Source organism: Aegilops tauschii, chromosome 5 (assembly GCF_002575655.3).
Source record: "Aegilops tauschii subsp. strangulata cultivar AL8/78 chromosome 5, Aet v6.0, whole genome shotgun sequence".
Classification (NCBI taxonomy): domain Eukaryota; kingdom Viridiplantae; phylum Streptophyta; class Magnoliopsida; order Poales; family Poaceae; genus Aegilops; species Aegilops tauschii.
The window spans coordinates 300,195,683-300,267,771 of NC_053039.3; positions in this window are offsets into that span (position 1 = coordinate 300,195,683).

Sequence of the window (72,089 nt, forward strand, 5' to 3'; positions counted from 1 at the left end):
TGCGGCCAGGATGGGGTTGCTTGCTAGCAAAGTTTTTATTTCCTCCAGTCCGGCTGTTGCAGCGTCCGTCCACGCAAAGTGGTCGGTGCGTCAGAGTAGGCAATACAATTGCAATGCCTTTTCTCCTAATCTGGAGATAAAACGGCTTAAAGCTGCCACGCACCCAGCTAGTTTTTGGACCTGCTTGAGGTCAGTTGGTGTTGCCAATTGTGACAGGGCTCGGATTTTGGCTGGGTTTGCTTCAATTCCTCTATTGGAGACAATAAACCCGAGCAGTTTGCCGGCGGGAACGCCGAAAACACACTTTTCCGGATTGAACCTTATGTCATATGTTCGGAGGTTGTCGAATGTAAGGCGTAAGTCATCCACCAATGATTCAACATGCTTGGTTTTCATGACTACGTCATCTACATATGCCTCCACAGTCTTGCCGATTTGCTTTTCCAGGCACGTTTGAATCATGCGTTGGTAAGTGGCGCCGGCGTTCTTGAGCCCGAAAGGCATGGTGTTGAAGCAGAAAGGTCCATACGGGGTGATGAATGCCGTTGCGGCCTGGTCGGATTCCCTCATCTTAATTTGATGGTATCCGGAGTACGCGTCGAGGAAACACAGTGAATCGTGTCCCGCGGTTGCATCAATAATCTGGTCGATGCGAGGTAGTGGGAAGGGGTCCTTGGGGCATGCCTTATTGAGGTCTCTGAAGTCGACACACAGGCGCCAGGATTTATCCTTCTTTGGTACCATGACCAGGTTTGCTAGCCAGTCCGGATGTTTGATCTCTCTGATAAACCCGGCTTTGAGTAACTTGGCTAGCTCCTCCCCCATAGCATGTTGTTTGGGTTCGGAAAATCGCCGCAGCGTTTGCTTGACTGGCTTGTATCCCTTCAGTATATTGAGACTATGTTCGGCCAGCGCGCGTGGGATTCCTGGCATATCCGAGGGGTGACAGGCGAAGATGTCCCAGTTCTCGCGCATGAACGCACGTAATGCAGTGTCGACCGTCTGGTCCAGCTGTGCCCCAATGGAAGCTGTTTTCTTGGGATCCGTCGGGTGGACTTGAAATTTGACTATCTCGTCAGCTGACTTGAAAGATGTGGATTTAGGCCTTTTATCAAGAACTACGTCGTCCCTATCCACTGTGGAACGCAGAGCGGTGAGTTCCTCGGGCGCTAGGGCTTCAGACAGTGCCTCAAGGGTCAGGGATGCGGTTTTATTTTCGGCGCGGAGTGCTATGTCCGGATCACTGGAGATAGTGATAACACCATTGGGCCCGGGCATTTTGAGCTTCATATACCCGTAATGAGGTATGGCTTGAAAGCATGTGAATGCATCTCGCCCTAACAGGGCATGATATCCGATGTTGAAAGGAGCCACCTTGAAGATTATCTCTTCGGACCTATAGTTTTCTGGTGTGCCGAATACCACATCCAGTTTAATTTTCCCTGAGAATCTTGCTTCCCTGTTGGGGATGATTCCTCTAAAGGATGTATTGCTCTTCTCAATGCAACTCCTGTCCATTTGCATTTTATTGAGCGTGTCCTCATAGATGAGGTTCAATCCGCTGCCACCGTCCATTAGCACTTTAGTGAGCCGAAAGCCATCCACGATTGGGTTTAGGACCAGAGCGGCTGGTGCCTGGACTGAGCGGGATCTTGGTTCATCATCGGCATTGAAAGTAATTGCCGTATCGTTGCAATGGTTTATTGCTGCTACTTGGCAGACTTTGGCAAGGTCACGAAGTGCCCATTTGCGCCTATTATTTGGTGAGAAGGTCTCGAAGACTGTGAGTACTTCGGGACCGTCGTCCTCCGAAGAGTACTTTTCTGGGGTAGTGTTAGTGAGGATACCCTCACCGCTCTTGGCCACTTGCCGGAGTATCCAACATGCCCGTAGGCTGTGCGTTGGTTCGGTATCCGGCGTCATGTGTATTTGACATGGCCTATCGAGCCATTCCTCGAAGACAGTTCTATGTCCCATAAAGGGCTTAATTTTCTTGTCCACGGGATGATGATCAGGTTCCCCACGAGGGTGCATCCTTTTTGCCCGTCCGGGAGATGGCTTAAAGGCCTGCGGTTCCAAGCGGGCTGTCTGAGTTTTCCAAGCCATTGCGCAGTATTTCTGTACTATGTGTGCCAAATCTGCAAAGTGTAGTATGCGACGGCAATTGAAGGCATTAAGGATTCCCTCATCCATACAATTGTTGCTAAATACTAAAATTGCGTCCTCGTCGCAGCAGTCTTTTATCTTGTTTTTAACAAGGAGGAATCTGGCCCAAAAGTGATGGACTGTCTCCCGAGGCTGTTGTCATACGTACATTAGGTCGCATATGTCTGGAGGGCCGGAATTTCTTGGAGAATATTGCTTGTGGTGGGTGGGCGGGCTTAAATTCGCACCCTAACCCACTGTGGAATCCGGAGTTTGAAGAATTTATGAGGTTGCCAGCCCAGGCTCCGGAGTGTTCGGTGAATTCTCAGGCTTAACGTTCGATTCTGTGTTCGGAGGACAGGGAGTGTCCTCTCGAGGATGGGTATCCGGTTCTCCAAGTTCGGAAATCCAAACATAGTTTGTTCTCAACGTGGGAGAAGAGTTATTGTCAGCTTGTTCCTCCACAACCACTACCTGATGGGTGATTAGAGGAGATTAAATTTCTCTCTGATCGGGTTTAAGCCTGATCCGATCATAGTCAGTTGAGACCCGCAGGGCGGCGACGCGATCTAGCAGCTCGTTCAAAGACGATAGATCTACCGGATCCATCTTGTCGGAGTATTCGGGGCTGATACGAAGAGGGTTTTCGGCGACTTGGGGGGTTGCCTTTGGCTTAGCGGTCGAACGGGCACCCACGGTGAAGTCGCCAAGCTGGAGGGTTTGCCCTGAAACTAGGGCTCCTCCGGAAGTGATGCTGTCCCTGATGACAAGGCGAGCCATCGATCCTTCTGTCGATGCCACAGAGGAACTCTCAATGAAAGCACCAATGTTGGTGTCAAAACCGGCAGATCTCGGGTAGGGGGTCCTGTCGTAGAATTGTTACGGCAGATGTCCTTAGCATGAGGACTTAGTCGTGAGGCCAGCATATCTATGTAGTAGCTTGAGAGGGGTTGATTGGGATGATAGACGCAGGGCGGATCAACGCACAAGACAAGGGTTTAGACAGCTTCGGGCCCCGGGAAACATCATCCGGTAACAACCCTACGTGCTGTTTGAGGCTAGGTCTCATTATGATCACCGGAGAGTCGCCGGCTCCCGCTCTCGGTGTTTAGCCCTAGAGATTATTTCTTGTTCCTTGTCCCTCTTCGGGGTGCCCTACCCCTCCTTATATAAGTTAGAGGGGCGGGTTACATGTGGAGTCCTAGTAGGACTAGGACTAGTCTATCTTCTCTTACAAGTTAATTACAAGTCCGGGTCTTGCTTCCTCGTAAAGGAAATATTTGTCATCCCTTTCCTTTTAAGCCGGCCCACCATAACATGAGCCGGCCTTCTGGGCCTTGGGCCTAGTCTTCTATCTGACCCGCGGTTGGGGTTATCCATGAATCGTCAGGCTCGTGAGTCGTCTGACAGTGAGCCGCCAGACCCGTGAGTTGCCAATCCTCCGGCGGGTCACGGTGAAGCGCCAAGTCCGGCCGGGTCATACCGCGGGGTATATCCCCGACATTAGCCCCCAGTTTAATTTGGATTTATCCATGTTAAACTAATCTGCAATATAAACACAAGAACAAATTTGACAGGTTGTGTTCCAGGTTAAATATTCTTTGTAAGCCGGCACTTGATCATCCTTAAGTCCTTGTCATCTTCCTTCTTGATATGTATCCATAGCAAATCTCTTTAGCAGATATGTTCAAATTTTGCCAATGCAAAAAATCCAGATACTTCCTTTGAAAATCCGGGTCAACAGGCCAGCTTCAGAGTCAATTTGCTGACATTGGTCTCTTGTTGAGAAATATTGTAAGACATAATCCACTTGAGTCGGCTTTCAATGCTCTGACTTGACAAAAACATTGGTCTTCAAATACTCAACTTATATTCAGCCGGCTTAAAGATATAAAACTTGCCAGTTTATGAGTACCAAAATTGCCGGGTTATAAAAGTTGATACTTCCGGGTCATGATTGTTGCCAACGCCGGTTCATGATTATTGATGACGCCGGATTGTAGACACAGGGTCATAATGATTGGTGATGCCGGGTCAATCTGGTTTGCTCAAAACAAAGGATTTGAAAATATTTCTTCGATAATAATATAATACCTGTAGCCCCCAAGTCTTGAGGAGAACAAAGTGATGGCTTAAGACTTGCTTCAATATAAATGCTGCCACTTTGAAGAAATCCATATTGTTCATCTCAGTCACTAGTAAAAACTGAATACTCCATATTATGTAGCCTCCAAGTGTCGGGTTGTCATGCTTGCAGCAACCTGGGACTTGTAATTGCCTCATGCTCATATAAACTTCAACCAGCGTAGCCCCCAAGGGCCGGGTCAGTAAGATATTACCGAGCTGGGACTTTGTATATGATTTAATGATAATAACAGTATATGATGTAATCTCCACCATGGGCTTGAACCCACGTCCACAAGGTTAAGAGCTTTGTACTCTATCAACTGAATAGTGGATCTTTCAATATAATGGATTAAGGCTTGTGTACCTTGAATTTTCGACAGGAGCAATTGGTAGCCCCTAAGGGCCGGCTCATTACAATGTGATGAGTCGGGTCTTCAATAAGATGAGCAAAAAATGACTTTGCATTAGCCCCCAAGTGCCAGGTCGTAAGCCTGCAGCGACTCGGGACTATTCTTTCCATTGTAGAATAAATCATATCCATTGATAAAATAATAGCCATTGCGCCAAAGCGACTTTGAATACCTCTTCTGTTGATAAGTCAATCCGGAGTTTAAATACCCGGCGGCTCTTGGCCGATGGCGATTTAATACGCCTAAATTGTAAGCCGGAATTTGTACAACCCGGTGGCTTATAACCTTTGAGAAAATCAAGAATTGATAACCCTTTTGAGACACCAATTTCAATCTTTGATGATGGGCTTGAATTTAATCATTTATGTAAGTCATAGCTCTGCAGAGTTTAAACAACATATGCCCTGGCGACTTAACGTCAAAAACCAGGGCGGGTAACCACCCAAATGTAGTCTTATCCTGCACGCAAGTAGATCACAAGAACCCTTGGCGGTTTACCGCAGGGCGGGTCATAATATCTCACATATAACCATTGATGTGTAACAAGGAGTCACAGATAAGCCTGTTATGAATCATAACATTGAAACATAACTATAATAATAATATTATACCTGTGATATTGAATTTTCACTGCCGGTTTATGTGACCTGTGCAGTAAGGGTGATAACCCAATCTTTAGAAATCAAGACTTCCAAATGTTTATGATTGTCATATGATGGCGACTTATCATCCAAATTCAAACCGGGTTAAATAGCAAGCACTCATATACACTTTAGATATGATCAAAAGAGCTTCAAATAAAATCCAAAAATTGTTTGCAAAAGAGACTTCAAAAAATTTGAGGCTTCTGATTCGAATACGATCAGAAAACCGTCCCAAAGGGGTTAAGCTAAGACTCGAATACGATCATAAAGCCCCCAGTGGCTTTGGCGTTGCCGATCAAGAGGGTACCGACAGCTATGTTCTCTTTGGTTCGAATACGACCTATGTTTGAACAGGAAGCCCCCAAATGACCTTGAGAGTTGTTTAACGACGCTGATTCGAATACGATCCACATCGGTTCCCAAAAGGGGTTGAGCTATGATTCGAATACGATCAAGAAGCCCCCTAGTGAGCTCGGCAGTGTGCCGATCAAGAGGGTACCGACAGCTATGTTCTCTTTGGTTCGAATACGACCTATGTTTGAACAGGAAGCCCCCTAGTGATCATGAGAATATTTAACGACTCTGATTCGAATACGATCAGGGTCACACCTAAAGGGTTAAGCTAAATTCGAATACGATCAGCTCCCCATGGTCCTTAAAGCAGGGTACCTATGTTTGGGTTGTGCTTTGTAACAGACTCTTTTAGGTCCCTTTAATTTTCCTGAGAACTCGAACTTTTGCGAGAGATAAATTCTTTTTGAACCGGAAAAACCGGATATTGAGAGTTTCAAAGCTTTGTGATAAACAAATTTACCTTGAACCGGATTTTGAACCGGATCTGAGAGCTTCAAAACTTTGTGGCAGATAAATTTCCCTTGAACCGGATTTTAAACCGGATATTTAAGAGCTTCAGTGCTTTGTGGGAGATGTCAAGTCTCTTGAGCCGGATCTAAAACGAAATCCTTCTTTTTAAGCCGGATATTTTCTGACGGCCTTTAAACTTTTCACTAATACGGCGGTAGCCTCCGGGACCAGATTATTTTTTTCCCTCCAATGACCCGGAGTTCTTGAATGCATTGAAACCAACCAATGCTGTCGAGTCATATTATTGTAGCCCCCAAGTCTCAAGATGACTCGAGGAGTTGGCTTTGAGACTCTCCATATTGACCATAGCATAAGGTGTATATCCTTGGTGCTGATAGCGCGATGTGAATCCACAGAAGGTTGAAGTGACTGCGGCGGGTTATAAATGATCCCGTATGAGCCGTGTCAGCAACTCGGCCAATGGTTCCTTCCAACTGGATGTTTTGAAGTTAACCAAACTGTAGTGGCGGCGACTTGTGCGCCTGCCCATTGAGCCGTCCAGTGCCGACGGCGGCTGATAACACATGACAAGTTTCCTCCAAGCCGTTGGAAGAAAACCGGTCTTCCCAAGTAGTGACTTGCTCATGTTCAATAATCCGCTCATGTAGACAGATGCAGTCCTGGTGTGTCGATGTAGACCAGGCCGCAATAGACGGATGGAAAAGACGACCGCCACATCAGAGGCAGCTCAAACAGATGAACCGGCTGCAGCGCTGTAAACCGGCGCGAGCGAGTCAACCATGTTTGTTTTGACGTAGTGAACAAATGTCCTGATTCGCCCGGGCAACAGATGAGTCGGCCGCGGCTCTGTAAGCCGGCGCGGACGGGCGAGTTAATGTAAACCGAGCCACAGAGGATGGTGACCTTGCACACGTTCATTCTCCGGGCAGGATGACACGGACGAAACCCCGGTGCAGCACGTTGCCATTGCTCGCTCCATACCCACAATATAACACCTCATTCACAACGAACAATTGTCCTGCATCAAAAAGTATTGCAAGCCAAAGTATTTGTTGTTTTTAAAGAAAGCAATATGTAATATAAAAACATATTGGATGGATTTCACCTGATACGTCAGGCCAGTAGTTATCCACCGCGGAGTTGATGATCACCGCGGCGAGGTTAAAACCAATCACGAGCGAGTCGGCTACGGATATAGACAAATGAGTCGGCTGAGGTTTTGGAAACCGGTGCAGACGAGCAAGTTGTCCTCCGCGTTGTAAGCTGGTGCGGACGCGTGAACCGGCAAGTCAGCCGACGTGTTGATGTAAATTGGGCCGCAGAGGCGGCGGCTGGCACACGTGTTCGTCGAGCAACATGACACGGCCATCGCTCTTGCAGTGAACCATTGCCCTGCATAAACGATATTACCGACCAAGGCAAAGATAAACTTGTTCTTTGACAAAAATAATATGTGCCAATAAAATAGACCTTAGATGGATAGCACCTGATTTGTTTTAGCCGGAAATAACCCGCCACGAAGTTGATGATCACTAGATGAAACTGAAATCACTCACGGGTGAGTCGGCCGCGGGAGCAGACAGATGAGTCGGCCCGGCGTTGTAAGCCGGTGCGGACGAGAAAGTTGTCCTCCGCATTGTAAACCGGCGCGGACGTGTGAACCTGCCGCGAGGGCGGACGGGCGAGCCATCCGTGGTGTTGTAAGGCGGTGCGGACGGGCGAGTCGGCCGGCGCGTTGATGTAAACCGGACCGTGATACGCATATCCGTGAAGCTGCGCGGCACAGCCGAACGTGCCTCCGCGGTATAATACCACCCCTTTTTCTTTTAGTAGCCGTCCTGGTATTTTTTGCCGGATGAACACGGACGCTCGCGCTGGATAATGCACAATGCTGCTTTTGTTTTTGACAAAAGAATTGATTGGTTCTCTTGTCTTCAAGTGCCTGAGGTCTCCACGTGACCTTCCCCCTTTCTTTTTAAACAAGTCCAGAACAATGCACACACTCGGGGGTTGACGGACCAATGGATGGACCACTCGGGGGTTGACCCTTGCCCGCACACGCGTTTGTTGATTGATCGGATTTAACAGATCACTTTGCATCAGCGGCGCACAGCAGAACTCCAAACCCTTGCGTCGGCGGCTTATTCGCTATGGGCGACTCACGGCCGCGGGCGTGAGCTTTGCGCGAGGGCGGCTCAAAGTGGAGACGACCCGACAATCCGGTGAGGTGAGTTGACGAAACGGCGGCCCGGGGTGCGGCCGTTGATCGCAGCAGAACAGTAGCGGGAGGCAAGGCCGCGTGTGAGGACGCGCGCCCGGGGAGGCTGGACTCGTACCCAGTGACAGATAGCAGCGGCGGCAATCGAAGACAGGGCCACTTCAGCGAGAGGGAAAACAAAACCGGGGCGGTCCGACAGCGCGCCAGTACGAGGTCGAGTCGGAGCTGAGGAACAGTGGGGCCGGCTTGGCGCGGCAACGATGCACGTCCGAGGAATCTCACGCCCGTTAACTTTCTCTAACGAGCCGTCGTTGGCGCTGGTGATTGGACCTGTTGCCAGCTTGACCCGGTGTTGCAATCCTTGTCCAAACATGCATGCTCACATGAAGCAGGGCAGGTTGCCTCCTCAAAATCACTTTATGCAATCCGTAACAACGTATAGTCTTGCCTTCAAGCAACAGTAGCATAATTGTTTATTGAAGTAGTACTACTCCGAGCAACAGTAGCAATAGTCTTTGGCAGATCAATTTATGAAAGCACCTCGTATTTTGACTCTTGCCCACACGCGCCTGTCGACGTAGATTGATCTGACGTGGTGTACGGCAGCTGGAGCACAATTCCTGACGGCCTCAAAAAATTGATCTTCTATCCGGATTTAACGGATGGCGTTTCATCGGCGATACGCATAGGAACGCCAAACCCTAAATTCCCTTGAACTCAAAACTCATACTGGAGAGTTGCAAACTTCTCGATCCCTGGGAGCGAACCCTCCAAGAACTCAACACCACCGTGCGCAGGCCCCACGGTGGGCGCCAACTGTCGTGGAATTGTTACGACAGATGTCCTTAGCATGAGGACATAGTCGTGAGGCCAGCGTATCTATGTAGTAGCTTGAGAGGGGTTGATTGGGATGAGAGATGCAGGGCGGATCAACGCGCAAGACAAGGGTTTAGACAGCTTCGGGCCCCGGGAAACATCATCCGGTAACAACCCTACGTGCTGTTTGAGGCTAGGTCTCATTATGATCACCGGAGAGTCGCCGGCTCCCGCTCTCGGTGTTTAGCCCTAGAGATTATTTCTTGTTCCTTGTCCCTCTTCGGGGTGCCCTGCCCCTCCTTATATAAGTTAGAGGGGCGGGTTACATGTGGAGTCCTAGTAGGACTAGGACTAGTCTATCTTCTCTTACAAGTTAATTACAAGTCCGGGTCTTGCTTCCTCGTAAAGGAAATATTCGTCATCCCTTTCCTTTTAAGCCGGCCCACCATAACATGAGCCGGCCTTCTGGGCCTTGGGCCTAGTCTTCTATCTGACCCGCCGTCGGGGTCATCCGTGAATCGTCAGGCTCGTGAGTCGTCTGACAGTGAGCCGCCAGACCCGTCAGTTGCCAATCCTCCGGCGGGTCACGGTGAAGCGCCAAGTCCGGCCGGGTCATACTTCCGGCCGGGTCATACCGCGGGGTATATCCCCGAGAGGTCCCGAACTATGCATCTAAGGATCAAAGGTAACAGGAGGCAGGGGACACAATGTTTACGCAGGTTCGGGCCCTCTTGATGGAGGTAATACCCTACTTCCTGCTTGATTGACTTTGATGAGTATAGGGGTTACAAGAGTTGATCTACCTCGAGATCGTAATGGCTAAACCCTAGATGTCTAGCCTGTCTAATTATGATTGCCTCTACTGACTAAACCCTCCGGTTTATATAGACACCGGAGGGGGCTAGGGTTGTACAGAGTCGGTTTACAGGGAAAGGAATCTTCATATCCACACGCCAAGCTTGCCTTCTACGCCAAGGAGAGTCCCATCCGGACACGGGGGAAAGTCTTCCGTCTTGTATCTTCACGGCCCATCAGTCCGGCCCGCATCACATAGCTCGGACGCCCGAAGACCCCGTAATACAGGACTCCCTCAAGTGCGCTTTGGAAATAATTCGTAACTTAGCAGCCGTTAAACCCATGAACGATTCCGACATTGATGCGTTGGGAGTCAGGGTGCTTGACAGTTTTTGTGCGGACCTTGCCCCGTCACTTCCTGAGTCAGAGCAGGATGAGGAACTCACCTCCCCTAGGGACTCGATCCATGTAGATATTCCTGAAGTTAGGTCCACAGAGTCCGGTTGTGAGGACCGGATGGAGGATCAGAATAAGCCTAAGCGAAAGTGGAAACGGAAGGTTTATCCAGTTTCGGCTGTGCGTAGAAGTGCTAGGATCCGTACATCAAAAAATTCCATGATGAAATATGAGAGGCATTTTCTGGAATAGAAGAGGTCTTAAAGACTTGGCTAAAAGAAGGTTTCTAGCGGATGCGTCTATCGAACACCACTTGGATTTTATTGCCCTTTCCGAAACTGGAAGGGACAATTTTACCCCCCAGTTCCTTAGTACTTTATCGAGGGTGTCGATTTCGACTGGAATTGCCTACCTCCAAGAGGAAGGTCCGGTGGGATCTTACTTGGGGTTAAATGTGAGTCGTTGGAAGTTTGAAGTGTGGTCATGGGAGATTTTGCGGTAAAATTCCGAGTCAGATCAAAGGACGATGGGTTTAATTGGGCATTGGTGGCGGTGTATGGTGCCGCGCAGCCAGAGCACAAACCTGATTTTTGGATGATCTGGTCCGTATTTGCGATAGCGAGCAGCTCCCAATCCTCGTTGGGGCAATTTTAACATTATTCGAAGGAGGGAGGAAAAGAATAATGATAATTTTGATGGCAGATGGTCGTTTATGTTCAATACCATAATCGAAAGCCTGGATCTTAGAGAGATAGAGCTTTATGGTAGGAAACTCACTTGGGCTAATACGTTGCCAAATCCGACATTTGAGAAGCCGGACCGTGTCCTCTCTAGCGTCGAATGGGAGCAGAAGTTTCCCCTGGTAACAGTCCAAGCGTTATCACGCGCAATCTCGGATCACACCTCGTTGTTAGTTGATTCTGGCGGGGCCACCTATGTGGCGAATAAGAACTCTTTTTCTTTTGAATAAGCGTGGTTTGAAAGGGAAGGGTTCCTAGATCTGATAGCAAGAGAATGGGCTAAAGATTCAGGAGGGAGGTCTCCTGTTGAACGATGGCAGAATAAGATTAGGCATCTACGAAGATTCCTTCGTGGATGAGCTAAGCATATGCATGGGATTTATAAGGCTGAAAAGGAAAGGCTCCTTGGCCTCATTCAATCCCTAGATTTAAAAGCCGAGTCCACCATTTTAGATACCAGAGAGCTGGAGACTAAAGTGGAGGCGGAGTTGAGACTGAAAGAACTCCTTTGTGAGGAGGAATTGAAGTGGGCTTTGCGAGCTAAGGTTCGCAAAATAGTCCAAGGGGATGACAACACTCAATTCTTTCATATGATTGCAAATGGCAAACACCGAAACAAGAGAATATTTCAGCTTGAGCAGGATGAGGGGACAATTTTAGGACAGGAAAACCTAAAAGTTTATATAACAGAGTACTATAAGCAGCTGTTTGGGCCTCCGGAGGATAACTTCGTATCCTTAGATGAGTCCATGGTTGAGGATGTCCCTCAACTTGCGGTGGATGAGAATGATATTTTGACCGCCCCATTTACGGAGAAAGAGGTGTTTGAGGCCATTTCACAAATGAAGAACAATAAGGCTTCAGGGTCGGATGGTTTTCCGGCGGAGTTTTATAAAAAGTGCTTATCAAAGGGGATTTGCTTCCGATGTTCCATGATTTATTCTCTGGACAGCTTCAGTTATTTCAACTAAATTTTGGAACGATAACTTTACTGCCTAAGAAGACAGAGGCCGTTCGTATTGAGCAGTTCAGGCCTATCTGTCTTCTTAATGTAAGTTCCAAAATTTTCACCAAAGTCGGGACCAATAGACTCACGCAAATTGCACTCTCTGTGGTGCAACTGTCCCAGACTGCTTTCATGCCGGACAGAAACATCCTAGAAGGGGTTGTTGTCATACATGAAACACTCCATCAAATTCACACGAAAAAACAAGACGGGGTTGTTTTCAAAGTAGATTTTGAGAAAGCATACGATATGGTCAAATGGCCTTTCCTTCAACAGGCTCTGCGTATGAAAGGTTTTGATCAGACCTGGAGACACCAGGTAGAATATTTCACACAAAAAGGGAGTGTTGGGATTAAAGTGAATGACGACATAGGTCACTACTTCCAAACACACAAAGGTCTGAGGCAAGGAGATCTGATGTCACCTATTCTATTCAACATAGTGGTCGATATGTTGACAATTCTTATAGGAAGGGCTAAGGATGTGGGTCAGGTAGGTGGCCTCGTTTCGCACTTAGTCAACGGAGGTGTATCCATCCTACAGTACGCTGATGATACTATCATCTTCATGGAGCATGACTTGGAAAAAGCGTGAAACATGAAGCTGGTGTTATGCTTATTCAAACAATTGACCGGGTTAAAGATTAACTTCCATAAGAGCGAATTGTTCTGTTTTGGAAGAGCTAATGATGACCAAGAGGCATACAAACAATTGTTCGGGTGTGAGTTGGGGGTTTTACCCTTCACATATTTAGGTATACCAATCCACCATCGTAAGCTGACCAACAGAGAATGGAAGTGCATTGAGGATCGATTTGAAAAGAAACTCAGCTGCTGGAAGGGCAAGCTGATGTCATATGGAGGCCGATTAATTCTTATTAATTCGGTCCTCATGAGTATGCCTATGTTTCTCCTCTCCTTTTTCGAGGTACCAGTTGGAACCTAGAAAAAGGCTAGATTTCTATCGATCACGTTTCTTCTGGCAGAGTGATGAACTAAAACGAAAGTACAAACTTGCTAAATGGTATATCATTTGTAGGCCGAAAGACCAAGGGGGTCTAGGTATTGAAAATCTGGAGGTGAATAATAGATGTCTTCTTAGCAAGTGGTTGTTTAAGCTTTTTGTAGAGACGGAGGCCACTTGGGCTCAGATCCTGCGTAACAAGTACCTTCACTCTAGAACCTTATCCCAGGTGATAGAGAGACCGACTGATTCGCCTTTTTGGAAAGGATTGATGAGAGTTAAATCACTCTTTTTCAACAGGACAAGGTTTATAGTTGGAAACGGTACCACTACGAGGTTCTGGGAGGATACATGGCTAGGGGAGACGCCCCTCGCACTCCAATATCCTTCTCTGTATAGCATTGTTCAGCGTAGAGATGCGTATGTTGCAACAGTGTTGCAGCCCACTCCGCTCAATATTCAATTTCGGAGGACGCTAGTGGGAAATCGTTGGGATGCGTGGCTCCATCTTGTGAGAAGATTGATGGATGTTCAGCTGTCTCAACAGCCCGATCGGTTATGCTGGAAACTAACTAAGAATGGAGAGTTTTCGGTCAAATTCATGCATTTGGATGTTATCAATTCTAGCGCGATTCCTCGTTCAAAGCATGTTTGGAAAGTCAAAGTACCTTTGAAAATCAAAGTGTTTATGTGGTTTGTGCATAAACAAGTTATTTTAACTAAGGATTATTTGGCGAAATGCAATTGGATAGGATCTACAAGATGTAGCTTTTGCGACCAACATGAATCTATCAAACACCTCTTTCTTGATTGCCCTCTGGCATAAAATTTGTGGTGGTCGGTTCACATAGCTTTCAACATTGCTCCTTCGAATTCTATGAACGCGTTATTTGGGATGTGGCTAGATGGGATAGATTTCGAAACAACGAGACACATTCGTGTAGGAGTATGTTCTTGATTATAGGCAGTCTGGAACTGCAGAAATGATTTGGTCTTTAAGAGAACAACAAATATCCATTTTTTGTAGGTTATTTTCTGGGCCGCTGCGTTCATCCGTATGTGATCGCTACTCACTCCGACGGAGGCCAGGGAGCGTTTGGTTACTAGATCTACCCGATGGGAGATGGTAGCTCGGGCTATTTTCAACCGTTTTGGATGGCGGTCATGTAATAGGATAGGCATTTAGTGTTCCTATCTCTGTTTACCGACCGGTTGTGGCTCCTCTTTTACTGTTTAGCTCTTGATGAAACTCTATTTTGTTCCTTGATCGAGACAGGAAGACTTGTACTAGACCATTTGCTTTTTAAAAATCAAGGCCGTATGCATCGTTCTCATGCAGAGGCTGGGATAAACCCCCTTTTCGAAAAAAACTTGCAACTAGGGGTCCTCAACAAACAGGCAACCCCTAGTTGTGAGTCGATGCTTGACATGCAACTGGGGACGCTTGACAAAAAGACACACACACACACCCTAGTTGCGAGTCGATGGTTGACATGCAACTGGGGACCCTAAACACTCACATTCTTAGTTGCGAGTCGATGGGCAGCTTGCAACTGGGGCCACGGCAAAACACACACACACACACACACCCTAGTTGCGAGTTGATGGTCAACTTGCAACTCGGGGTCCTCAACAAACACACACCCCCTAGTTGCGAGTTGATGGTTGACATGCAACTGGGGACCCTTGACAACAAGACACACACACCCCTAGTTGTGAGTCGGTTCTCGACATGCAACTGGGCACCCTCGACACACACACACATACACACACATCCTTAGTTGCAAGTCGATGGGCGGCTTGTAACTAGGGGCCACGACAAAACACACACACACACCCTAGTTGCGTGTCGATGCTTAACTTGCAACTCGGGGTCCTCAACAAACACATAACCCCTGGTTTCGAGTCGATGGTTGACATGCAACTGGGGACACTTGATAAAAAGACAACAACACACACACACACCTCCCCTAGTTGCGAGTCGATTATACATGCAACTGGGCACCGTCGACAAACAAACACAAACACACACACACACACACACTACACACACACACACATGTCCTGAGTTTGTGAGTCGATGGGCGGCTTGCAACTGGGGGCCACGACAAAACACACACGCACACACAGACGCCCTAGTTGCGAGTTGATGGTCAACTTGCAACTGGGGGTCCTCAACAAACACACAACCCCTAGTTGCGAGTCGATGGTTGACTTGCAACTGGGTCCTCAACAAGCACACACACACACATCCTTAGTTGTGAGTCGATGGTTGGCATGCAAATGGGGACGCTTGACAAACACACACACACACACACACACACTAGTTGTGAGTTGATAGTCAACTTGCAATTGGGGGTCCTCAGCAAACACACACACCCTAGTTGCGAGTCGATGGGCTTCATGCAACTGGGGATCCTCGACACACACACACACACACACACACATCCTGAGATGCGAGTCGTGGGCGGCTTGCAACTAGGGGCCACGACAAAACACACACACACACACACACACCCTAGTTGCGAGTCGATGGTCAACTTGCAACTGGGGGTCCTCAGCAAACACACAACCCCTAGCTGCGAGTCAATGGTTGACATGCAACTAGGGACGCTTGACAAACACACACACCCCTAGTTGCAAGTCGATGGTTGACATGCAACTGGGGACCCTTGACAAACACACACATTCTTAGTTGTGAGTCGATGGGAGGGCCACAACAAAACACACACAAACGCACCCCCTAGTTGCGAGTCGATGGTCAACTTGCAACTGGGTGTGCCGACAAAAACAACGCACCCCCTAGTCGCTAGTCGGTTATCGACATGCGACTAGGGGACCCTCGACAAACACAGACACACACAAACAACAACAACTACTACTACTACAACTACGACACATCCCAGTTGCTAGTTGATGGTTGACTTGCAACTGGGGTACGGTTGCAAGTCGATGGTTGAGTTGCAACTGAGGCAAACTACAAGAAAACGAAACGAAAAATAACATAGTTGCGAGTCAATGGTTGACTTGCAACTGGGGCAACTACAAAACTATGACACATCCCAGTTGCCAGTCGATGGTTGACTTGCAACTAGAGCACGGTTGCGAGTCAATGGTTTAGTTGCAACTGAGGCAACCTACAAAAAAATGAAAAATAACCTTGTAGCGAGTCAATGGTTGACTTGCAACTGGGGCAACTACGAAACGACAACACATCCTAGTTGAGAGTCGATGGTTGACTTGCAACTGGGGCACGATTATGAGTTGATAGTTGACTTCCAACTGAGGCGTGAAGGAAATATGCCCTAGAGGCAATAATAAAGTTATTATTTATTTCCTTATATCATGATAAATGTTTATTATTCATGCTAGAATTGTATTAACCGAAAACTTAGTACATGTGTGAATACATAGACAAACATAGTGTCACTAGTATGCCTCTACTTGACTAGCTCGTTAATCGAAGATGGTTGAGTTTCCTAGCCATGGACATGAGTTGTCATTTGATTAACGAGATAACATCATTAGGAGAATGATGTGATTGACATGACCCATTCTGTTAGCTTAGCACTTGATCGTTTAGTATGTTGCTATTGCTTTCTTCGTGACTTATACATGTTCCTATGACTATGAGATTATGCAACTCCCGTTTACCGGAGGAACACTTTGTGTGCTACCAAACGTCACAACGTAACTGGGTGATTATAAAGGTGCTCTACAGGTGTCTCCGAAGGTATTTTTTGGGTTGGCGTATTTCGAGATTAGGATTTGTCACTCCGATTGTCGGAGAGGTATCTCTCGGCCCACTCGGTAATGCACATCATTATAAGCCTTGCAAGCATTGTAACTAATGAGTTAGTTGCGGGATGATGTATTACGGAACGAGTAAAGAGACTTGCCGGTAACGAGATTGAACTAGGTACTGAGATACCGACGATCGAATCTCGGGCAAGTAACATACCGATGACAAAGGGAACAACATATGTTGTTATGCGGTTTGACCGATAAAGATCTTTGTAGAATATGTGGGAGCCAATATGAGCATCCAGGTTCCGCTATTGGTTATTGACCGGAGACGTGTCTCGGTCATGTCTACATAGTTCTTGAACCCGTAGGGTCCGCACGCTTAAAGTTCGATGACGGTTATATTATGAGTTTATGTGTTTTTATCTACTGAAGGTAGTTCGGAGTCCCGGATGTGATCACGGACATGACAAGGAGTCTCGAAATGGTCGAGACATAAAGATCGATATATTGGACAACTATATTTGGACACCGGAATGGTTCCGGGTGAGATCGGGATAATACCGGAGCACCGGGAGGTTATCGGAACCCCCCCGGGAGGTATATGGGCCTTAATGGGCTTTAGTGGAAAGGAGGGGAAAGGAGGAAGGGAGGCCCCCCCCCCAAGCCCAATCCGAATTGGGAGGGGGCCGGCCCCCCTTTCCTTCCTCCCTCCTTCCTCTTCCTTCCCTCTCCCTCTCCAAATAGGAAAAGGAGGAGTCCTACTCCCGATGGGAGTAGGACTCCCCCCTTGGGCGCGCCTCCTCCCCTTGGCCGGCCCTCTCCTCCCCCCTTTATATATGGAGGAGGGGGGCACCCCATAGACACAAATTGATCCCTTGGATCTCTTAGCCGTGTGCGGTGCCCCCTCCACCATAATCCACCTCGATAATATCATAGCAGTGCTTAGGCGAAGCCCTGCGTCGGTAGAACATCATCGTCGTCACCACACCGTCGTGCTGACGGAACTCTCCCTCAAAGCTCGGCTGGATCGGAGTTCGAGGGACGTCATCGAGTTGAACGTGTGCTGAACTCGGAGGTGCCGTGCGTTCGGTACTTGATCGGTCGGATCATGAAGACGTACGACTACATCAACCGCGTTGTGCTAACGCTTCCGCTTTCGGTCTACGAGGGTACATGGACACACTGTCCCCTCTCGTTGCTATGCATCACCATGATCTTGCGTGTGCGTAGGAAATTTTTTGAAATTACTACGTTCCCCAACAGTGGCATCCATGCCAGGTTTTTTGCGTTGATGTTATTTGCACGAGTAGAACACAAGAGAGTTGTGGGCGATACAAGTCATACTGCTTACCAGCATGTCATACTTTGGTTTGGCGGTATTGTTGGATGAAGCGGCCCGGACCGACATTACGCGTACGCTTATGCGAGACTGGTTCTACCGACGTGCTTTGCGCACAGGTGGCTGGCGGGTGTCAGTTTCTCCAACTTTAGTTGAACCGAGTGTGGCTACGCCCGGTCCTTGAGAAGGTTAAAACATCACTAACTTGACGAACTATCATTGTGGTTTTGATGCGTAGGTAAGAACGGTTCTTGCTCAGCCCATAGCAGCCACGTAAAACTTGCAACAACAAAGTAGAGGACGTCTAACTTGTTTTTGCAGGGCATGTTGTGATGTGATATGGTCAAGACATGATGCTATATTTTATTGTATGAGATGATCATGTTTTGTAACCGAGTTATCGGCAACTGGCAGGAGCCATATGGTTGTCGCTTTATTGTATGCAATGCAATCGCCATGTAATTGCTTTACTTTATCACTAAGCGATAGCGATAGTCATAGAAGCAATAGTTGGCGAGACGACAACGATGCTACGATGGAGATCAAGGTGTCGCGCCGGTGACGATGGTGATCATGACGGTGCTTCGGAGATGGAGATCACAAGCACAAGATGATGATGTCCATATCATATCACTTATATTGATTGCATGTGATGTTTATCTTTTATGCATCTTATTTTGCTTTTGATTGACGGTAGCACTATAAGATGATCTCTCACTAAATTTAAAGATAAAAGTGTTCTCCCTGAGTATGCACCGTTGCCAAAGTTCGTCGTGCCCAGACACCACGTGATGATCGGGTGTGATAAGCTCTACGTCCATCTACAACGGGTGCAAGCCAGTTTTTGCACACGCAGAATACTCAGGTTAAACTTGACGAGCCTAGCATATGCAGATATGGCCTCGGAACACTGAGACCGAAAGGTCAAGCGTGAATCATATAGTAGATATGATCAACATAGTGATGTTCACCATTGAAAACTACTCCATTTCACGTTATGATCGGTTATGGTTTAGTTGATTTGGATCACGTGGTCACTTAGATGATTAGAGGGATGTCTATCTAAGTGGGAGTTCTTAAGTAATATGATTAATTGAACTTTAATTTATCATGAACTTAGTCCTGGTAGTATTAGCATATCTATGTTGTAGATCAATAGCTCGCGTTTAGCTCCTCTGTTTTATTTTGATATGTTCCTAGAGAAAACTAAGTTGAAAGATGTTAGTAGCAAAGATGCGGACTAGCTCCGTGGTCTGAGGATTATCCTCATTGCTGCACAGAAGTATTATGTCCTTGATGCACCGCTAGGTGACAGAACTATTGCAGGAGCAGATGCAGACGTTTTGAACGTTTTGACAAGAGCTCGGTATGATAACTGCTTGATATTTTAGTGCACCATGCTTTACGGCTTAGAACCGGGATTTCAAAAAATGTTTTGAACGCCGCGGAGCATATAAGATGTTCCAAGAGTTGAAATTGGTATTTCATACTCATGCCCGTGTCGAGAGGTATGAGACCTCTGACATTACTTTGCCTACAAGATGGAGGAGAATAGCTCAACCAGCAAGCATGTGCTCAGATTGTCTGAGTACTACAATCACTTGAATCAAGTGGGAGTTAAAATTCCAGATAAGATAGTGATTGACAGAGTTCTCTAGTCACTATCACCAAGTTGCTAGAACTTCGTGATGAACTATAATATGCAAGGGATAACGGAAACGATTCCCAAGCTCTTCGTGATGCTGAAATCGACGAAGGTAGAAATCAAGAAAAGCATCAAGTGTTGATGGTTAACAAGACCACTAGTTTCAAGAAAAGGGCAAAGGGAAGAAGGGGAACTTCAAGAAGAACGGCAAGTAAGTTGCTGCTCAAGTGACGAAGCCCAAGTCTGGACCTAAGCCTGAGACTAAGTGCTTCTACTACAAAGGGACTAGTCACTGGAAGCGGAACTGCCCCAAGTATTTAGCGGATAAGAAGGATGGCAAAGTGAACAAAGGTATATTTGATATACATGTTATTGATGTGTACTTTACTAGTGTTTATAGCAACCATGCGGTATTTGATACTAGTTTCAGTTGCTAAGAGTAGTAACTCGAAACGGGAGTTGCAGAATGAACAAAAACTAGTTAAGGGTGAAGTGACAATGTGTGTTGGAAGCAGTTCCAAGATTGATATGATCATCATCGCACACTCCCTATACTTTCGGGATTAGTGTTGAACCTAAATAAATGTTATTTGGTGTTTGCGTTGAGCATGAATATGATTTTGATCATGTTTATTGCAATACAGTTATTCATTTAAATTAGAGAATAATTGTTGTTCTGATTACATGAATAAAACCTTCTATGGTCATACACCCAATAAAAATGGTTTGTTGGATCTCGATTGTAGTGATGCACATATTCATAATATTGAAGTCAAAAGACGCAAAGTTAATTATGATAGTGCAACTTATTTGTGGCACTGCCGTTTAGGTCATATTGGTGTAAAGCGCATGAAGAAACTCCATGCTGATGGGCTTTTGGAATCACTTGATTATGAATCACTTGATGCTTGCGAACCATGCCTCATGGGCAAGATGACTAAGACTCCGTTCTCCGGAGCAATGGAGCGAGCCACTGACTTGTTGGAAATAATACATACCAATGTAAGCGGTCCAATGAGTGTTGTGGCTCACGGCGGGTATCATTGTTTTCTGACCTTCACAGATGATTTGAGCAGATATGGGTATATCTACTTGATGAAACATAAGTCTGAAACTTTTGAAAAGTTCAAAGAATTTCAGAGTGAAGTAGATAATCATCGTAACAAGAAAATAAAGTTTCTACGATCTGATCATAGAGACAAATATTTGAGTTACGAGTTTGGCCTTCAATTAAAACAATGTGGAATAGTTTCACAAACTCATGCCACCTGGAACACCACAGCATAATGGTGTGTCCGAACGTCGTAATCGTACTTTACTAGATATGGTGCGATCTATGATGTTTCTTTCCGATTTACCACTATCGTTTTGGGGTTATGCATTAGAGACAGCTGCATTCACGTTAAAAAGGGCACCATCTAAATCTGTTGAGACGACACCGTATGAACTGTGGTTTGGCAAGAAACCAAAGTTGTCGTTTCTTAAAGTTTGGGGTTGCGATGCTTATGTGAAAAAGTTTCATCCTGATAAGCTCAAACCCAAATCGGAGAAATGTGTCTTCATAGGATACCCAAGGAGACAGTTGGGTACACCTTCTATCACAGATCCGAAGGCAAGACATTCGTTGCTAAGAATGGATCCTTTCTAGAGAAGGAGTTTCTCTCGAAAGAAGTGAGTGGGAGGAAAGTAGAACTTGATGAGGTAACTGTACCTGCTCCCTTATTGGAAAGTAGTTCATCACAGAAATCTGTTCCTGTGACTCCTACACCAATTAGTGAGGAAGCTAATGATGATGATCATGTAACTTCAGATCAAGTTACTACCGAACCTCGTAGGTCAACCAGAGTGAGATCCGCACCAGAGTGGTATGGTAATCCTGTTCTGGAGGTCATGTTACTTGACCATGACGAACCTACGAACTATGAGGAAGCGATGATGAGCCCAGATTCCGCGAAATGGCTTGAGGCCATGAAATCTGAGATGGGATCCATGTATGAGAACAAAGTATGGACTTTGATTGACTTGCCCAATGATCGGCAAGCCATTGAGATTAAATGGATCTTCAAGAGGAAGACGGACGCTGATAGTAGTGTTACTATCTACAAAGCTAGAATTGTCGCAAAAGGTTTTTGACAAGTTCAAGGTGTTGACTACGATGAGAGTTTCTCACTCGTATCTATGCTCAAGTCTGTCCGAATCATGTTAGCAATTGCCGCATTTTATGAAATTTGGCAAATGGATAAACAAAACTGCATTCCTTAATAGATTTATTAAAGAAGAGTTGTATATGATGCAACCAGAAGGTTTTGTCAATCCTAAAGGTGCTAACAAAATATGCAAGCTCCAGCGATCCATCTGTGGACTAGTGCAAGCATCTCGGAGTTGGAATAAACGTTTTGATAGTATGATCAAAGCATATAGTTTTATACACACTTGCGGTGAAGCCTGTATTTACAAGAAAGTGAGTGGGAGCACTACAACATTTCTGATAAGTATATGTGAATAACATATTGTTGATCGGAAATAATGTAGAAATATTCTGCAAAGCATAAAGGAGTGTTTGAAAGGAGTTTTTCAAAGAAAGACCTCGGTGAAGCTGCTTACATATTGAGCATCAAGATCTATAGAGATAGATCAAGACGCTTGATAAGTTTTTTCAATGAGTAGATACCTTGACAAGATTTTGAAGTAGTTCAAAATGGAACAGTCAAAGAAATAGTTATTGCCTGTGTTACAAGGTGTGAAATTGAGTAAGACTCAAAGCCCGACCACGGCAGAAGATAGAAAAAGAATGAAAGTCATTCCCTATGCATCAGCCATAGGTTCTATAAAGTATGCCATGCTGTGTACCAGATCTATTGTATACCCTACACTGATTTTGGCAAGGGGGTACAATAGTGATCTAGGAGTAGATCACTGGACAGCGGTCAAAATTATCCTTAGTGGAATAAGGATATGTTTCTCGATTATGGAGGTGACAAAAAGATTCGTCGTAAAGGGTTATGTCGATGCAAGTTTTGACACTGATCCAGATGACTCTAAGTCTCAATCTGGATACATATTGAAAGTGGGAGCAATTAGCTAGAGTAGCTCCGTGCAGAGCATTGTTGACATAGAAATTTGCAAAATACATACGGATCTGAATGTGGCAGACCCCTTGACTAAATTTCTCTCACAAGCAAAACATGATCACACCTTAGTACTCTTTGGGTGTTAATCACATAGCGATGTGAACTAGATTATTGACTCTAGTAAACCATTTGGGTGTTGGTCACATGCCGATGTGAACTATTGGTATTAAATCACATGGTGATGTGAACTAGATTATTGACTCTAGTGCAAGTGGCGACTGAAGGAAATATGCCCTAGAGGCAATAATAAAGTTATTATTTATTTCCTTATATCATGATAAATGTTTATTATTCATGCTATAATTGTATTAACCGGAAACTTAGTACATGTGTGAATACATAGACAAACATAGTGTCACTAGTATGCCTCTACTTGACTAGCTCGTTAATCGAAGATGGTTGAGTTTCCTAGCCATGGACATGAGTTGTCGTTTGATTAATGAGATCACATCATTAGGAGAATGATGTGATTGACATGACCCATTCCGTTAGCTTAGCACTTGATCGTTTAGTATGTTGCTATTGCTTTCTTCATGACTTATACATGTTCCTATGACTATGAGATTATGCAACTCCCGTTTACCGGAGGAACACTTTGTGTGCTACCAAACATCACAACATAACTGGGTGATTATAAAGGTGCTCTACATGTGTCTCCGAAGGTATTTGTTGGGTTGGCGTATTTCGAGATTAGGATTTGTCACTCCGATTGTCGGAGAGGTATCTCTGGGCCCACTCGGTAATGCACATCACTATAAGCCTTGCAAGCATTGTAACTAATGAGTTAGTTGCGGGATGATGTATTACGGAACGAGTAAAGAGACTTGCCGGTAACGAGATTGAACTAGGTATTGAGATACCGACGATCGAATCTCGGGCAAGTAACATACCGATGACAAAGGGAACAACGTATGTTGTTATGCGGTTTGACCGATAAAGATCTTCGTAGAATATGTGGGAGCCAATATGAGCATCCAGGTTCCGCTATTGGTTATTGACCGGAGACGTGTCTCGGTCATGTCTACATAGTTCTCGAACCCGTAGGGTCCGCACGCTTAAAGTTCGATGACGGTTATATTATGAGTTTATGTGTTTTGATGTACCGAAGGTAGTTCGGAGTCCCGGATGTGATCACGGACATGACGAGGAGTCTCAAAATGGCCGAGACATAAAGATCGATATATTGGACAACTATATTTGGACACCGAAATGGTTCCGGGTGAGATCGGGATAATACCGGAGCACCGGGAGGTTATCGGAACCCCCCGGGAGGTATATGGGCCTTAATGGGCTTTAGTGGAAAGGAGGGGAAAGGAGCAAGGGAGGGGGTGCCCCCCCAAGCCCAATCCGACTTGGGAGGGGGGCCGGCCCCCCTTTCCTTCCTCCCTCCTTCCTCTTCCTTCCCTCTCCCTCTCCAAATAGGAAAAGGAGGAGTCCTACTCCCGGTGGGAGTAGGACTCCCCCGTTCGGCGCGCCTCCTCCCCTTGGCTGGCCCTCTCCTCCCCCCTTTATATACGGAGGAGGGGGGCACCCCATAGACACAACAATTGATCCCTTGGATCTCTTAGCCGTGTGCGGTGCCCCCCTCCACCATAATCCACCTTGATAATATCGTAGCAGTGCTTAGGCGAAGCCCTGCGTCGGTAGAACATCATCATCGTCACCACACCGTCGTGCTGACGGAACTCTCCCTCAAAGCTCGGCTGGATCGGAGTTTTGGGACGTCATCGAGTTGAACGTGTGCCGAACTCGGAGCTACCGTGCGTTCGGTACTTGATCGGTCGGATCATGAAGACGTACGACTACATCAACCGCGTTGTGCTAACGCTTCCGCTTTCGGTCTACGAGGGTACGTGGACACACTCTCCCCTCTCGTTGCTATGCATCACCATGATCTTGCGTGTGCGTAGGAATTTTTTTTTGAAATTACTACGTTCCCCAACAAGGCGAACTACAAGAAAACAAAAAATAACCTAGTTGAGTCAATGTTGACTTGCTACTGCCCCCGCCCTCCTAGTTGCAAGCCAAAGGTTGACTTGCAACTGGCGCAACTACAAAAAACCTAGTTGCGAGTCGATAGTGGACTCGCAACTGGGCCCTCTAGTTGCAACTCGATGGTTGACTTGCAACTAGGGCACCTTCAAACTATGAAAAACTCGCCGCTAGTTGTGAGTCGAGGCTTGACTTGCAACTAAGCCGGCTACAAACTATGACGTGACCTTAGTTGTGACACGAAGGTGGACATGCAACTGAAGTACTTGCAAAAAATGCCCCGGTTGCGAGTTGAGGGTTGATTGGACACTGGGGGACAGTTTTGACTTGATGATTGGTTTGCAACTGGGACAAACTACAACTTTGAAAGAAAAAAAACTATTCGCGAATCGAGGGTGGATTTGTAAAACTGGGCAACTGAAACTATAAAAAATCCGATTGCTAGATTGCTACTTGCAAATTAGGTGACTACAAACTACAAAAAAACGCCAAATTCCGGAGTCGAGGGGTTTACAGTTGCATAGACAGTAGAAATTTGATATGGAAAAAGTGCATCAAACAAAAAAGGTAAAGGAAAAAATAAACCGGCTAATAACAAAAAAGGACACTGATGACATGGGCAAAAAAATACATACCTAAAAATGATTAAAAGATAAAAAAGGAAATGGTGAAATATATCTAGACAACTTCTTCTGAAAAATGACATGAACATGAGCGATTGCAATATCAAAAAAAACTCACAACCATTGGCCATTGTTCAAACTTCCTTCACTTCCGTATGCACAAGACTGAGCCTGTGACGACGAACAAAGCCCAACACTTAGAGCTCAAAACAAACAAAGGCCGGCCCAACAAGAAAACAGGAACCAGCCTGCCCCGCTGTAGCCCTCCGTCCCGACGTAACAACCTGACACCCACGATCACGAGTCGAGCCGATCGCTCGTGCATGAAATTAAAGACAGAGAGATCTGATGGTTAAACACTTAGATGTGAGATCACTAAAAACATCTAGATGTGAGTTAGCCATTCCGTAAATTAATTATAATAATTTGCTGTTAGCACCTTATGATCGTGTGTTAAGATATACTAGCTCCTTCGAGTTTATTGTGCCTCCTCGTATTTTAGATCAAACTTTAATCATCTATATAACCGATACTCCCTCCGCCCTAAATTACTCGTCACAGAAATGGATAATAATTCAAACGGAGGGAGTAGAATATATGAGGTATATATGCTACAAAAGGCATACTATTGGATTTGTATTTGAAAGTGGTGTCGCATGGTATATTTTTTCCGGCACTCAAACTTTTACATAAACTAAGAGGGAGCACCATAAACACGGACGGAGGAACTATTCCCTTTGTTTAATTTAATTGTTCATGCATGTTTACGGTTCAATTGCTGCTCATTATGATGTACCGTGTTTATACGTAATAGGCCTAATCAATATGGTCAAGTGTCCATCAATTTTCTTATTTAGATTAATCATGCATGCTTAAGTTCAGTAGCCCTCTCTTAAAGCTAATGATTGTTGTTTAGGGTAAGCTAGTTCTGGTCAAGGCTCTAATACTGCATGTGAATGAAATATGCCCTAGAGGCAATAATAAAGTTGTTATTTATATTTCCTTATATCATGATAAATGTTTATTATTCATGCTAGAATTGTATTAACCAGAAACTTGATACATGTGTGAATACATAGATAAAACACAGTGTCCCTAGTATGCCTCTACTAGACTAGCTCGTTAATCAAGGATGGTTAAGTTTCCTGACCATAGACATGTGTTGTCATTTGATGAACGGGATCGCATCATTAGGAGAATGATGTGATGGACAAGACCCATCCGTTAGCTTAGCGTAATGATCATTAAGTTTTTATTGCTATTGCTTTCTTCATGACTTATACGTATTCCTTTGACTATGAGATTATGCAACTCCCGAATACCGGAGTAAAACCTTGTGTGCTATCAAATGTCACAACGTAACTGGGTGATCATAAAGATGCTCTACAGGTATCTCCGAAGGTTTTTTTGGGTTGGCATAGATCGAGATTAGGATTTTGTCACTCCGAGTATCAGAGAGGTATCTCTAGGCCCTCTCGGTAATACACATCATGATAAGCCTTGCAAGCAATGTGACTAATGAGTTAGTTGCGGGATTATGTATTACGGAACGAGTAAAGAGACTTGCCGGTAACGAGATTGAACTAGGTATGAAGATACCGACGATCGAATCTTGGGCAAGTAACATACCGATGGCAAAGGGAATGACGTATGTTGTCATTGCGGTCTGACCGATAAAGATCTTCGTAGAATATGTAGGAACCAATATGAGCATCCAGGTTCCGTTGTTGGTTATTGACTGGAGATGTGTCTCGGTCATGTCTACATAGTTCTCGAACCCGTAGGGTCCGCACGCTTAACATTCGATGACGATTTGTATTATGAGTTATGTGTTTTGGTGACCAAAGATTGTTCGGAGTCCCAGATGAGATCACAAACATGACAAGGAGTCTCGAAATGGTTGAGAGGTAAAGATTGATATATTGGACGATAGTATTCGGACAATGGAAGTGTTTCGGAATGTATCGGGTACATATCAGAGTACCAGGGGTTACCGGAACCCCCGGGGGGAAGATATGGGCCATAGGAGGAAGGCAAGGCAGCCCACAAGGGGTGCCCCCCCAGGGAAGGAGTCCGAATTGGACTAGGGGAGGGGGCACGGCCCCCCTTTCCTTCTCCTCCTCCCTCTCCTTCCACCTTTCCCCTTCCGGTAAAAGGAAAGGGGGCCGAATTGGACTAGGAGTCCAAGTAGGACTCCTCCCACTTGGCGCGTGCCTAGGCCGGCCTCCTCCCCTCTCCCTCCTTTATATACGGGGGCAGGGGCACCTCTAAGGCACATCAATTGTCTTAGCCGTGTGTGGTGCCCCCCTCCACCGTTTACTCCTCCTGTCATATTGTTGTAGTGCTTAGGCGAAGCCCTGCGCGGATCACATCACCATCATCGTCACCACATGATACGTCTCCAACGTATCTATAATTTTTGATTATTCCATGTTGTTTAGTATCAATCTTGGATGTTTTATAATCATTTTATAGCCATTTTATATCATTTTCTGGTACTAACCTATTGACATAGTGCCAAGTGCCAGTTGCTGTTTTTTTCATGTTTTTTACATCGCAGAAAATCCTTATAAAACAGAGTCCAAATGCCACAAAACTTTACGGAGATTTTTTATGGACCAGAAGGAAGATATTGGGCCCTGGTTGCACCTGTGGGGAGTCCCGAGGAGGGGACAACCCACCAGGGCACGCTAGGAGGCCCCAGCGCCCTGGTGGGTTGTGCCCACCTCGAGTGCCCCCCGGACCGCCTCTTTGCTCTATAAATACCCCAAAAATACCAGAACCCTAGAAGCATCGACGAAATTTCATCCAGCCGGCGCAGAGTCCAGAACCACCAGATCCAATCTAGACACCATCTCGGATGGGGTTCACCACCTCCATTGGTGCCTCTCCGATGATGCATGAGTAGTTCTTTGTAGACCTTCGGGTCCGTATTTAGTAGCTAAATGGCTTTCTCTCTCTCGCTGAATTCTCAATACAATGGTCTCTTGGAGATCCATATGATGTAACTCTTTTTGCGGTGTGTTTGTTGGGATCTGATGAACTTTGAGTTTATGATCAGTCATATCTTTTTATATCCATGAAAGTTATTTGAGTTTCTTTGATCTCTTATAGCCTCGTATTTCTTCTCCGATATTTGGGTTTTGTTTGGCCAACTTGATCTATTTATCTTGCAATGGGAAGAGGTGCCCGGTAGTGGGTTCGATCTTACGGTGCTTGAACCCAGTGACAGAAAGGGAACTGACACGTATGTATCGTTGCTACTAAGGATAAAAAGATGAGATCTATATCTACCGCCATAGATAAATAGATCTTGTCTACATCATGTCATCGTTCTTATTGCATTACTCCGTTTTTTCATGAACTTAATATACTAGATGCATGCGGGATAGCGGTTGATGTGTGGAGTAATTGTTGGGGAACGTAGTATTTCAAAAAAAAATCCTACGATCACGCAAGATCTATCTAGGAGAAGCATAGCAACTAGCGGGGAGAGTGTGTCCACGTACCCTCGTAGACCGAAAGCGGAAGCGTTTAGTAACGCGGTTGATGTAGTCAAACGTCTTCGCGATCCAACCGATCAAGTACCGAACGCACGACACCTCCGCAATCTGCACACGTTCAGCTCGGTGACGTCCATCGAACTCTAGATCCAGCTGAGGCCGAGGGAGAGTTTCGCCAGCACGACGGCGTGGTGACAGTGATGATGAAGTTACCGATGCAGGGCTTCGCCTAAGCACTACGACAATATGACCGAGGTGGAAAACTGTGGAGGGGGGCACCGCACATGGCTAAAGATCAACGTGTGTGTCTATGGGGTGCCCCCCTCCCCCGTATATAAAGGAGGGGAGGAGGAAGCCGGCCGGCCACAAGGGGCGCGCTCAAGGGGGAAATCCTACTCCTAGTAGGAGTAGGTTCCCCCCTTTCCTAGTCCAACTAGGAGAAGAAGGAAGGAGAGGGAGAGGGAGAGGGAGAGGGAAAGAGGGGCCGCGCCCCCCTCCCCTTGTCCTATTCAGACTCCCCTTAGGGGGCGCCACCTCTTGGCTGCGGCCCTCTCTCTCCCCTAAGGCCCACTAAGGCCCATAACTTCCCGGTGGGGTTCCGGTAACCCTCCGGCACTCCGGTTTTATCGGAAACTATCCTGAACACTTATGGTGTCTGAATAACATGGTCCAATATATCGTCTCTACCATTTCGAGACTCCTCGTCACGTCCATGATCTCATCCGGGACTCCGAACAACCTTCGGTCATCAAATCACATAAACTCATAATACAAATCGTCATCGAACGTTAAGCGTGCGGATCCTACGGGTTCGAGAACTATGTAGACATGACCGAGACACATCTCCGGTCAATAACCAATAGCGGAACCTGGATGCTCATAGTGGCTCCTACATATTCTACGAAGATCTTTATCGGTCAAACCGCATAACAACATACGTTGTTCCCTTTATGCCTAGCTAAGGGCGTAAAACTATAGCGCTTGTTCGGAGGCAACCCAATGAATAAAATTTATTTTTGCTTTTTGCTTTCTGTTCTTGAGTGTTGACATAATTATACTACTGTTATGATTGTGTTTTTTGTGTTTTATTTAGTGTTTGTGCCAAGTAGAACCGATAGGATCTTCTTGGGTGATAGTTGTATGATCTTGCTGAAAAAGACAGAAACTTTGCGCTCATGAAATTAATTCTCATTTTTTATCAGAAAGAGCTTTTGCCCTGATTCGTTTTTCATAAGATTAATATACAAATTGCTCAGGTCGTCCTATTTTTTCAGAATTTTTGGAGTTCCAGAAGTTTTCGTTTAAGTCAGATTGCTACAGACTATTCTGTTTTGACAGATTTTGTTTTCTTTGTGTTGTGTGCTTATTTTGGTGGATCTATGGTTTTCTTTGATGAGTTTTTGCCATAGAATACAGTAGATATAATACAAAAACAAAATATGAATTGGTTTGATACAACACTTATAGTAGCGGTTTACTTTCTTACACTAACGGATCTCACGAAGGTTTTGTTGAGTTTTGTGTGATTGAAGTTTTCAAGTTTTGGGTTATCTTACGATGGATGAAGGAAGGATGTAAGAGCCTAAGCTTGGGGATGCCCCGGCATCCCAAGCTACTATCCAAGAATGAGCAACCAACTAAGCTTGGGAATGCCCCCGAGTGGCATCCCCTCTTTCTTCCAACAACTATCGGTATTTTACTCGAGGCTATATTTTTATTCGTCACATGATATGTGTTTTGCTTGGAGCATCTTTTATGGTATGAGTCTTTGCTTGTTTTATTTCGTGTCTTAAGTCATCAATCCTTGCTGGACACACCTACTTGAGAGAGCCAAAATTATGTCATGACTTGTTAGAATTGCTCTCTATGCTTCACTTAAAATTTTTATGAGAAATGGACTTGCTCTAGTGCTTCACTTATATCTTTTTGAGCATGGTGTGCTTAGTATTTTTGAAGAAAATGCTCTCTTGCTTCACTTAGATTTATTTGAGAGTTAGTAAATTTTTGAAGAAATTCTCTCTTGCTTCACTTAAATTATTTTGAGAGAAAGAAAATTTGTTATGCTCATGATCTTCACTTATATTTGTTTGAGCTTATGAAAAGCAACACATGAAAATTAGTCCCAAAGTGATAGATATCCAAGAAGGATAAATAAAAATGTGTCATGAAGATCATTGGACAAAATAAACTTGATTCTTAGTAATAGTTTTGAGATATGATGATGTGATATGTGAGTTATGTTGATGAGTAATTGTGCTCTAGTAAGAATATTGGTGTTAAGGTTTGTGATTCCCTATGCATGCACGAAAGTCAATAATCATGCAATGAAAATTATATCCTACTTGTGGTGCATTATTCGGTGTTAATTATGCTTAATGCTTGCTTATGAGATTATTCGTTTCTTGGTTGGTCGCTTCTCAATCTTTTTGCTAGCCTTCATTTTGCACTAAGTATGACCTCTACTCGTGCACCCAAAATCCTTTAAACCAGTTTTGCCACATGAGTCCACTATATCTACCTATATGCGGTATTATTTTGCCGTTCTAAGAAAATTTGTATGTGCCATCTCTAATTTTCAAAATAAACTTCTCTTTTGTGTGTTTGTTTCGCTCGCAGAACGGTAACGGGTGGCTAATATTTTCCATGCTAGATGTGTTATTCTCATGATGAGTGTTTATTCACTTGTCATTGCACGAGAGTAAGGCGAAGGTATTAGGGATGCCCAGTCCCGAAATGCAAAAAAAAATTGAATTTACTTTATGTTGTCAAATAATAAATTCCTTGGAAAGTGTTGGTATGGAGGGCAACCGTGGATACGGCTAGCCATGGAAGGTGAAAGTATGGTGGAAAAAGGAATAAACTTTATTTTCTGTTTGGGAACCGCCTATGGCATATCTAGCATGGAAAGTGTTGGGAACTCTAAGTCGTTTTCGTTGGTGGGATGGATACACCTCCCAAAATGTTTTTATCTCTAAGTTTTTCACTTTGAGCTCTGGCACCTCTACAAATCCCTACTTCCCTCTGCGAAGGGCCTTTCTTTTATTTATGCAATTTTTATTTTCAAATTTGAGTCTCCATCTTTTCTTATAAAAGCACCAACTAGGAGGCAATACGATCGTACTTAAGTATTGGGTGTAGCTAATATTCCAATGTGTTTCATGAATGGATCAATGTTTGAGCATGATGAGCTAGGGATAACTTATTTTAGCGTTGATATTTTGAAAGACATGGTTGCTTGTTGATATGCTTGAGTATCTAAATTATTATGTCAAAACTAGACTATTGCTTTGAATCACATAAAATTCCAAATGTCCATGCTATAAAGAAAAGAATATGATATGACATGATAGACAACACTCCACATCAAAAATTCTGTTTTTATCACTTACCTACTCGAGGATGAGCAGGAGTTAAGCTTGGGGATGCTGATACGTTTCCAACGTATCTATAATTTTTGATTGTTCCATGTTGTTTTATTATCAATCTGGGATGTTTTATAATCATTTTATTGCCATTTTATATCATTTCTTGGTACTAACCTATTGACATAGTGCCAAGTGCCAGTTGCTGTCTTTTTCCATGTTTTTTACATCGCAGAAAATCCTTATCAAACGGAGTCCAAATGCCACGAAACTTTACAGAGATTTTTTATGGACCAGAAGGAAGATATTGGGCCCTGGTTTCACCGCCTCTTTGTTCTATAAATACCCCAAAAATACCAGAACCCTAGAAGCGTCGACGAAATATTCATCCAGCCGCCGCAGACTCCAGAACCACCAAATCCAATCTAGACACCATCTTGGATGGGATTCACCACCTCCATTGGTGCCTCTCTGATGATGCGTGAGTAGTTCTCTGTATACCTTCGGGTCCGTAGTTAGTAGCTAGATGGCTTTCTCTCTGTCGCTGAATTCTCAATACAATGGTCTCTTGGAGATCCATATGATGTAACTCTTTTTGCGGTGTGTTTGTTGGGATCTGATGAACTTTGAGTTTATGATCGGTCATATCTTTTTATATCCATGAAAGTTATTTGAGTTTCTTTGATCTCTTATATGCATGATCTCTTATAGCCCTGTATTTCTTCTCTGATATTTGGGTTTTGTTTGGCCAAGTTGATCTATTTATATGGAAATGGGAAGAGGTGCCCGGTAGTGGGTTCGATCTTACGGTGCTTGATCTCAGTGACAGAAAGGGAACCGACATGTATGTATCATTGCTACTAAGGATAAAAAGATGAGATCTATATATACCGCCATAGATAAACGGATCTTGTCTACATCATGTCATCGTTCTTATTGCATTACTCCGTTTTTCCATGAACTTAATACACTAGATGCATGCTGGATAGCGGTCAATGTGTGGAGTAATAGTAGTAGATGTAGGCAGGAGTCGGTCTAGTAATCTTGGACGTGATTCCTATGTAATGATCATTGCCTGGATATCGTCATAATTATTTGAGGTTCTATCAATTGCCCAACAGTAATTTGTTTACCCACCGTTTGCTATCTTTCTCGAGAGAAGCCACTAGTGAAACGTACGGCCCCGGGTCTTCTTTCTCATATATTTGCTTGCGATCTACTTTTTCCTTGCTTTTATTTTCAGATCTATTAAACCAAAAATACAAAAATACTTTGCTGCACTTTATTTTATTTGCGATCTATTTATTTAATCTATTACAACTTTCTGCCGTCCATGCACCGTTTCTAGCGCCATTACCCGAAAGGGATTGACAACCCCTTTAACACGTCGGGTTGCGAGTGGTTCTTATTCATGTGCAGGGGCTGTTTACGTTGTGTTGCTTGTTTCTCCTACTGGTTCGATAACCTTTCTTTCATATCTGAGGGAAATACCTACCGCCACTGTGCTGTATCATCCCTTCCTCTTTGGGGAAATAACGACGTAGCTTCAAGCGACATCACCAGGCCGTCGTGCTAACGAAACTCTTCCTCGACACTTTGCTGGATCAAGAGTTCGAGGGACGTCATCGAGCTGAACGTGTGCAGAACTCGGAGGTGTCGTACGTTCGGTGCTTGATCGGTTGAATCGAGAAGACGTTCGACTACATCAACCGCGTTAAGCTAACGCTTCCGTTTTCGGTCTACGAGGGTACGTGGACACACTCTCCCCCTCTCGTTGCTATGCATCTCCTGATAGATCTTGCGTGAGCGTAGGATTTTTTTTATATTGCATGCTACGTTCCCCAACAGTGGCATCCGAGCCAGGTCTATGCATAGATGATATGCACGAGTAGAACACAAACGTCTTGTTTTGATTCGGCGGTATTGTTGGGTGAAGCGGCCCAGACCAACCTTACATGACCACGTTCATGAGACCGGTTCCACCGAGAGACATGCAACTTGTTTTGCATAATGGTGGCTAGCGGGTGTCTGTTTCTCCAACTTTAGTTGAATCAAATTTGACTACGGTCGGTCCTTGTTGAAGGTTAAAACAGCAAATTTGACGAAACATCGTTGTGGTTTTAATGCGTAGGTTGTCGGTGTCAAAGCCGGCCGATCTCGGGTAGGGGGTCCCGAACTGTGCGTCTGAGGATCGAAGGTAACAGGAGACAATGGCGACACAATGTTTACCTAGGTTCGGGCCCTCTTAATGGAGGTAAAAACCTACTTCCTGCTTGATTGACTTTGATGAGTATAGGGGTTACAAGAGTTGATCTACCTCGGGATCGTAATGGCTAAACCCTAGCTGTCTAGCCTATGTAAATTCTGAAGCCTCTACGAACTAAACCCTCCGGTTATATACACACCGGAGGGGCCTAGGGTTGTACAGAGTCGGTTCACAGAGGAAGGAAATTACATATCCAAACACCAATCTTGCCATCCACGCATAGGAGAGTCCTATCCGGACACCGGGGGGGAGGGAGGTCTTCTGCCTTGTATCTTCACGGCTCATCAGTCCGACCCATATCACATAGCCCGGACACCCGAGGACTCCCTCAGTAGCCCCTGAACCAGTCTTCAATGATGACATGTTCGGCATGCAGGTTATCTTCGGCATTGCAAGGCGGGTTCCTCCCCCTGAATACTACAATGCAATCTTCTGAACAAAAGAACTGTATCCGGCTCTGTATAATAGTCACAACCCTTAGCCACGAAGGCAAGATACTTAATCAAAATAATGCCTGTCAACTGACAACTTTTCGGCGAAACGTCATGTTTGGCCTCTTTAACATTTCGAGCCATTTATTCACCTCCCGCTTCGCGTTTCGAGGCATAGCCTCTATTGACACGTCTTGTCAAAACAGAGATCGTGTCCGCTTTTCGCGGGATCCTCATCAATACGGTTTTGGGCAACCCAACCGTGCCATTCGCACGACCCCTTGGGAATAGGTGAGTTTTAAGGGGGGGGGCGTTTGATATTCACTGCCTATATAAGAGGATAAAGATTCCTCTTTTCTCTCCCCACGCCTTCTCCCTTCTCCTGCCTTCACATCCTCAAGCTCCAGCGCCCAAGCTTCAATCTTTTCACCGCCACCAACCTCCCCATCCATGTCTGGATCCGGTTCAAAGGGCAAGTGGGAGGCCTCCTCCATCATGGAGAAGGACGTAAAGGAGCTCTAGGAGGCGGGGTATTTGTCCGCGGACTTCACACACAGGCTCCCTGCCAAGGAGCAGGTCATCCCCACTCCGGAGCCCGGTGAAAGGGTGGTATTCATCCCCCACTTCGTCCGCGGGCTAGGGTTTCCCCTTCACCCATTCGGCCACGGCCTCATGTTTTACTATGGGCTAGATTTCCATGATCTAGCCCAAATTTCTTTCCTCCACATCTCGGCGTTTATCGTCGTGTGCGAGGCACTACTCCGCATCCCCCCCACACTTTGGCCTATGGCTAAAAGTCTTCAATGTGAAGCCGAAGGTGGTCGATGGGCAGCATGCGGACTGCGGCGGCGCCATGGTGAGCAAGCTCCCGAACACCATTTGGCCTAAAGGGGCCTTCGTGGAGACCGTCAAGGTGTGGCAACAGGAGTGGTTTTACATCACAGAACCCCGCGACGCCAAGTGGGCGGCCACTCCTGAGTTCAGATCCGGACCCCCTATGCGGCTCGCATCATGGACCAACAAGGGTCTGGATTGGGGATCCACAGCGGAAGTGTTGATGCTACAAAAGCATATCTCAAACATGATAAGCAAGAACACCAGTCTCACCAACGTGATTCAGGTGATGCTCTTCCGCCGGATTCTTCCCTGCCAACTCCGGTCCTCCCACATGTGGGAGTTCAATCCGGAAGATCCTCGGTCCCTGAAGCACTTCTTTGGCACAACGCACGAAGATGTCTGGAAGCTGCTTTTCAAGGCCCAGAAGACGTGGCCGAAGAAGACCGAAGACATTGGTCTTGACAGCGAGAATCCGGCCACACCGGTAAATGTGTTATTCCCGAACATATATTTGATCAATAAGTTCTTAGGCATAATGAGTTTTCCGTCCCTTGTACAGGGCTGGATAGCGAAGGCGTGGATCAAGTGTCCGGCACCGCTGCTTGAAGACCCGACCGAGCCCCTGCTGATGAAGATGCTGGTCCCGGCGCCCTATCAGGCACCGGAGAAGAAGGCCAAGAAGTAGAAGGGCAAGGAGGCCAAGGGCGACCTCAGCCTCAAGGGTCCTTCGGACGTAGTGTCCGGAGAGACCGAAATCCCCTCCTCCCATGAGGGAGGTGAAGACGAGGAGGAGGAGGAGGAGGCGGCGGAAAGAGACTCCCCTCTTAAGGGGAGGAATAAGAAGAGGGCAGCCTCCACAGACCCGGAGGGGGAGGCGCCCAAGAGGGGGAAGATAGGCCTCTCTGCTGGTTCGGATTCACAAACCAAACCCATCCCCGAGAGGCTTCCCAGGGTGAAGCCCCTGGCCGAATCGTAAGCATTCAAGGAAAAAAATATAACACATTATACTGTGTGTATTTCAGCCCTGCTCGCGACCTCCCCAACCTGTTTTTAAAGATCTTTTTCAGAAAACGTGAATGTTACTTATATTTTCAAATGTTTTTGAAAAACAAGAAATGTTCTAAAATACGAAATCTTTTTCAAATATTGAATGCTTTTTCTAAAATGTGAACATTTTCCAAAAAAATGTGAACCTTTTTTGGAAAAATATAAAATTTCTGAAAATATGTTACAAATTCTAAATTGTTTGAACACTTTTTCAAAGTTACGAACATTTTTTGTAAAAACAAAACTTTTTTAAAAATTGCAAACATTTTTAAAAGTGCAAAGTTTTTTCAAAAGACATAAAAAAAATCAAATTTACAAACATTTTCTCAAATTTACGAATAATTTTTGTAAGCGCAAGCATTTTTACAAAATTTCGATCTTTTTTGTAAGCCCGAACATTTGTACAAAATTTTGGAACGGCAAACATTTTTTTAAATTCGTAAACATTTTTTGTAAGCATGAACATGTTTTTAGAAAAACGAACTTTTTTCCATATTTTGAATATTATATTGAATAACGTGAACATTTTTTAAAATTTACGAACATTCTTTTAAAACGTGAACATTTTTTGTAATCTAAAATTTTTCAACTTTATGAACATTTTGAAAATACAAACATTTCTCAAAATTTGAGAACAATTTTTGAAAACCCGATTTTTTTTTGAAAACACGATTTTTTAAATAATGTTCATGTTCACAGATTAAGTAAATGATAATTGTTTTGAACTCCCGGAGATTTTTTTTAAACATGCGAACAAAATTTTAGAGGAAGAACATTTTTTCAAAATTTTAACAAAAGCATTTTTTGAAAACATGACCTTTTTTGAAAATCACGAACATTTTTTTAACACCCAAACATTTTGTTGGGAATTTTGAACAAAAGCATTTGCAACATTTTATGATAAACAAGAACATTTTCTGAAAATAATGAACATTGTTTGAATTTATAAACAATTTTTAATAAACGACCATTTTTGAAATTTCAAACATTTTTAAAGGCAAGAACATTTTCCTAAATTTAAGAACAATTTTCGAACATGAAATTAGAATTAAAAAGATAAAATAACCTTTAATGGGAAAAAAGAAATAGAAAACGAAAAAATGAAAAGAAAAGAAAAAGAAACAGAAGCAAAAAAAGAGAAGAAAACAGAAAACCAGTAAAAGAAAAAAACCGGTTCAGGGAACCTTCTAGAAGGTTCCCAAAACCGGCTAGCTAGTGGCGTTGTACGCGCGAAAACTGGGCCGGCCCATAGCGTCGCTGCTTGGGCGCTCGCGTGTGCGAAGCGCCGGCAGTTTGACGCAAAGAGCGGCAAATAGGATATTCCCAGAGAGAGATCAAAGGAAACAGTTGAGAAAATAGTTAGCGAGCAAGTGGGCTTCGGAGTTGCATGCCACTATGCTGCTTAACTGGGCTGGCCCAATATCTCGTCGCTCGTTCCTAGCCTCTGCGAAGGTCCGCCTAATGCTCCGCCTGGGCCTATGTTAAAGGGAAGCCGAGCTGGTGTACAACTCCTGGACTCCTTTGCGGAAACAGAAACCCAGGCACGAGGAAATAAATAGAGACCGATAGATCGGTCGGTCGACATAGGAAAACTAGAGTAGGATCCATCCATCCATCTAAGTTCAAAAAAAAAAAGAGTAGGATCCATCCATCTCGATACTAGCAATCGCTTTGTCTGTTGTATTTGTTGGTTTTTTCGCCCGCCGGCGTTCCGCCAGATGGAAGGTGGTTCCGGCGGGATTGTCATCGGCTACCCGCTGATCGAACCACATGCGCTTCCGGGGAAGGAGTCCAGTCGGGCTCGGAGGCTCTTCGTGGTGGTAAGGCCTACTCTCCAACTCCAAACTACAGTATTAAGGTACTATTACGAATTGTTGAAATACTTTCATCATCGAGTGTCTTGTATCTGGAGTCCAGTTTTGAGGCCTTTTAAGGTGCAACTTACTAGTCTTACGGGCTAGTAGTAATTGAGTCCCAGCCATCCATTACAGGGTATTTGTCTCAAAAAAAATCCATTACAGGGTATTTATCTCAAAAAAAAATCCATTAAGGCCTATTTTGGGCAATTCACCTTAGGATATTTATTTTTTATTTATATTTATTAGGGGTAATTAGTCTACAATTAGATATCATCGAGCATTTCAAGAGCCTGCTTCCTGGAGGCCTTCATTATTCTTGCACGGGCTAGTTGGACGGCAAGAAACGATTTCATTTTCAATGGATCCCAACCAAGTTTATATAGATACAGAAGAAAATTCAAGGAGGAGACTGGTTGGCTGGTTTCCAGTGCTCCCACCTTCCAGGAAAAATTACTGCCATATTCAGCCGTGGCTAGAAACTTTCGATTAACTCAATGGACAACCTGTTTCACTTTTTTTATTGGTTATTTTTTTCTCGCTATAGCTCGGCTTCTTTTGTACTCCCTCCGTCCCAAAATTCTTGTCTTAGATTTGTCTAGATACGGATGTATCTAACACTAAAACGTAACTAGATACATTTGTATTTAGACAAATCTAAGACAAGAATTTTAGGACGGGGGGAGTAATATAAACTCAGAAAATTATATAAATATGCAGTAGGAAACACCACTATTTTTTTTCACAAAGTATACTACCTTTTATTGCTTGAAAAAAACTCCTAAAGCTAAGCCACCACAATGTATATATGTTGCTACTCTATAAAAGCTAGTTGGAGCTCGGCTAGTGTCCCAATTCTGACAAATGGGGTAAAAGGGCATGTGCCAAAGTTTTAGAGGGCAAAAAGTGTCATTTACTCTATGGTATCTTCTTAGATTCACATGTCATGGTTTTCTTTGTAACCATCTAATATAGTTAGTGCCCAATTAATAAGTTTTATAAAAAACAACACAATTAATTAGTTGTTTCTAGGTGATACTATCTTATTAGGGTTGTAGCGTACGTAGACAAACTATATATCACATGGAAACTATCCATTCACTTGAGATACGGGAATCCAGAGCACGGTTGTAGGGGACTTTAAGCAAAATTTCAACATGACACAAACATTTATTTGGTGGTTGTGGAATCTGGTTAGTTTAAAGCATTCGATGTTTAATCAAATATTTGTGTTCTGAGTTTGCATGTTTCCATGGAGTGTGTGTTTGTCCCTTTGTGCAAAATGCAACATCATTTTCTTAGACAAGTGATGTAAGCAACCAAAGTGACTTCGGCTAGGCGGTGCTATTCAAGTACCGGGTCTTGAGTTCTAGGGTGAAAGGCCTAGGTTTAACATTTGATGGTTGCATGTGGCAGTGGCGGTGTTTACGACCGTGCCATTGTTGAAGATATTGCTTTGGAGATTTCTTAGACATGCTCTCTTGGGTGAAACCCCAAGATCCGACCTTCTATGATTGGATTCGGCGACGGCGGAGTTGCGCGTCATTTACTTCATGTAGGCGTTGCTTTTGGAGTACTTTATTCATAGTTAGCATGTTGTCAAAGATGGTGGGCCGTGGATGGTAATGTTAATCACGTCGACTTTCTTTGTGTTTTCTTCTTCTTTTCATTTATCTGACTGTGTGCATCATCAATGTCTCGACTAGATCTTGTTATCGTGTCATTCTTGATACTACTCTCTTTAAAAAAACAAAGTTAGGTTTGTTCCAATCTTTCATATCAGCCAACACTACTTACCTCCGACCACAACAAGTACAAAGTTGTATTAATTATTCATTAATACTTACATGATTGCTACATTCCCATTGTTCTTGCCTCACACATTCATTTGCATGTCTATACAGGGATTCTTCTTCACCATGTGTGTGGCATATGCGGTTTTCCTCATAATGCTTCATGGGCTTCCATTGGTGACAATACCGTCCGGGGTTTTCCTAATATTTGTGGCATTTGCTGCGTCTGCATGTATATATATCAAATTGAATAAATGAACTCATATGTACTTTTTTTTGTATTCTTTCAAATACTATGTTGGTTGTTTGTAATGGGCTTCCATTCGTGACCATTTCCATTGTTTTCTAGTCAAGTCCTCCTACCAAAATATAGTGATGGGACATTAATCAACTGATGATGGAGTGGCTAAATTGATCCTTGGACCTCCAAAATCATGGAAAACTTCTCTAGCTTAGCACATTATGTAACTCAACCTTTCTTTAGAAAGGAGGTGCTTGCCCGACTTTATAGTGAACTAAAGCCTGTACCGTTTACACAATACAAGCTCAATGAAAGAAAGGTATCAAATGGAAAACATACCCTACACTTAGGTCGGCTCAAAAGCCATACACATAGTACAAGCCACAAGAGCCGTTGGCTTCCAACAATGATAGCAACAGATGTGACGTGCTCCTACTCCCGGCAAGATGGCTCTATGCCACTTGTCGTTCGCTTATGCAGTGCATTGTGCCCCACTACACAACCACCTCATTTACTCCTGTGTAATTACTGTGGCGACCCCTTGAGACTATAAAAGGGAACACCGAGCACCCTAGATCGGGGTTTTCGGACCCTCGTGAAGCACTTGCTAGCCAATCCACTACCACAACATACACATCACCCATTCCTAGCCCTGGCAAGCCTCCGGAACTGAATTGAAGCCTTTGTAATCTTGTTCTACGCATCCATCAAAACAAATAAGCAGGACGTAGTGTATTAGGCTTCATAGCGGCCCAAACCTGGGTAAAATCATTGTGCAATAGTGGTAGGATTCGTTCGTTTCTTCGCCCTTCACCGAACCCAAAAAGGGGGCACACCCAAAGCTCCCAGGTGTTTTGTCCGCACACGCGACAACCCCCCTCCCCCCCCATTTATCACCTTCGTGCCACATTTTACCCCTTTGACAGAACTGACCCCCAATGTTTTCCTCAATTTGGTGTTGACTTGGCATGCCACGTTAGTGTTTTTTTTCGCTGGTTTTCATTTTGTTTTTTTCAAGAATGAACCGCAAGTGCACAGTGCCTGGTGCATTCTTTTCTGATTACTCTGGTTCGTGGAGGTGGGTCCTACTTGTCAGCAAGGGAGAAAGAACTATGTGGCCAGGCTGAGGATTTGCCCTACCATTAACTTGTATATTTTCAACAAAGATATCATGGATCTGTCCATGTCACATCAAGATGTGAGATAATACCTCACATCTAAGTATGATATCAGTGTCATTATATTTTTTTTCATTGTTTGTCCTGTTTGTTTGGTTTTAATTTGTCAAAGCCCAGAGGCCAAAACTAAAAACCAGCTCGCCCGCGTCCGCCTGGTTGTCCGACCTATACGTAAATCTATGTGACGCCCCCGATTCAATCGTACACTAATCATGCACGCAAATGTGTACGATCAAGATCAGGGACTCACGGGAAGATATCACAACATAACTCTACAACATAAATAAGTCATACAAGCATCATAATACAAGCCAGGGGCCTCGAGGGCTCGAATACAAGTGCTCGATCATAGACGAGTCAGCGTAAGCAACAATATCTGAGTACAGACATAAGTTAAACAAGTTTGCCTTAAGAAGGCTAGCACAAAAGTAGCAATGATCGAAAAGGCAAGGCCTCCTGCCTGGGACCTCCTAACTACTCCTCGAAGCCGAACTCCACGTAGAATCATCCTCGGGATCTCTAGCTCCTGGACTCCAGCATCTGGTTGCGACAACCAGGTATAGAAAGGGGAAAAGAGGGAGAAAAGCAATCGTGAGTACTCATCCAAAGTACTCGCAAGGAAGGAGCTACACTACATATGCATGGGTATATGTGTAAAGGGCCATATCGGTGGACTGAACTGCAGAATGCCAGAATAAGGGGGGGTAGCTAGTCCTGTCGAAGACTACGCTTCTGGCAGCCTCCATCTTGCAGCATGTAGAAGAGAGTAGATGGTAAGTTCACCAAGTAGCATCGCATAGCATAAACCTACCCGGCGATCCCCTCCTCGTCGCCCTGTTAGAGAGCGATCACCGGGTTATATCTGGCACTTGGAAGGAGGTGTTTTATTAAGTATCCAGTTCTAGTTGTCATAAGGTCAATGTACAACTCTGGGTCGTCCTTTTACCGAGGGACACGGCTATTCGAATAGATAAACTTCCCTGCAGGGGTGCACCACATAACCCAACACGCTCGATCCCATTTGGCCGGACACACTTTCCTGGGTCATGCCCGGCCTCGGAAGATCAACACGTCGCAACCCCACCTAGGCTCAACAGAGAGGTCAGCACGCCGATCTAAATCCTATGCGCGCAGGGGTCTGGGCCCATCGCCCATTGCACACCTGCACGTTGCGTACGCGGCGGGAAGCAGACCTAGCCTAGCAGGCGTTCCAGTCCAATCCGGCGCGCGCCGCTCCGTCGCTGACGTCAAGAAGAGCTTCGGCTGATACCACGACGTCGAGTGCCCATAACTGTTCCCGCGTAGTTGGTTAGTGCGTATAGACCAAATGGCCAGACTCAGATCAAATACCAAGATCTCGTTAAGCATGTTAAGTATCGGCGAACACCGACTAGGGCCACGCCCACCTCTCTCCTAGGTGGTCTCAACCTGCCCTGTCACGCCGCCATAAAGTAACAGTCGGGGGCCGTCAGGAACCCAGGCCCACCTCTACCAGGATGGAGCCACCTGTCCTTTCAGCCCCCTCATCAGGATCACTTGCCGGTACTCAACGAGCTGACCCGACTTTAGTCACCACATGTGTCATGTATATAAAGTATATAGTATATACCCGTGATCACCTCCCGCAGTGATCACGGCCCAGTAGTATAGCATGGCAGACGGACAAGAATGTAGGGCCACTAATGGAAAGACTAGCATCCTATTCTAAGCAGTAGGATAGCAGGTAAGGGTAACAACTGTAGCAACAATGAGAGGCTATGCAACAGAATAGGATTAACCGAAAGCAGTAACATGCTACACTACTCTAATGCAAGCAGTATAGAGAAGAATAGGCGATATCTGGTGATCAAGGGGGGGCTTGCCTGATTGCTCTGGCAAGGAGGGGTCGTCAACAGCGTAGTCGGTTGGGGCACCAACAGCGGCGTCGGTCTCGTAGTCTACCGGAGAGAAGAGGGGGAAGAAACAATGAATACAATACAAACAGATGCATAACGATGCATGACATGACAAAGTGTGATGCTAGGTGTGCGCCAACGCGGTACTAGGTGATACCGGCGAAGGGGGGAAACATCCGGGAAAGTATTCCCAGTGTTTCGCGTTTTCGGACATATGAACCGGAGGGGGAAAGTTGCGAATTCGATATGTTAGGGATGTGTGGTGGACGAACGGGCTGCGTATCCGGATTCGTCTCGTCGTTCTGAGCAACTTTCATGTACAAAGTTTTTTCATCCGAGCTACGGTTTATTTTATATTAATTTTAAAAGGTTTAAATCATTTTTTAGCATTTATTTAATTATTTTAATCCAACATTATCCAGAACAGTGCACGCTGATGTCAGCATGACGTCAGCAGTCAACAGAGGAGTTGACTGGTCAACTGACGTGTGGGTCCCGTTCGTCATTGACTGTTTAGTCTAATTAGGGTTTAACTAATCTAATATCTGTTTAATTAAACTAACTAGTTAATTAGATTAATTAAATAGTATTAATTAACTTAATTAATTTAGTTAATTAATTAAATTTATTTTTATTATTATTATCTTTTTTATCTAAAAACGTTCTGGGCGTGGGGCCCATCTGTCATAGGCCCTAGGGGCCATAGCGGGTCGGCCAACGGGCGCCGCCCGAACGGGCGAGGGGAAAGCGGGCGACGGGCGAACTGGTGCGGGTGCTCGCACCCGACGCCAGGAGAGGCGAGGGCGAGCGTGCCTGGGGGCCTCGGTGGCCGGCGACGACAGGAGCAGCGCCGGGTGCGGGGAGCTGCGGGGCACACACACCGGCGAGATGAGCAGTGGCGGCCTTCGGCAGGTGCGGGGGAGCGCGGTAGGCGCCGGCGGCCACCGCACAAGCGGCAGCAAGGCGCAAGGCCGCGCGGGCGGGGCGCCGTGAGTGCGGGCGCCGGACGCGCACGGGGGTAGATGGCCGCGGTGGTGGTGCGAGAAGGCGAGGATGGCCGGAGTGACGGAGTGGGGAGGCGACATCAGCGCGCCCCAAGGGCGCGCCCCAAGGGCGCGATGGGGGTCGCCACGGGCGCGGTTCATGCGCGCGCTTCGGCACGGCCAAGAGCAGGGGCGCGGCAACGTGGTCGCACGGGTGGGTGCGAGAGAGAGAGCGGAGGAGGAGAGGGGGGAGCTCATGGGGGGAGTTGTAGGGGTACGGGGCAGTGGGTGTCAAGGAGGACGACGGGGACGACGATTCGGAGATGCGACGACGAGGACGACGGCGAGGCGGAGGCGCTCCGGGTGGCACGGTCCTCGTGCGGCGGCGGTGGTCGACGCGGCGAGGGGCGCCGTCGAGTGCCCGATCCAATCTGGATCGGGAGGAAAGCAGAGAGCGAGTGGGGGAGGAGTGTGGGGTGGTTACGCTAGGGTTTCGGGGGGTGGGGGATATGGGGAGTGCGGGGTGGGCCTCCTGGTGGCCTGGGTGGCCAGTTGGGCCACTCGGCCCAAGGAGAGGGGGGCTTTGCCCTTTTTTTTTCCTTTTTTTTGTTTTGTCTTTCTTTTTTTATTTAATTTTCCTTTCTATTTTATTAAATTTTGGCTTTTATAAAATACAAAAGTTGTACCTAAAAGAGCATTAATAATTATGCCACTACCACAATTAGCTCCGCAACTAAAACAAAATAGTTTAATATTTTATCAATTTGAAAAGGGTAGTTAGTTAAATGTTTTGCTGCTGTTTTAAATATTTTAGTGCACTTAAACCTTTTATAAAATTGTGGTTTCTCCACAATAGTTACCTATGCATTATTTGGCAACACCTCAACATTTTAGTTTTAATATTTGAAAATATTTTATTGTTTGCTTGATTCTGAATTTGAATTCGAGCTGGTTTCGAACTAACGCGAGATTAGCAGCGGTAATCAAGGTGACGTGGTATCATTAACGTGGGATTACTGTAGCCTAATTATCCGGGCGTCACAATCTAGTCGCTAGCTACCCGTACCAAAAGTCTAACCGCTAGCTCTTTTTAGCAAAAAAAAAAAATTGATCGCTTGTGCTAACATCGATTTGTTAGCTTTTGCGTCTGATCGTTATACATTTAAAAGTACATCTCTCATCGCTAGTTTCCAGGCTACCAACAATTTTTTTTGCCTTTTAGTTTTTGCATGTTTCACTCTTATATTTTATAATTAATTTTCAGTAAGGAATATTTCAAAAACATGTTCATGAATTTACATATATTTTTCAAATTACAAAAAGTGTTAACAATACCAAAAATGTTCTAATATACGGTGAATAATATTTTATTATATGAAGATCATTTTTTGACTACACACTATTTTTTTTACAATATACAGTGTAATTTTTATATATGGTGAACCTTTTAAATTATACACAATGAAGATTGCTTTAAATACACTAAATTATTTTAAAACACACACTAAACAATTGATTGTGCATTCAAAAAATGTTCATAGATTAGAAAAAATATTCATGATTCACAATTTTTTTGCAGACTAAAAGAAATATGTTCATAAATTTTGAAAATGTTCATGATTTAAAAATGGCCACAATTTTGAAAATAGGTTAAGGAATTTATAAAAGAAAAAGGAAAGGAAAAGTAGAAAAAATGAGAAAACTATAAAACTACGAGCCTAGTTACAAGTCAAGGGTCGACTTGCAATTAATATGAAACAACTACGGGCCCATTGCGAGTCAAGTGTGAACTTGTAACTGGGATAAAAGACAAAACATAGGCCATGTTGCAAGTGAAGGGTGGGCTAGTAACTGGGATGAAATAAACTGCATGTCTAGTTACGTGTCGAGGATGGACTTGCAACTGAGACAACTATGATATGAGTTGCGAGTCAAGGGTGACTTGCATCTAGGCGCGTAGTTGTTTCGAAAAAACAAGAACATTCTTATAACTCGCGAACAATTTTTGAAAAAATGAACACATTTCAATTTTTTATAAACATGAACAATTTTAGAAAAATGAACAAATTTATGAATTTTGAATATTTGTTGAAACTTTTGAATTTATGAAAAAAGAATCAGAAAAAGGAAAAAAATGAGATTAACTTTTGAAAAATAGAAAGATTAACAGGAGAGGAAAACCAATGAAGAAAAAATGGTAAAAAAATAATGAAGAAAACAAAACAAAAACAAAAAAATTATCCTAGCTACTTGGGCCGAATCATCTGCAGTTTGTTCGATGTCGAGGGGTAGACTTGCAACTAGGACAAAAGAAGGCCGAACCCCTAGTGACGAGTTGAGGGTGGACTCGCAATTGGGACTAAAAGATGTCGGGTCCAAGTTGTTTGTCGAGTTTGGACTTGACTGGGACAAAAAAGGTTGGGCCCCAGTTGCAAGTCGAGGGTGGACTTCAACTGGGACAAGGAAAGGTCGAGTCCCTGTTGCGAGTCGACGGTGGACTTGCAACTGAGACAAAGAAAGGTCGGGCTCCAGTTGCGAATCAAGGATGGACTTGCAATTGGGACTAAAAACCTCGGGCCTCGGTTGCGAGTCAAGGATGGACTTGCAACTCGAAAAAAATGTTGGGCCCGTGTTGCGAGTCGAGGGTGGACTTGCAACTCGGACAAAAAAAAGGTTAGATTGAAGTTGCGAGTCAAGGGTGGACTTGCAAATCGAACAAAAAATGCTGGGCCCTAGTTGCAACTCGAGGATGGTGGACTTGCAACTTGGATAAAAAAGGTCGAGCCCTCGTTGCGAGGCAAGGGTGGCCTTGCTTCGGATAAAAAATGTTGAGCCCTAGTTGCAAGTCGAGGGTGGACTTGCAACTAGGACAAAAAAGGTTGGACTCAGTTATGAATCGATGGTGGACTTCCAACTTCGACAAAAAATGATCGGGTCCTAGTTGCAAGTCAAGAGTGGACTTGCAATTAGGACAAAGAATATCAGGGCCTAGTTGCGAGTTGAGAGTGTAATTGCAACGGAGTAAAAAGGTCGGGCCCAGTTGCAACTCGAGGGTGGACTTGCAACTGTGATAAAAAAATGTCGGACCCCAGTTGCGAGTTGAGGGTGGACTTTCAACTGGTACAAAAAAGGTCAGGCTCTAGTTACGAGTCGAGGTGGGATTGCAAGTGGGACAAAAAAGATTGGACCCCAGTTCTGAGTTGACGATGGACTTGCAATTAGAAAAAGATTTAGGCCTCAGTTGCGAGTTGCGAGTCAACGGTGGACTTGTACCTAGAATAAAAAAGTCGGGCCCTAGTTGCAAGTCGAGGCAGACTTGCAACTGGGACAAAAATAAGTCGGGCCCTAGTTGCGAGTTGAGGTCGGACTTGCAACTGGGACAAAAAAAGATCGGGCCCTAGTTACGTGATGAGGGCGGACTTGCAACTGGGATAAAAAAATCGGACCCTAATTATGAGTCGGGTTGGACTCGCAATTGGGAGAAAAAGGATCGGATCCCAACTACAACTACAAAAAAAATCAATTTCCTGTCTAAACGATTGCAGCAAATAAGATAGTTCAACGATAGGTAAAAAAGAACAAACACACAAAGGCAAAGCCAGCCCACGCAGGCACACACTGAGACCTAGTCACACCCTTTTAAAAAATTAATACCTAGATAATTCAAGACAAGTTTTTTAGGACTAAGGGAGTACGTGAAAAATAAAATGGCTAGGCTGACGATTGAACCCTTACCTCCTATGCTATGACCCTTGCGCACACGATCCGAAGTAACGTAGGCCTGTATTAACTAACAGATAGAAAACCAAGTATCCTATGTGAGAAGTCGAACCTGAGGTCCAACATGTCGGTGTTCTTGACACCCTCCTGGCTCCACATCAGCCTCCGGATGGCAGCCTCCACCACACCCCTCTCGAGCACGCCACCGAGCGCAAGGCCGTCGTGCCACACGTGTTCCACGTAATTTACGTTGCCCCTCTGGTCGCCGAGGTAGGGCTGACTCATCATTTGCACGCCCGCGCACGACCCCTCCACTGTCGAGCTCCACCCCGTAGCGGTGCGCAACCCACGACCATGCCCTGCCAGCCGGTCGTGGCGTCAAATTTCGGTGGGGGGGGGGGGGTGCGACGGCGGAGGACTACTTTGCATGGAATCATACGAAGAGTGGACTGTTTTCAGTTCGATCGGCCTACGACCTCTGTATGGAGCAAAAGCGGGCAAGAAGGGGCATGCAGGGTTCATCTTCGTCGGTTGTGAACCATAGAGCGTGGCTGAATCTGTGGGATACGGTGGCACCGGGCAGAGTTAAAGTTCATACCTGGCGACTCATACGCAATGGACTTGCAGTAGGTGCTGAACTACATCGACGTAAGATCAAACCATGAGTGTTTTGTGTGGTTTGTGGAAGAGAAGAGACGAACTTACACAGGTTTTGGAGCTGTCCTCATTCGGCAAAATTTTGGAAAGTCTTGCACTCGGAATTGGGAGTACCGGTGGCGATCCCGCCGGAGACAATCTGCTCCCAGAGTGCATTATCTCATTGGGTCTTAAGCTGGTTTGCTGAAGCGACGGATGATGAGCGAGCTATTATGGTCCAGGGGTTATATGCTTTATGGTTGGCAAGGAATAACACACGTGAAGGGAAGAAGATTGAGGAGGCGGCAGACATAGCGGGGACGGTTAGAAGGCTAATGGAGGAGTGGCAGACTGTCCATGGCAAGGTGAGCAAAAGCCCTCGAGTGGTTCCAGCTCAGAGATGGAGCGTTCCAGACGAAGGATGGGTCAAAGCTAATGTGGATGGGGCAAGCAGTAAGGGAGGGGATAAAGGGGCTGTGGGGGTGGTATTCAAGAACAATGCAGGAGCGTTCATCGGAGGTGCATGTCACTACTACCCGACGGGAGGTGATGCAGAAAAGATGGAGCTTCAGGCATGCAAAAGGGCGGTCGAACTGGCGGGGGAGTTCAACATCACCAGCCTGCACATAGAGATGGATTGCCAGGAGGTGGTACGTAAACTTCAGAGTAAGGAAGCCGATCTCTCCGTGCTGGGACCGATGATCAAAGAGGTGAAAAACATGCTGGAGACAAGAGGAAGATGGAAGGTGACCTGGGCAAGGAGGACGGCCAATGGCGCTGCGCACGGGCTAGCTAAAGAGGGAGTAACAAATAATCTTAGCAAAGTTTGGGTGCAAGCACCACCAGACTGTATTCTTCATATTATTTCGGCAGAAATTCCTGACTTTCATGAATAAATAAAGACGTGGTTGGTTTAAAAAAAACGTCGGGGAGGGCGGACTGCGGGACGCCACGGACGAGGCCCGGTTGGAGGACCCAGATGAACAGTTGCCAGCAGTTGGCAATGCCCCGCGCCGCATCGGCAAGCTCCACAACACCGTTCATTCTAGCCAGAAAAAAGTTCATTTTAAACCTTGAACTCATAGAGGTCGGGCGGAATGAACCCCCAAGTCGAAATCCCGATCGATTGCACCCTGAACTCTGCAATCCCGGTCTAAGTCAAACCTTGACAAAAGTCAACTGGGATTTGTCTAGCTGGTGGGCCAAGGAGCGGCATCTTGACCACGGCGTGTGCACCCGCCCTCCGCGCTGGGCCAGCCCATTTGTTTTTTTTTTGCTAAAAAAATGTGTCTTTATTTTTCTGTCACGCGCACAGGCGAAAAACGCTAAATATAGGAAACTCCCGAAGAAAAATTCACAAACAATTTTGAAACGAAAACATTTTTCAAACTCCTGATTTTTTATTGAAACACATACATTTTTAGAATTTTATGACATATAGGAATATTTTTTGAAACTGCGGAACAAAATTAGAACACACAATTTTTTTTGAAACGGAACCAATTTTTAAAATCGCAAACATTTCTTTAAAAAGTCGTCGAAAGTATGGAACAAAAACATTCTGAAGAATTTTATAATCTGGTTCATGAACAACTTTATATTCTTTTCAAAATCTGGTTCATGTGGTTCTTATTTGTACGCTTATTTTTTGAGAATATGCAACTTCATGAATTCAAGAAAAAATGAAAAAGGTACGTGGAACATAATTCAAACTCGAGGCAAATATGTGATAGCATTTTTAAATAAAATATAAATAGATGAACATTTTTGTAATATATGTTGAACAATTTCCGAATAAATATTCAACAATTGTGCGATATACACTGAACAAATTTCTAATACAAGATGAACATTTTTATAAATGAGTGAATTTTTTGGAAATTACCGTGAAGATTTCCTTAATATAAGCAATGAACTTTGTTTATATACATGAAAAAAGAAAAAAAGAAAAAACAGAAAAGAAATAATAAAGAAAAAGATCCACAAACTCTTTTTCAATTTTACAGTTTCTTTTTCAAAATCTATGAATTTTCCCAAATCCGTGGACCTTTTTTTTTGAAAATCCGTGAACTTCTTTTCAAAATTGTTAAACTTTTTCTAAATCCGTGAACCTTTTTAAAAAAAATTGTGAACTTTTTTTGTTTTCGAGCGAGACCGGATGCCTTTTTTTGTTTTTTAACGAAAAATTATGCGGGCCGGCCCAGCAGGGAGCAGTGTAGTGCCCTTTGCGAATTTTTGTTTCTTAACAGAAAAATACTAAAGTGGGCCGGCCCAGCAGGGAGTTGGTGTGCGCCCTCTGTGAAATTTCTCAATCCGGGACATCCAAACGACGTGAAGATTTGATTTAGACCGGGATTATATAGTTCAGGATGCAATCGACCGGGATTTCGACTTTGGGGTTCGTTTCGCCGAACCCGTACGAATTCAGGGTTTAAAATTGACTTTTTCCTTCAAGCCAGGCAAGCAAAGCTAACGTAGAACACGGGCACACCGGGGTCTGCGCATCCATTCACTCCACGCAGCGGCGGTCCTAATGCATGAGGCTGTTGGATGCCTCCGGCGAGAGCTTGTGGATGAGGTTGCGCCGGGGTGAGGTTGCGCCGGATCATCGCGAGGTCATCGGCCTCCTTGCGCTAAAGGTGTTGAGGATGAGCCCCGACGAGGACCTGGCCGTCACGGCGGCCCCGGATAGGAGCGCACGCATGACATCGTGGTCGTGGCCGCTAACGATGACGGCCAGCTCCCGGATGACTTCATATTGAGGCTGGCAGAAGTTATAAAACATATATGGTTTGATTAAATCACATCTAGATATTTTTTAGTTATGTCACATCTAAGTTATCCATCACACATTAAAAAATTATCTTTCTTCCCGCGTGCGTTCCACTGGTGTCTCCTTGTCACGCTGTTTTCTTATGTCGTGGCTGTGGCCGTGGCCGTTTCCTGCCTTTGTGTGCCCGGTGTGGGCTTGTGTTTTACCTGGACTGAATTTGTTTTTTCTAGATTGTGTCCTCTTGCTGCCTCGGGCCGTTGTCATGCTAGCAGGCTGATGTGTCATTTTCTTTTGTTTTGAAAAACTACACACTCGGAAAGTAAAAGCATGATTTATTGAGAAATAGTCAAGCTTTTTATGTCTCGACTTGTTTCAATTTTTTTTGTCACCACCAAGTTGCATGTATTCTCCGTTTTATTTTTCTTTTTTATTTCCTTATTTGTTTAAATTATGAACTATTTTAAATTCATGATCTTTTCTGTTTATCTTCTCTATTTCCTCCTTTTCATTTCTTATTTTTTTCTTGTTTATTTGTTCGCTTTAAATGCCGTGGAAATCTTGAACGGGTTGTTTTGCCGCGTGTGTCCCTTGTCGCACCATATGTCTGGTGTCTACCTGTCAGCCTGCTCATGCATGCGTCTTTTGTTTTGCCGTTTTCGCGGCGCGATCTGCGGGTCTTGTTTTGGATTGGTTTTGCTAATTCTCATCTGGATAAGAGTTAACAATGTCTCGTCTAACTCACATACTGTTAGATATAGGTGCTTTTTGAGTTGTGCTTGTTGTCATTGTGTTGTGTTTTTTGTTCGTCCTTCGTGAAGCAGCGAGGCCTGATGTGACTATTTTTAGGTGGCTGTTTCTCTATTTTGTGCATTGAGCTTATTTTGTTGGTTGTAGTTTTTCGAAGCTTTGGTCGACCGTGCCCTTTGGTCAAGTGGTGGACCCCAACAGACAAAGAAAGGAAGCGTCGGTCTACATTTCATTGGTATATGTCTTTTTATTCCCATCTTTTGTTTATTTTGGTGTGATTGTGTAGTTCATGGAGATCGTAACTAGAATTTTTTTCTTTCGGATTAGCAGCAAATCTCATCTAGATAGATTTAGTGATGCCTCATTCAACTATAGCTGTATGATTTTTTTGCTTTAATGTTCGCATAAACTCGATCATGCATGCCTATGTCAGCTTGTTCTTTTTTGTCACGCGTCCTCATGTCCCATTTATTCAATGTCGGACTGTTCTCGCATTTATTTTCACATGGACGCATATATGTTGTCATCTTGGGTACGTGGGCCCGTTTCCTTTTTGTTCATTTTTGCTGTGTGCTTTTTGTGTCTTGGTGGCGAATTTATAGTCTACCCTTGACTCACAAATGGGCTCATAGTTGTCCCAGTTACAAGTCCACCAACACCTAGAAACTGGGCATGTGTATTCTTTTTCATCCCAATTTTATGTCCACATTTGGCTAGCAATTGGGCTCATAGTTTTGTTATTGTTCCCGTTGCAAGTTGACCCTTGCATGCAACTGGCCTCGTATTTTGGTAGTTGTCCGAGTTGCAAGTCCAGCCTCCACTAGTAATTGGGCTCGTAATTGTCCGAGGTGCAAGCCCACCCTCGACTCGCAATTGAAGCCTATGTTTTTGTTTTTCATCCCAGTTGCTATTCCATCCTTGACTCACAATTGAGACCATAATTTGTTTCATCCCAGTTGTAAGTTGACCCTTGACTCGTAACTGGGCTCGTAGTTTAGTGGTTGTCCTAGTTGCAAGTCCATGTTCTAGTTGCAAGTCCATCCTTGACTCACAAATGGGCTCCTAGTTGTCCCAGTTGCAAGTACACCCTCGACTCACAATGGGCTCGTATTTGTCTTAGTTGCAAGTCCACCCTTGGGCATGTGTTTTGTTGTCATCCCAGTTGCAAGTCCACATCAACTCGCAATTAAGATTGTAGTTTGTTATTGTTCTTGTTGCAAGTCCACCCTCGACTCGCAAATGGTATCATAGTTTTGTGTAGTTATCCCAACTACAAGTCCGCCCTTGAGTGAAAATTAGGTATGTAGTTTATTACATCCTAGTTGCATGTCCACACTCGACTCGTAACTAGGCTCATAGTTTCATAGTTGTCCCAGTTGCAAGTCCACCCTTGACTCACAACTAGAACCATAGTTTTGTTTTTGTCCCAATTGCGAGTACACCATCTGACTCGCAATTGAGCCCATAGTTTGTTTTCATCCCAGTTGCAAGTCCACCCTTGGCTCGCAACTTGTATCATAGTTTTATGTAGTTATCTCAGCTACAAGTCCACCCTCGAATCACAACTAAGCCCATAATTTATTTTCATCTGGGTTACAAGTCCACCATCAACTCGCAACTGGGATTATAGTTTGTTTTACATCTCAGTTGCAAGTCCATCCTTGACTCGCTACTAGGCTCATAGTTGTCCCAGTTGCAAGTCCACTCTAGACTCGCAGCCGGTCTCGTAGTTTTGTTTAGTTATCCCAGTTGTAAGTTCACCCTCAACTTGCAACTGGGTCCATAGTTTTGCTTTCATCCCAGTTGCAAGTCCACCCTTGATATGCAACCGGGGTCGACCAATCTTTTTGTCCCAGTTACAAGTGCACCCTCGATATGCAACTAGGGGAGGGAGCCATTTGTCCCAGTTGCAACTCCACCCTCGATGCACAACTCAGGTTCTAACCCATTTTTGTTTGACTTGCAAGTCCATCCTCCACACACAACCGCAGCCATTTTTGTCCTAGTTGCAAGTCCACCCTCGGCACACAACTTCTACCTCTTGAGCATGCGTTGGTTTTCCCTTAAAGAGGAAAGGGTGATGCAGCAAAGTAGCGTAAGTATTTCCCTCAGTTTTTGAGAACCAAGGTATCAATCCAGTAGGAGACTACATGCAAGTCGCCTAGTACCCGCACAAACAATCAAGAACCTTGCAACCAACGCGATAAAGGGGTTGTCAATCCCTTCACGGCCACTTGCAAAAGTGCGATCTGATAAAGATAATAAGATAAATATTTTCGGTATTTTTGTTGTATAGATTGAAAAGTAAAGATTACAAATAAATAGTGAACTAGAATTGTCAATTGGAAACTTATATGATGTAAAGTAGACCCGGGGGCCATAGGTTTCACTAGTGGCTTCTCTCAAGATAGCATATATATTACGGTGGGTGAACAAATTACTGCCGAGCAATTGATAGAAAAGCGCATAGTTATGAGAATATCTAGGCATGATCATGAACATAGGCATCACGTTCGTGACAAGTAGACCGAAACAATTCTGCATCCACTACTATTACTCCACACATCGACCGCTATCCAGCATGCATCTAGAGTATTAAGTTTATAAGAACAGAGTAACGCATTAGGCAAGATGACATGATGTAGAGGGATAAACTCAAGCAATATGATGTAAACCCCATCCTTTTATCCTCGATGGCAACAATACAATACGTATCGTTTCCCTTTCTATCACCGGGATCGAGCACCGCAAGATTGAACCCAAAGCTAAGCACTTCTCCCATTGCAAGAAAGATCAATCTAGTAGGCCAAACTAAACCGATAATTCGAAGAGACTTGCAAAGATATTTAAATCATGCATACAAGAATTTAGAGAAGAATCAAATATTGTTCATAGATAATCTTGATCATAAACCCACAATTCATCGGATCTCGGCAAACACACCGCAAATAGTATTACATCGAATAGATCTTCAAGAAGATCAAGGAGAACTTTGTATTGAGATCCAAAGAGAGACAAGAATCCATCTAGCTAATAACTGTGGAGCCGAAGGTCTGTGGTAAACTACTCACACATCATCAGAGAGGCTATGGTGTTGATGTAGAAGCCCTACGTGATAGAATCCCCCTCTGGCAGATCGCCGGAAAAGGCCCCAAGATGGGATCTCACGGGTACAGAAGGTTGCGGCGGTGGAAAAGTGGTTTCGTGGCTCCCCCGATGGTTTCAGAGTATAAGAGTATATATAGGCGAAAGAAGTAGGTCGGTGGAGCTATGAGGGGCCCACGAGGGTGGGGGGCGCGCCCACCCCCCTGGGGCGCACCCTCCTGCCTCGTGGCTGCCTCGTGGCTTCCTTGACCTCCACTCCAAGTCTCCTGGATTGCGTTTGTTCCAAAAAAGATCCTCGCGAAGGTTTCATTCCGTTTGGATTCCGTTTGATATTCCTTTTCTGCGAAACACTGAAATAGGCAATAAAACAACAATTTGCATCGGGCCTTCGGTTAATAGGTTAGTCGCAAAAATAATATAAAAAGGTATATTAAAGCCCATTAAACATCCAAAACAGATAATATAATAGCATGGAACAATCAATAATTATAGATACGTTGGAGACGTATCAAGCATCCTCAAGCTTAATTCCTGCTCGTCCTCTAGTAGGTAAATGATAAAACAGAATTTTTGATGTGGAATGCTACCTAACATAATTTTTCAATGTAATTCTCTTTATTGTGGCATGAGTGTTTAGATCCGAAAGATTCTAGACAAAGTTTTAATATTGACATAAAAATAGTAATACTTCAAGCATGCTAACCAAGCAATTATGTCTTATCAAAATAACATAGCCAAAGAAAGCTCATCCCTACAAAATCATATAGTTTGGCCATGCTTAATTTCCGTCACACAAAATGCTCCCATCATGCACAACCCTGATGACAAGCCGAGCAATTGGTTCATACTTTTTAACGTGCTTCAGCCTTTTCAACCCTCACGCAATACATGAGCGCAAGCCATGGATATAGCACTATAGGTGAATAGCATATGATGATGGGGGTTATATGAGAAGCAAAAAAGGAGAAAGTCTCACATTGACGCGGCTAATCAACGGGCTATGGAGATTCCCATCAATTGATCTCAATGCAAGGAGTAGGGATTGCCATGCAATGGATGCACTGGAGCTATAAATATATGAAAGCTCATCAAAAGAAACTAAGTGGGTGTGCATCCAACTTGCTTGCTCACGAAGACCTAGGGCATTTGAGGAAGCCCATCATTGGAATATACAAGCCAAGTTCTATAATGAAAAATTCCCACTAGTATATGAAAGTGACAAAATAAGAAACTCTCTATCATGAAGATCATGGTGCTATTTTGAAGCACAAGTGTGGAAAAAGGATAGTAACATTTTCCCTTCTCTCTTTTTCTCTCATTTTTTGTTTGGGCTTCTTTGGCCTCTTTTTTTATTTGGGCTTCTTTGGCCTCTTTTTTTTCGTCCGGAGTCTCATCCCGACTTGTGGGAGAATCATAGTCTCCATCATCCTTTCCTCACATGGGACAATGCTCTAATAATGATGATCATCACACTTTTATTTATTCATAATTCAAGGATTACAACTCAATACTAGAACAAAGATATGACTCTATGTGAATGCCTCCGACGGTGTACCGGGATATGCGATGAAGCAAGAGCGACATGTATGAAATAATTATGAAGGTGGCTTTGCCACAAATACGATGTCAGCTACATGATCATGCAAAGCAATATGACAATGATGGAACGTGTCATAATAAACGGAACGGTGGAAAGTTGCATGGCAATATATCTCGGAATGGCTATGGAAATGCCATAATAGGTAGGTGGCTGTTTTGAGGAAGATATAAGGAGGCTTATGTGTGATAGAGCGTATCATATCACGGGGTTTGGATGCACCGGCAAAGTTTGCACCAACTCTCGAGGTGGGAAAGGGCAATGCACGGTACCGTAGAGGCTAGCAAATTGCGGAAAGGTAAGAGTGCGTATAATCCATGGACTTACATTAGTCATAAAGAACTCATATACTTATTGCAAAAAGTCTATTAGCCCTCGAAGCAAAGTACTACTACGCATGCCCCTAGAGGGATAGATTGGTAGGAAAAGACCATCGCTCGTCCCCGACTGCCACTCATAAGGAAAGCAATCAAGGAACACCTCATGCTTCAAATTTGTCACACAACGTTTACCATACGTGCATGCTACGGGACTTGCAATCCTTAACACAAGTATTCCTCAATTCCACAATTACCCAACTAGCATGACTCTAACATTACCACCTTTATATCTCAAAATAACTATCAAGTATCATAGTATTCAATTCACTCTATATGAAAGTTTTTATTATACCCATCTTGGATGCCTATCATATTAGGACTAATTTTATAGCCAAAGAAAATTACCATGCTGTTCTAAAAGACTCTCAAAATAATATAAGTGAAGCATGAGAGATCAATAATTTCTATAAAATAAAACCACCACCGTGCTCTATAAGATATAAGTGAAGCACTAGAGCAAAATTATCTAGCTCAAAAAATATAAGTGAAGCACATAGAGTATTCTAATAAATTGCAATTCATGTGTGTCTCTCCCAAAAGGTGTGTACAGCAAGGATGATTGTGGTAAACTAAAAAGCAAAGATTCAAATCATACAAGACGCTCCAAGCAAAACACATATCATGTGGTGAATAAAAATATAGCCTCAAGTAAAGTTACCGATAGACGAAGACGAAAGAGGGGATGTCTTCCGGGGCATCCCCAAGCTTAGGCTTTTGGTTGTCCTTGAATTTTAGCTTGGGGTGCCTTGGTCATCCCCAAGCTTAGGCTCTTGCCACTCCTTATTCCATAATCCATCAAATCTTTATCCAAAACATGAAAACTTCACAACGCAAAACTCAACAGAAAATCTCATGAGCTCCGTTAGTATAAGAAAACAAATCACCACCATAAGGTACTGTAATTAACTCATTCTTTATTTATATTGGTTTTAAACCTATTGTATTCCAACTTCTCTATGGTTCATACCCCCCGATACTAGCCATAGATTCATCAAAATAAGCAAACAACACACGAAAAACAGAATCTGTCAAAAACAGAAGAGTCTGTAGCAATCTGTATCAAACGTATACTTCTGTAACTCCAAAAATTCTGAAATAAATTGGTGAACGTGAGAAATTTTTCTATTAATCATATGCAAAAAGAATCAACCTAAAAGCAGTATCCAGTAAACAATGGCAGCTAATCTCGTGAGCGCTAAAGTTTCTGTTTTTACAGCAAGATCGCAAAGACTTCACCCAAGTCTTCCCAAAGGTTCTACTTGGCACAAACACTAATTAAAACATAAAAACACATCTAAATAGAAGCTATATGAATTATTGATTACTAAACAGAAACAAAAAGCAAGGAACAAAAATAAAATTGGGTTGCCTCCCAACAAGCGCTATCGTTTAACGCCCCTAGCTAGGCATAAAAACAAGAATAGATCTAGGTATTGTCATCTTTGGTATGCAATCCATAAGTGGCTCTCATAATAGATTCATAAGGTAATATAATTTTCTTTCTAGGAAAGTGTTCCATGCCTTTCCTTAATGGAAATTGGAATATAACATTTCCTTCTTTCATATCAATAATTGCACCAATCGTTCTAAGGGAAGGTCTACCAAGAATAATAGGACATGTAGGATTGCAATCTATATCAAGAACAATGGAATCTACGGGCACATAATTCCTATTTGCAACAATAAGAACATCATTAATCCTTCCCATAGGTTTCTTAATGGTGGAATCCACAAGATGCAAATTTAGAGAACAATCATCAAATTCACGGAAACCTAGCACATCACACAAAGTTTTTGGAATCGTGAAAACACTAGCACCCAAATCACATAAAGCATAACATTCATGATTTTTAATCTTAATTTTAATAGTAGGTTCCCACTCATCATAAAGTTTTCTAGGGATAGAAACTTCTAATTCAAGCTTTTCTTCATAGGATTGCATTAAAACATCAACGATATGTTTGGTAAAAGCTTTATTTTGACTATAAGCATGAGGAGAATTTAACATGGATTGCAACAAGTAAATACAATCTATCAAAGAACAATTATCATAATTAAATTCCTTGAAATCCAAAATAGTGGGCTCATTGCTATGTAAAGTTTTGACCTCTTCAATCCCACTTTTACCAATTTTTGCATCAAGATCTAAAAACTCCGAATCATTGGGACGCCTTTTAACTAAAGTTGACTCATCTCCAGTCCCATATTTGTCAAGATTCATATTTGAAAACAAAGATTTAATAGGATACACATCAATTACTTTTATATCTTCATCATTATTATCATGAAAACTAGAAGAACACGCTTTTATAAAGCAATCTTTTTTAGCACGCATCCTAGCGGTTCTTTCTTTGCACTCATCAATGGAAATTCTCATAGCTTTGAGAGACTCATTGATATCATGCTTAGGTGGAATATATCTAAGTTTCAAAGAATCAACATCAAGAGAAATTCTATCCACGTTCCTAGCCAACTCATCAATCTTAGGCAGTTTTTCTTCAAGCAAAGCATTGAAATTCTTTTGCGAAATCATAATTCTTTAACACTACCCTCAAAATCAGAGGGCATCTTATTAAAATTTCCATAAGAGTTGTTGTAGGAATTGCCATAATTATTAGAGGAATTACTAGGGAACGGCCTAGAATTAAAGTTTCCTCTATACGCGTTGTTACCAAAATTGTTCCTACCAACAAAATTCACATCCATAGATTAATTATTATTCTCAATCAAAGTGGACAAAGGAATATCATTAGGATCAGAAGAAACACTCTTATTAGCAAACAATTTCATATGTTCATCCATCTTTCCACTCAAAACATTAATCTCTTCTATCGCATGAACTTTTTTACTAGTAGATCTTTCGGTGTGCCATTGAGAATAATAACCATAATATTATCTAGGAGTTTAGTAGCTTCTCCTAAAGTGATTTCCGTAAAAGTGCCTACCGCGGCCAAATCTAAAAGATTTCTAGAAGCAAAATTCAATCCAGCATAATTTTTTTGTATAATCATCCATAAATTCAAACCATGTGTAGGACAATTACGTATCATTAATTCCATCCTCTCCCAAGCTTGTGCAACATGCTCATGATCAAGTTGCTTAAAATTCATAATATCGTTTCTAAGAGAGATGATCTTAGCGGGAGGAAAATACTTAGAGGTAAAAGCATCTTTGCACTTATTCCACGAATCAATACTATTTTTAGGCAAAGAATAGAACCAAGTTTTAGCACGATCTCTAAGCGAAAAGGAAATAACTTCAATTTAACAATATCATTATCCACATCTTTCTTCTTTTGCATATCACACAAATCAATGAAGTTGTTTAGATGGGTAGCGACATCTTCACTAGGAAGGTGAAAGAACATGCGGTGCCCCCATGTTTGGTTTTGGTAATTGATGACAATCTCGATGGACTAATGGTTGCCTTGAGTTATATTTGAAGGATTTATCCATAGGCATTTCTTGAAGTCCATGTGTTGGTTTCAAGGAGTTTATGTGGTGACCAAGGTGTTATTAAGGAATTATCCAAAGATTGGTCATGTGAGAGTAGAGCTTATTGCAAGCATGTCTTGAAGAAGAAGATTGTGTGATCATTCATGTTTACCTTCAAGACATCATCCAAATGAAGAGAGTTGGAAAGAGTCAAGGTTGATCAAGACTAAGTCAAGAGTGAATCAAGTTGATCAACACACAAAGCGCACAAGATGTACCGAGAGGGATCAAGCGATCCCATGGTGTGGTAAGCATTGTCAATTACGCTTTGTGTACTAACCCATGATCTTCATGAGAGTTCTTTGTGGGGTTAGGTTGCGGTGTGCAAGTTCAAGTGAAGCATCATGAAGAGATCAAATGCTTGAAGCTTGCCGTCCATTGTGGCGACAATGGACTTGTGAAGATGTTGCGGTGTGCAAGTTCAAGTGAAGCATCATGAAGAGATAAAATGCTTGAAGCTTGCCGTCCATTGTGGTGACAATGGACTTGTGAAGATGTGCGGAAGAGTGGCTCACCCATAGTGGAGTATGGGGGAGCAATCAACTAGTCTTCATCGAGCCAACACAACCAAGAAAGGTGGTCCAACTTGAGGGAGTCAAGATCGTCATCATCTAGCTCAAGTGGACCATGTGCAAGGCAAAGGTTTGCTCTTGATAGGTTTTCTATTTTACCGGTCTCATGATGGTAGTTGGGAGACCGGGTTATAGGATCGATTGCCGTACTATCAAGGGGGGCTCTCGATGAGTAGCTTGATCATATCGTTCATAGAGAGCTCAAACCATTGCATCCTTGCATCATCTTTGTTGGTTCTTGTTTGGTTCTTCTCGTTGTGAGTTTTGGAGCTTATGGTCATCTTGATGACAAGCTCGAGTTCATCGAAAACGGAGTTCACTCGCATCTTCTATGATGTTTTCGGTGTTGGAGGTTATGCCGGTTCTTCTCGGTTGGAGGTTTCACTCCTCTAGTTGTTGGCATACCTCCCCTGCCTCTTCTTACTATAACCAGTCGCTGTTTTGATGCTACTCATCGTCTTGTATCCAACAAGCTTGAGTTTGCTCAATTCGGAGCTCATATGAAGAAGTTATGGCAGTTCTGGTTTTCTCCCTGCGGTAGTACCGCGGCCAGAGCGGCAGTACCGCTTATCGCCCCAAGCGGTAGTACCGCCTATGGCCATAAGCGGTAGTACGGCTACGGTTCCGCACTGGTACCGCCTCGATTTTGGGTCTTGCATTTTTCGTGTCGAGTTTTGCAGTAGTTGCACGGCAGTAAGGCACGGCAGTTCCGCCTATAAGTGGTAGTACCGCCCCGATGGGCGGTAGTACCGCCTGTAAGCGGTAGTACCGCTCCGGTCGGGCGGTAGTACCGCTACTGCATTTTTGGTCCCGTGTTCTGCTCCTCCAGCGGTAGTACCGCTGGGGTGCGCGGTAGTACCGCTTATAAGCGGTACTACCGCCCCAAGGTTCATGTTTGGTTGCTCCTTTTCCCTGCTTCTTCCACCAGAGCGGTAGTACCGCTCGTGGAGCGGTAGTACCGCTCGTGTGCGGGCTGAGCACATAACGGTTGGATTTTCCCCTGCTATAAAAGGGGGTCTTCTTCCCCAATGAACCTTATCTCTTGAGCTCGTGTTCTTCCCCCATTGTTGACCTTCTTCGAGCTTGCTAACTCTCAATCCCTCCATGGATTCTTGCTAGTTTTTGAGGGAAAAGAGAGAGGAGATCTAGATCCACATTTCCACCTATCACTTTCTCCTCTTTGTGAGGGGAACCCCTTGGATCTAGATCTTGGAGTTCTTGGTGTTCTCCTTCTTGTTCTTCCTCTCATTTTCCTCCCTAGCATTAGTTGCTTCGGTGGGATTTGAGAGAGAAGGACTTGGGCACTCCGTGCGCCCTTGCCATTGCATTTGGTGCATCGGTTTGAGTTCTCCACGGTGATACGTGGAAGTTACAAGTTGAGAAGCTTATTACTCTTGGGTGCTTGGTGCCCTTGAGCTTGTTCCTCTTGGGTGCTTGGGCGCCCTAGACGGTTGGTGGTGTTCGGAGCTCAATCATTGTGGTGTAAAGCTCCGGGCAAGCGTCGGGGTCTCCAATTAGGTTGTGGAGATCGCCCCGAGCAATTTGACGGGTACCGGTGACCGCCCCCAAGGGTTGCCGAAGTGTACGGGTTCGGTGACCGCCCCCAAGGGTTGCCATTTGTACGGGTTCGGTGACCGCCCTCAAGGGTCCCTTAGTGGAATCACGACATCTTGCATTGTGCGAGGGCGTGAGGAGATTACGGTGGCCCTAGTGGCTTCTTGGGGAGCATTGTGCCTCCACACCGCTCCAAACGGAGATTAGCATCCGCAAGGGTGTGAACTTCGGGATACATCATCGTCTCTGCGTGTCTCGGTTATCTCTTACCCGAACCCTTTACTTATGCACTTTACTTTGTGATAGCCATATTGTTTCTTGTCATATATCTTGCTATCACTTAGTTGTTTATCTTGCTTAGCATAAGTTGTTGGTGCACATAGGTGAGCCTAGTTGTTGTAGGTTTTGTGCTTGTCAAATTAACCGCTAGGTTTATTCCGCATTTGTTCAAGCCTAAACCGTAATTATTTTAAAGCGCCTATTCACCCCCCTCTAGGCGACATCCATGATCTTTCAATTGGTATCAGAGCCTCGTCTCTCTTTGTTAGGCTTAACCGCCTAGAGAGTAAAGATGTCGACTAGGGGACTAGGATTCTCTGACACTCTTAGTTTCGATGGCACAAATTTTGATGTTTGGGTAATTCGCATGCTTAATCTCTTTAGGGTCATTGACCCAAATTTAGAGCGAATTGTAGATATGGGTTTTTCTCCTCCAAAGGATCCCCAAAGATTATGTTTAGAGGATGAGAAAAACTCTTATCTCAATGCTCAAGCTTCTAATGTGCTTTTCGATGCTTTGAGCAATGTAGTTATATTTCAACTCATGCCGTTCCGGGATGCTCATGAGTTATGGACAAAGCTTCAAGATAAATATGGTGTGTCCAAGATTTGTGGGGATGATTGTTCTCCCTCCACCTCCGGCCGTGTTGCTTTGTCAACTCCTTCTAGTTCACCTACATGTGGATTGCCACAAGGTAATGTTAGGGTGAGTAGTGGTGGTCATTGCAATGATGATAGTGTGCTTGTTCTTGGTGATTCTTCATCACTATCTTATTTCAATGGTCCTTCTTTGGACTTTAACACTTCGAGCACCTTACATGTTTCACATGCTCAAATCTCAGGATGATATGCTTGCTATGTCTTGTTGCCATGATGAAAATGTATCTACTTCCTCGAGTTGTTGTGCTAACAATGTAGAGGAAACCCAACACTCCATGGAACAAGATGTGGTCTTGAATGGTGCTTCAAGGGATCCCACATCATCATCTATTGCTTTTTGCCTTATGGCCAAGGCTTCAAAGGTATCTCCCACTTTGAATCCCAATATATCTTGTGATAATATTGATGATGGCAAGAGTGATGATGATGTCAATTATGATGAAGAGAATGATGATGTTGCCTCCTTAAAAGTTAAGGGGGAAATAATTTTTAAAGCTCTTCTTAAGAATAAAATTGCTCGTTCCAACTTCATGGAAATCATGTCTATTGCTATTGAGGGCAAGAAATATATTGATGAGTTGGAATCTCGTCTTGAGGAGCATGAGGTCGCCATTGATAAAATGGAAGGTCATGAGCGTGATTACGCTAATGAGATTGCGGACCTCTCTCAAGCTCTTGAACTTGAACAAACCACCAAGGAATCTCTTGAGGAGACTTTTGCTCTAGAATTATCTAGAGTGAGGGAATCTCGTGATAGAGCTCTTGAGGTGGCCAATGATTTTGAAACTAAAAATGAGAAGCTTGAAGTTGCGCATGCTAAACTCCTTGAGGACTTTGAGCACCTCGAAAATGGCTCAAGGGTCATTAAGAGTGAGCTCATCAAACTCACCGAGTCTCATGCTCAACTTAAAGCTTCATATTCAAAAGAGCTTGTAAAGTTGCCTTCTCCTCTTGCTATTATTGATGATGCTTGTGCTACTAACTCTATTACTTGTGAAGCATCCATTTTGAAGGAGAATGTTGAGCTTCGGGCTCAACTTGAGTTGCTATCTAGCAATTATGAGAAATTGGAAGAAAGCCATGAAAAGCTCTCAAGCTCTCATGATGATCTTCTAGTATCCCATAATGTGCTAAAGATAGATCATGAGGCCATGATTTCTAAGGTAACATCTAGTGAGCCTCATGTGGATACTAGCACTACTTCTAGTCAAAATGCTATATTGCCATGTGCTAGTCCTTGTAATTCATCTACTCACAATGTTGGTACCTCTTGTGATGAATTGCTTTCCTTGCCTTGTTGCTCTAACGATGAAGCTTATACTTCCTCTAGTACTTGTGTTGAGACTAACCATGTAGAGGAAATCAAAGAGCTCAAGGCCCAAGTCACTTCTTTGAAGAAAGACTTGGAAAAGAGTCATGAAGGGAAATTTACACTCAACAAGGGTTGCCAAAGTGTACGGGTTCGGTGACCGCCCCAAGGGTTGCCATTTGTACGGGTTCGGTGACCGCCCTCAAGGGTCCCTTAGTGGAATCACGGCATCTTGCATTGTGCGAGGGCGTGAGGAGATTACGGTGGCCCTAGTGGCTTCTTGGGGAGCATTGTGCCTCCACACCGCTCCAAACGGAGATTAGCATCCGCAAGGGTGTGAACTTCGGGATACATCGTCGTCTCCGCATGTCTCGGTTATCTCTTACCCGAACCCTTTACTTATGCACTTTACTTTGTGATAGCCATATTGTTTCTTGTCATATATCTTGCTATCACTTAGTTGTTTATCTTGCTTAGCATAAGTTGTTGGTGCACATAGGTGAGCCTAGTTGTTGTAGGTTTTGTGCTTGTCAAATTAACCGCTAGGTTTATTCCGCATTTGTTCAAGCCTAAACCGTAATTATTTTAAAGCGCCTATTCACCCCCCCCTAGGCGACATCCACGATCTTTCAGAAGGCCAGAAAATTGATCTTTCATGACAAGATTCAACAAAGCAACATCAATTTCACAAGATTCAACATCGGTAATAGGAGCAATCGGAGTGCTAATAAAATCATTATTGTTGGTATTGGAAAAGTCACACAATTTAGTATTGTCTTGAGCCATCGTGACAAACAATCAATCCAACACACAAGCAAACATGAAGCAAGCGGAAGGAAGTGAACGAAAACGGGCGAATAAAGCGGCAAAGGTGAAGTGGGCGAGAGGAAAACGAGAGGCAAATGGAAAATAATGTAATGCGAGGGATAAGAGTTTGTGATGGGTACTTGGTGTGTCTTGACTTGGCGTAGATCTCCCCGGCAACGGCGCCAGAAATCCTTCTTGCTACCTCTTGAGCATGCGTTGCTTTTCCCTTGAAGAGGAAAGGGTGATGCAGCAAAGTAGCGTAAGTATTTCCCTCAGTTTTTGAGAACCAAGGTATCAATCCAGTAGGAGACTACACACAAGTCGCCTAGAACCTGCACAAACAATCAAGAACCTTGCAGCCAACGCGATAAAGGGGTTGTCAATCCCTACGGCCACTTGCAAAAGTGAGATCTGATAAAGACAATAAGATAAACATTTTTGGTATTTTTGTTTTATAGATTGAAAAGTAAAGATTGCAAAATAAATAGTAAACTAGGATTGTAGATTGGAAACTTATATGATGTAAAGTAGACCCGGGGGCCATATGTTTCACTAGTGGCTTCTCTCAAGATAGCATATATATTACGGTGGGTGAACAAATTACTGCCGAGCAATTGATAGAAAAGCACATAGTTATGAGAATATCTAGGCATGATCATGAACATAGGCATCACGTCCGTGACAAGTAGACCGAAACGATTCTGCATCTACTACTATTACTCCACACATCGACCGCTATCCACCATGCATCTAGAGTATTAAGTTTATAAGAACAGAGTAACGCATTAGGCAACATGACATGATGTAGAGGGATAAACTCAAGCAATATGATATAAACCCCATCTTTTTATCCTCGATGGCAACAATACAATACATGTCGTTTCCCTTTCTGTCACTGGGATCGAGCACCGCAAGATTGAACCCAAAGCTAAGCACCTCTCCCATTGCAAAAGATCAATCTAGTAGGCCAAACCAAACCGATAATTCGAAGAGACTTGCAAAGATATTTAAATCATGCATAAAATAATTTAGAGAAGAATCAAATATTGTTCATAGATAATCTTGATCATAAACCCACAATCCATCGGATCTCGGCAAACACACCGCAAAAAGTATTACATCGGATAGATCTCCAAAGATCGAGGAGAACTTTGTATTGAGATCCAAAGAGAGAGAAGAAGCCATCTAGCTAATAACTATGGACCCGAAGGTCTGTGGTAAACTACTCACACATCATCGGAGAGGCTATGGTGTTGATGTAGAAGCCCTCCGTGATCGAATACCCCTCCGGCAGAGGCCCCAAGATGGGATCTCACGGGTACAGAAGGTTGCGGTGGTGGAGAAGTGGTTTCGTGGCTCCCCCCGATGGTTTCAGGGTATAAGAGTATATATAGGCGAAAGAAGTAGGTCGGTGGAGCTACGAGGGGCCCATGAGGGTGGGGGGCGCGCCCTCCTGCCTCGTGGCCGCCTCGTGGCTTCCTTGACCTCCACTCCAAGTCTCCTGGATTGCGTTTGTTCCAAAAATGATCCTCGCGAAGGTTTCATTCCGTTTGACATTCCTTTTTTGCGAAACACTGAAATAGGCAAAAAAAACAACAATTTGCACTGGGCCTTCGGTTACTAGGTTAGTCCCAAAAATAATATAAAAATGTATATTAAAGCCCATTAAACATCCAAAACAAATAATATAATTGCATGGAACAATAAAAAATTATAGATACGTTGGAGACGTATCAACAACTATGGTGGGGGCAACTCCTTTTCGTGTCACTTGCAGGTCCACCGTTGATATGCAACTGGGTGGGCCGACAATTTTTTGTCCTAGTTGCAAATCCATCCTTGACACGCAACTAGAGGGAGGGCTTATTGTCCTAGTTGCAACTCTGCCCTCAATACGCAACTGAGGGCCCGACCCATTTTTTCCTAGTTGCAAGTCCATCCTCGACATGCAACTGGACCCGACCCCTTTTTGTCATAGTAGCATGTCCACCCTCGACACGCAATTGAGGGTGGGGGCGAATCCCTTTTTGTCTCAGTTGCAACTCCACCCTCGATACACAACTGGGAGGGAGGCGGCTCATTTTGTCCCCAGTTGCAACTTCACTCTTGTCATGCAATTGGAGGGCCTGCCTTTTTTTTCCCAGTTGCAAGTGCACCCCCGAAACGTAACTGGGCCCAACTCATTTTATTCCCCGTCGCAAGCCCACCATTGACATGCAACTTGGGGTGCGATCAATTTCATTCCAATTGCAACTTCACCCCCTCCCCCCCCACATGCAACCTCCCTTCCCCCCGCCTTTTTATTGTCCCGGTTGCAAGTTCACATTCGACATGCAACTGGGGGCCAACCCATTTTTTCCCTAGTTGCAAATCTAACTACACCCCAAAATGCAATTGGGCCCACCTTTTTTTGTCCCAATTGGAAGTCCACTCTCGATGGGCAGTTGGGGGCCTGGCCAATTTTGTCCCAGTTACAACTCTATCCTCGATACTCAACTGGGGCCCGATCCATTTTTGTCCTAGTTGCAAGTCCACCATCAACACGCAACTGAGCCTATCCCATTCTTTCTATCCCAGTTGAAGTCCACTCTCAAGAAAAAACTCCATTTTTCAAGATACAGAAGCAACACCACACACACCCTAGGCTGGATACAAAGATGCCGAAGATCAGCTACACCGCAGACACCACAAGGCACACGAATGATAAAGGCCATAAAGTGGAAATGATTGCAGGCCAAAGTTGTCGTCCTTTGCCACTAAGACTTGAATCTTTAACCATCGGAATATCCGGTACTCTCTCTACCAAACAGGTAAGATAGTCTTATCTTGGACTCTGTCCCTTCTCTAATGATTGACATGTTTAGTGCCTGGTAGTAACAAAGCACCACTTGGGGTAAACGGGGACACAACCAAACATCGATGAGCCGAGGCTTCCAAAGCGGTGCCTTCAAAAAGGGCACTACACTGGAGCCCCGCCACCACCCAATCCAAAGGATCGGGGTCTTCACCCGGAGCATGCCATAGCATCAAGAACAACCATGACAGAGCCTTGAAAAAGGGTACAACGCCCACATGCGTCGCCGATGTCAGTTTGGCCAAAAGGCAAACAAAGTTCTCACCCCGTCTAGCACTATCTGCCACCGAAACAAGGTGTGCGCAGAGATTAGGCACGCGCCCACCACCGAACGCCAAACACCAGCTGCCACCCCGCCCTCATGGCCATGGCCTCCATCCAACACGCAAGCCACGAGCCCGTCCAAGCCACCGCGGCTCCCATGCCGAGGCCGTCGCCCCGGCATCCAAGACTGACCCCATTCGACACTATGGTCCACAACCACTACCGGACCGATGAGGGGGCAGAAGGCCCCTCCTTTCACCCCTAGAGCGAGCCCCTTGACGAGAACGAGGATGAGCCGACCCGATCAGGGTAGGATACTGCGTACTGGGGGACCAGAGCCAACGTCGCGCACGACGACAATGCGGGGAAGCACCCCTGCTACCACCAGCTAGCCACCAACTCATCACCAGTCGCCGAGCTATGACCCATGGCAGCAGAGCGAGTGCGTCAAACGACCAGCATGTGCCATCACCTCCACCAGCTAGGATGGTCGGAGGCGGCCACCCGCTATCCACGCTGCCCGGAGGGCTAGATATGGCCCAGCAACAACCACATCCCTCCCCTAGGTGCACCCCCTGCACGTCGCCCTCCACCCGCTGCCACACCGCCGTTGCGTGGTGCTCTGGTGCACCCCGCACTGTCGCGCCCGTTGTATAAAAAAGCATGACACCCTGACCCGTCAACCCCGGCCTGCCTCGAGGTCGACGCGCAAGGGGACGAGGTCTCCCCGCCAGCACCGACCAAGCTCTGCCTGGCCGTGCCCTCTGATGGCGGCGAGGGAGAGGAGGAAAAGGAGGGGGGACCCTACCAGCGGTGGCTAGGATTCCTCCCAGTCGTGCGCGGGGCGACCCGGGAGGGGAGGGGAGTGCCGAATGTTTTTTCTTTGGAACAGAAAAATATCTAGAGAAACAAGATAATTATAGATAGTTGTTCATTTGTGAGCTGGGATCTCTACAATTTATTTACGTGGGTATTCCAATTTATCATCGTAAATTAACCAACAAAGAATGAGTGCATTGAAGATCTATTTGAGAAAAAGCTTAGTTGTTGGAAGGGCAATCTTATGTCTTATGGGGGTCGACGGATTCTAATAAATTCCGTGCTTACAAGCATGCCGATGTTCCTATTATCCTTCTTTGAAGTACTCGTAGTAGTACGGAAAAGGTTAGACTTCTATCGATCATTTTTTGGCAAAGTGATGAGAATAAATCAAAATACATACTAGCTAAGCGGGACATACTTTGTAGGCCAAAAGACTAAGGGGGTTTAGGTATCGAAAACCTTGAAGTAAAAAATAGGTGCTTGCTCAGTAAATGGTTATATATGCTGCGTGTAGAGGGGGATGACGTATGGATACTGTTATTGTGTAACAAGTATTTACAGTCCAAAACCCTGACGCATGTCATGGCGCATCCGATGAAGACAATGGTGACCTTCTTCAATAGAAATAAATTCATAGTAGGGAACGGAAAAACTAAAAGATTCTGGGAAGATACCTGACTAGGGGAGACACTCTTAGCCTTGCAGTATCCAACACTATATAACATTATACGATGTAAAGATGCTTCCGTAAGTACAATACTAGGATTTGTCCCCTTAAATATTCACTTCAGTGGGATAGATGGCTACATCTTGTGCATAGGTTAGTGGAGGTCAACCTCTCTGATGAGCCAAATACATTGCACTGGAAGCTATCAGTGTTAGGCGTATTCTCAGTAAAATATATGTATATGGATTTGATAAAAACTGGTCCAATCCCATAGTCACTTCATATTTGAAAATTTAAGGTGCCACTAAAAATAAAGGTCTGTATGTGGTTTATGCACAAGGAAGTGATCTTGACTAAGAACGACTTGGTAAATCGTAGATGAGACGGTAGTAAACAATATTGTTTCTGTGACCAGGACGAATCAATCCAACATCATTTTCTCAAATGCCCACTAGCCAAGTTATTGTGGCGTACAACACATGTGTCATTTAATGTCTGTCCTCCTCACATAATCTTCGGTTTATTTGGGACATGATTAGATGGGATAGAGCCTAAGATAGTGGCACATATTCAAGTCGGAGTGTGTGCATTATTTTGGGTTATTTGAAACTGTCGGAATGACATTATTTTTAACCTAAACAACATCACACATTTTTTGCAGGTCATCTTCCAGGCGTCTGGATGGATCCGTAGGTGGTCGTTACTCAGTCGTACGGATGTCAGGGAGCATATGGCCTATGGGTGCAACCACTAGAAGAGAGTAGCATGGGATACATACAAACGATTTGCATGATGGCCCAATAATATGATAGGTGCTTAGTCATCTAGTCCTATTTTCGCTGGTTATGGCACTTTACTCTTTTCGTTTGAGTTTTCTTAACTGAAAATCCGCATC